Source organism: Vanacampus margaritifer, chromosome 12 (genome assembly GCF_051991255.1).
Source record: "Vanacampus margaritifer isolate UIUO_Vmar chromosome 12, RoL_Vmar_1.0, whole genome shotgun sequence".
Classification (NCBI taxonomy): Eukaryota; Metazoa; Chordata; class Actinopteri; order Syngnathiformes; family Syngnathidae; genus Vanacampus; species Vanacampus margaritifer.
Genome location: NC_135443.1, coordinates 12075735 through 12147823, shown reverse-complemented (window position 1 = coordinate 12147823; position 72089 = coordinate 12075735). Strand labels below are relative to the sequence as shown.

The 72089-nt window shown below is 39.1% G+C and overlaps 1 protein-coding gene across 2 annotated transcripts; it reads right to left on the bottom strand.

Moving 5' to 3' along the window:
* Nucleotides 1-26113: 26113 nt before the first annotated feature.
* wdr11 (WD repeat domain 11) lies at nucleotides 26114-71501 on the bottom strand. Of its 2 annotated transcripts, none has more exons than XM_077582433.1 (29): nucleotides 71321-71501; nucleotides 68918-69029; nucleotides 63544-63697; nucleotides 63117-63290; nucleotides 62796-62997; nucleotides 60818-60983; nucleotides 58633-58744; nucleotides 57037-57235; nucleotides 56242-56342; nucleotides 55752-55928; nucleotides 51828-51912; nucleotides 48219-48325; nucleotides 46725-46800; nucleotides 44900-45008; nucleotides 44142-44263; nucleotides 43878-44028; nucleotides 41847-41953; nucleotides 40658-40772; nucleotides 39817-39988; nucleotides 39624-39732; nucleotides 37514-37576; nucleotides 37305-37370; nucleotides 35670-35859; nucleotides 33904-33999; nucleotides 32646-32811; nucleotides 31957-32054; nucleotides 30378-30523; nucleotides 29979-30058; nucleotides 26114-28806 (listed from the first exon to the last, which is right to left on the bottom strand). In XM_077582433.1, the coding sequence occupies exons 1-29, from the start codon at nucleotides 71404-71406 to the stop codon at nucleotides 28613-28615; spliced, it is 3735 nt and encodes a 1244-aa protein (XP_077438559.1). In that variant the 5' UTR covers nucleotides 71407-71501; the 3' UTR covers nucleotides 26114-28612. The 2 variants fall into 2 exon arrangements, with proteins under 2 accessions (XP_077438559.1, XP_077438560.1); XM_077582434.1 differs by having other exon boundaries at nucleotides 43878-44025.
* Nucleotides 71502-72089: the final 588 nt, after the last annotated feature.

Here is a 72089-nt window from a genome sequence, read left to right as displayed (position 1 = left end):
CCATCGTGTTCAATCCATTTTCCAATTGATTTTAGCATTTTGCAACTATTGTAGAGTTGAAGCAAATTTATTATTTTTATTTTTCTGATTTATGTCTATAAGTTTAAAATGCTTTGTACTTATAGTTCAAGGTACAAATACTTATGAATCTGTGATTGCCTGTTAACCAACCGGTAGATCCCCAATTCACTATTTATGTCGACATTAATGAATGAGTTCCAAATCAACTTACTCAATGTACTTTTGCCGAAAAACATGTCATAGTCTGGCAAATGATAAAAATAGTAAATGGAGGGCACTTTTATTGCGCTTTATATAGTGCTTTACCTAAAGCACATTGTCCAAAGAGCACTTCGCAAAGCCTCATTTTCATTTCACGTAGTTTCAAATTGTCGCACTACCGATGGGACTTCAGGATGGACGAGTGTTGATCCAGAACAGGAAGCACAGCCTCCGGTGTGTCACCTCAGACAGAATACACAGCAAGAGGGGGCGATATTTGTCCGAGGGCTGGGAACATCGCCAACACTGTTTAGACAACCACTTACCGGTAAATCTGTTTCCCGCTATAACTCTCTCCTAAGTTGTCTCCTTCCGCCTGCAGCTCCAAGGAACTGGAAGCGAGGACGACAGAAACAGAAAAAAAAAGCAGTAAACATAAAATTGTTACAGATTTGCAGATGCTGATCATCTGTCAGTAGAAATGTAACTGCCATTAAATCAGAATCAGGAAAGATGATATGTAAATAAAAATCATCCCAAGTAAGATTAATGATTTGGATCATTTGCTGAGCTGTTTAAATATAAAATCCAGGACAAGTCACGGACATTTACAGATTAACTCATCTGTGCACTGGAGGAAGGAAATAACCTTACTTTCGATGAGAAATAGTTCCTCTCCAATTAAACATTAATATGACGGGCAAATATTCAACTTAAATGATTGATCTAGCTAGTCAAATAATTTGCACTAAAACTGGAACCAAAGCAGACTTTAAAGTCCTGGGGGAAAAACAACCAGGAAGTTACGATAATCATTTCAAAGAAAAGGCCGGATCACAACATCTGGGCTAGGATTTTATGATAAAGTGGCACTGACCTGTCTTATCAAAGCCACAACAACAAAGGTGCTCAGACGTGGGCCTCAGAGTCCGTTTACTCAGTGGCGCAATGTTTGTGCTCTCACGGGCCGCACGGCAGCCCTTATCGGGGGCCCTGGCCTGCCTCACTATGGCCTTACAGAAGGCTGTGGCTCTCACACCGCAAACAAGTCTCACATAATGGGGAAAGAAAAAGAGTAAATAAAAGGTGAGGAGGCAAATAACAGGTGCCTGGGGTCTAGGACACTTTCCATAAAAGGGGCCTCCCAGAGGAAAAGAGAGAGAGAGAGAGAGAGGGTGGAGGTAGAAGTCTCTGTCATCGTACCCTGGAGGGGTGTTGGCTTTGGCTGCAGAATAGTTGAATAAAAGCAAGCCTAAGACTCTGCAGACACGCAGGGCTCCGACCGGCTAATGCGCGGCTAGCTTAGCGGCCAAAAAGACGGAAGGGTGTCTGGGTCCCTCCCGATCCGCAGACCAGACTGGATTGATCTCGAGATCAGAAGCAGGAAGATCCCAGTGAGAGAGAAAAAAGAATTCCTGGTAACTTAAGTAAATTAATTTCACCTTTTTCATGTTTCTTGTGCTTTTATCCACAAATAGAATGCAGAAATTGTCACTGTCATTTACAACATCCATGTTTGGCACTATTCATCCAAAGATAGAAGTTTGTACCATCACCCTTGCAACTTTTTTTTGTTCCCGAGATTTTTTTTTTCACCCTTCCAACTCTAATGGGAACCATCACATAGTTTTCATTAAATATGGGAAAATCCCAAATTTTTTACATTATATATCATCCCCACTCCAGAATGAAATCCAATATTTCCTTTGCACGATTAGATTTGGTTTTTCAATGCCAAGGATTGATGTGGAAATGTTCTCAAAACGAACATTGTTCCAGCACCCACAGAGTAACCAAGATGCTTTCGTTCCAACTTCCAACCCACAACGACTCGAGCCTTCCCCCACGTTGACTACGGTTTTCCCTAAAAACCAAAAGCAAAATAGGATGCAGGCTAACCAAACCCATTAAGAGGATACACAGACCGATTCATTGCTCATTTTCATCTCCAAATGTCAAGTGATGTTAAGCATATTCTTTCACACAGATTCCGGTTGATGTGCCAGAAGGAGCCGAACGCATCCAAAGGCTTCTTTGCCATTAACCATAACCCGAAATATTTTCACTGACAATGACCCCTGTCATTATCCCAGCTCACTGACCGCTGTCTTGGAAGCATTCAAAGAAAAGAAACAAAATGAAGCTGAGACAGCTTGTGCATTAACCGCTACAGAAACAAACAAATATTATTGTAATTAACAGTGTTATTCATTTTGGACAGCTGTGGCATAAACCTAACATTGGGCGATGGCCCTTTTTCAGGGTGCCTTTATGGTTATGTCGCACAAATCTGCAAGGAGAGAATCAAGCACATTAATTGCACAGCACGAACATGCCTGTACATGGGCTTGCATGCAAATTTGGATTTTTAAAAAATATATTTACTGAATGAAAAGACGGGTTTATGTGCCATATTTTCGACAATAATGGAAGTCTTATTTTCTAACCTTCTTTTAACGGAAGTTTTATTTTGAAAGAATACGGAAAAAGATAACGGCGGTTTAGACGGGTAATTGACAGTGCGCATCGAGACGGTAAAGGAGATTCACAGACGACAAATTCCACAGTTTAAAGATAAAGAAAGGGGCAACAATTGTGCTTATCTGTCTATATATTTACGTTTGTATTAGATTTTGAGTTTAATAAATCACATTCTATCTGTATGGAGGGAATGTGCTCTGACGAGCCAAAAAAAAAGGAATAGAGATCTGGACATTGACGTCCCACAGTGGGCGTTAAGTGCAGCCGTTTTTGGCAGCATAGAAAACGCGTCTGCCACTTTGAGTAAACGGCAAACGCCACACTTGAACAATGATTGACAGCTGTTGCGGTTGAGAAGAGGCAAAAAAAGGATCACACATTCTCCAGGCTACCAAAAGAGGAACCAATGCATAGCCAATGATCACAGCAGCCATAAAAAGGGTGAACAAGACAGAGGATTTGGGATCCTCCTCATTGCTTGTGTAGCGATCACTTCATATCAGGTGAGTCAAATACATTTTTTGCGTATGTGGGTGAGGATGTGTATGTGCGTGTGTGCGTGTGTGCGTGTGTGCGTGCGTGTGAGTGTGTGTGTATTCATTAGTTCACCTAAAACCTATTAAAAAATCCCATACCGTTCACCTAAACCGAACACTTCCAGCCAGAGTCGTAAGGCCGTCAGGAGACCCGAGGAAGGACCAAAGAAAAGAAAGGAAAGTGAAATCCAGCACCGACCAGACACCACCCACCACCAGGTGAGTCAAATACTGAATCAGTTAGTCGTATAGATGTAGATGTAGCTTGTATAGTTATTAAATGAAGGTGTGATCGGGCACTTTGTACATGTTGGCTGAATCTTCAGGCAAGTTACCACATCCAAAATGTGGGAGAATACGGGAGTACGGTTTAATAGATATTATCTAGTTGAATTTAATAACTTACCAACACCATAAAGCATTAATTAGCAGATGCTAAAGTTGCTAAATAACACTGCCAAGACTTGCATGAAACTGCTAACTTCGATGGACCACACATGAAGGGGAAAGAAATCCGGATTGTACAAACTTGCAAAGTATGATCAGATTTGAAAGCATTCACCGGTGTCGTATCTGAGTTGCAAAAAAACCCACTCATGACACTTCATCGGCAATGCTAATAGATCCAATCTGTCCACCTAGTGCATGTATGTCATGTCCTTTTCATCAAAGTGGGTGTCAACGCTCTTGGGCAGAAAGTTTAACGGATAAACACTAGTTTTATCCCTCCTCGTCATTAAAGTCCATTAACGCGGCACCGCTACTTTCCTGCCACAATAGCCACATCCAGATATCTATTAAAGTCAACCCAAAATAATTTCTATCTTTACAATATGTTCTATGCGACCTCCCTAGTCTAAACAAGGTACAGCAAAATCCACCCATTTTTATCCATCTCAGGGGTGACCATTTTGCCACTTGCTGTCGAGTAAAAATGACCTCACAGTTCTCAGAAACCAGGTAGCTGTGATTGGTTGTTACCTGAGTCTTGTGTAACAGTGATGGCATTTTCAGTTTAGACTAGTAAAGGTGTTTAGAACATATTATTGTGAAGAATATTTTGGGTTGACTTCCCCTTTAGAAAGAAACTTAAGACCACCAGTAAAGCTAAATTGTATTTATCACTCAAATATGTATTTTTTCTCCAAATCTAAAAGCACACAGTACAGAACAATCCACAAGTTGAGTGTGTTTAACGAGGGTGGGTGTGCCGAGCTACAGCTTGCTTCGGGTTTCCAGGAAGGCTACCTGAGCTCCAGATAGCTTGCACACCTGTTTTCTGTTTGGACAATAGTGCAATCATGGCACGGTCATTCGGTCCAACGCTATCGCTGACGATCTGGAGAGCAATCCAGCACTTAACTCTTATTGGCTCACACAGCAGCCATTGAGGCCAATTAGAAGTTCACCCTCTTGTTGTGACTGACTTCCCTCGCTGGACGGCTGCTGCAGTTCCTGGAACAGGCGGGAATGAAAGTTTTAAGCAAACATCACAGGACATAAATTCACATGTACAGTATAGATGTGTTTGCACAGAGGAATAAAGAAGGTGGGGTAGCAGTTGTTACGACCTGCAAATCTCATCAACTCCATTAAGTCGAATGGAGGATTTCATGCATGGTTTGTCAGCTGTACGTCAAGGGAAGGTGAAAAGGATTCAACCTCGACTTAGCTTGATTGGGAGCCACACAATCAAGCACGTGTGCAGGCCTGCTGCTGTTGACATCAAGCTGCTTCTGAAGTCGGTGTTCATCCCACGCCGTAGCGTCAATGCAGTTGAAGTCCCTGATTTGTCAATAAAATATAAAAACGAACATTTCAGGTACAGAGCCTTAATATATATATATATATATATATATATATATATATATATATATATATATATGTATATATATTTAATATAATTCATATATATTGTAAAAAAACATTTTTTTTAAAAAAGGCTGGGTGAGCTCAATTTCAAGCGCCCCCCCCCCCCCAAAAAAAAAAAAACTTTTAATAATACAAAAATATATAAATATCATTTTGGCTTTCCAATTACCACCATAATGTCCAACATTAAAAATACAGTAGCATAGTAGATGCTCATCAAAAATGAGGCAAAAATTTTATTCCTTAACTGCATATCTACCGTAATATTTTTGTTAGACACTGTAAAAGTACTTAAAAATAAAAAACAGTGCTTAAATAATGATTTTTGGTAAAATGTATTTGGTTACTTGGTTGTGTTTAATTCCACACTTGATGATTGGGGAGGCACTCCGGAGATCCCTCTTTTTATATATTAGCAATTAAAGGGCACATTTCCCATGAATTGGCACCTTTTAATTTAACTTCATATGTTCCTAAGCAACGAGAACCCAAAAATACACACTCACGCACATTTTGCTATTTCCTTTGGATGAAGTCATTGGTGTACGTCACCAAACTGCAAAGTTTGACTAATGCATTGGTGATGATTCACAGTCTGACAATTAACACTGAGAAAGCTCATTGAATATTGATTTAAATCTGGCAACATTTGGATACCATCACACACACGCCCGCACACGCATACCGCACACATACACACACCATCTGAAACCTCCACTTAGGACCAGTGTGTGACGTCAGTCGAGTTTGTGTGCGCGACTGCACGTGAGAATGTGTGAAATAGACCAACAGCTGAAACAAAGCATACCCAGTCTGGTGTGCTGAGGGAAATAAATTTAAAAGAGCAATAAATGTCTTTTTTTTTTTGTACTTTAACTTATGAGTATTCAACACATTCTCATATATGTCAAAAATAATGCTCCCGTTTACATGTCAAATGGGCATTCTTTTACATGAATGGGCGTAACGCTGGCTAACCCTCAGTACCTACAGACTCAATCTATATAAACTTCTGTTACATTGGTAACAAAACACTACAGAATTGATCTTTGGTGAAGTCCTGGCGACACAGATTTCAGACTTTCACACAGCAATTCAAATTGTAAAGCCACAGCCATAATCCTGTATCTGAAAAATGAAAAATTGTTTCAATGCGTTACACATGTTTGACAGTGTACTATGATTTTTTTTTTCACAATTGATCTTTTTTCTCTACTTCAGAAAATTGCTCGTGGATTGCATTGAGGGGCAGCCAAGCCACGCTGCAACCGCTAAAAATCAAACACGCAGGGCACGGTCCATCTGAAAGTCTTTACGGGCTTCGGTCTTCGTTTCATGTGAGCCTTCCTCGGTCGTCCGGCTCTCGTCATCCTCGGGGCTGTGTAAGCTCTGTGGTTTTGGCGTGCCAGCACACATATCACGGCGGTTCCTCCTTGTGCGGAGATTCACTTTTCCACTCCCACACAGCTACAGTTCACAGATCAGTTATCGTAATTATCATTTCACCACACGGAGCGATTATACCAAGCGGCTGCCACAAGGGGTTGGAATGTCAGCTTGGTTTGCATGAAATGTTTTGATTCTGCTGTGTCTGTTTTTAATTTGTCTTTTTTTCTGGCTATTCGGTCGTGGGAAGAAGTAACACACAGTTATTGTGACATACAAACAGCTACCTGTATTTGAGCCTCCGAAGGCTTAACTCTTTGAGCTCTATTTTTGTAGCCTATGCGCTCGGTGCAAAAAACGAGCACAACGTCATCATTTTGAAGCCGGGGCAAGTCTCGTCAAGTCTGCTTGAGGCTGTGTTGCACCTCACTGGGAGTTCCGACCCACGGAGCTGCCGATGCACCTGACAATTTGGTCACAGAAAGTAGACAAGCGAAGATTTCTTTTTTTGTGCCGGGGAAAGTCTAGTTTAGCGTGTTGTGAATTTGGTAGACAGGTGGACAACCAATGCTGGATGTATAAACAGGACACTTCTTAAAATCTCTCCAAATGTTGTTTTTTTTTCTTCATGCAAAGGCCTATTTTGGGACAATACATTATGTGTGAAGTTAATGCACAGACAAATTCATAACATGTGTTTTGTTGTTTCGGGGCAGCACATGACTGTGAACTTTCTGCCTGTTTTAACAGCATACAGACAGTTTGACTTGCCAAAAGGTACAATTCACAAATGAGTTTACATTCTACCAAGCTTAGGATGTTAATTTTGGCTTGAGGTTTAGTCTGATTTTGGCCTCCATGTTGAGCAGTAATCTACTGTGATTGCACATTAAAACTAAATCTAATGACTTCCTTGCAACCTTCTCCCATTTCAAAGCATTTTTACACTACATTTAAACACATACTCTCCCATACTTGCTGCTGCTGTTAGTCTTGGTGAAGCCACATTTCCTCCGCTAATATAAAGCTCACCAGAAATGAGTTCTTGGTGCAGGTACTCCAGGATCATTTATCACCATTAGGAAAGTGCAAGGAGCCTGGGACGAGAGCTGAAACCTGCTCAAAGACACGAGAAAACCATCAATAAGGTGCTTGAAGTATTTACGGTGGCTTGAAGGAAGTAAAGAAAGAAATGGACCAACTTACTTCATGCTTTTAACTTACATAATAATAAAATACTTTAAACAATGTGAAGCTCAAGTTTACATTTCTTAACTTTCTTATTGCAGCTCTTCTCACTTACTCAAATGTTTCAGAAACAGTCTGGTTTCCATTTAACCGTTTCATGTAACTACTTAATGGCTGTCAAACTACTTAATGGGCCAAGAAAACAAACCCATGAGTGTCATTTGTTTCCAGGTGTTAAAAGTCTAACCCAATGCAGATTTTCAAGTCTTGTTGACTTGTCAGGACTCAGATGTGAGCAACACGCAGTCTAAAGCGCCTAATGTGAAGCTCTCATGTCAAGATTCATTTTAATCTGGCTTCAAAGCTCATTTCTCTGTTCACTCTGATTAGTTTAGTTGAGTGGACCTGTTGAAACCTGTAATCAGTCCGTATATCTATGTGCACCTTTGGACTAGCTCCAAGGCTGAATGCAAAGACTCCACCTTCACCTAAATACCCAAAGAGCCATCTTCATGGTAAATGTCACCATGTCCAGGTTCGCTACCCTGCCTACGGAGAACAAATGAAACTGCCCCGAAAAGCAGTGATGTTTCAGGGCTGATCTGATTGCCCAGCAAGCCTGTTTTTGCTAGTGCTGAGCTCCCCTCCTCCAAATGTTCAAGCAGACATGTAATGAAGCCTTAATGAGCCTGTCACTCCAAATGTCACACGTCTGAGACCAAGTATTGCAGGGTTGACTACTGAGTGCAGAAGGCCTAACGTAGAATTGTCAGAAAAATAAAAATAAATAAACCGAAAGTTAACATGAACAAAATGGCTCAAAATAAGCGCTTTTGCATCACAGTTTGCAGGTAAAATTTAGGTTTTGCGCTAACCCTGGAGAACCCATGGGGTCAAATTTGGCCTCTATAAATTCTGCTACTCAAATAACAAATACCTTTTCTTTTTTTACAAATTTAACTTCAAAAGTCCAGAGTGCCACTTCTGACCCCTGCATGGGGCCATCTAGTGGATGAATATTGAACTTACATGAGCCAGAGTGGTGGTGACAAGATGGCTGGCAACGTGCTGTTTTGTTGAGCTGGAAATCAGTCCAAACAAAACCATCTTCTCAGCAAACCATCAGATGGTAAATTTGAGTTTTTTTTGTTAATCTATTTCATATCTTGTTGCAGAATGCCTAGGAGTATGTTTTATATATATATTTTGATAAATTAGCAACTCTGAGCTAGTTAAAAAAAACAAGGGTTAAAATTGAAAAAAACAAACATATATTTTGGTGTTCAGTGAATTTATAGCAGTCATATAATGTATAATTCATAATTTTCCAAAGAAGAAAAGGGTTCTTGGGTTCTCCAGGGTTTTAAAACACATTGAATAGCAAGACTGACATTCACAAATTTGCAAGTTTTTCCAAACTGCGGAGACTTTCCTAAAAAGCTTCGACGGGCTGGATGCATGCATGTTAAGGTTGCCGCAAGGCATAGGCTGTCGACAGTCGAGGTAAGCTTCGGTGTTACTTACGCCACAGCCAGCTAGCTAGCTAGCAACAAGCTTCGCTCGCGTGGCTAAATACGTTGTGAACTCGCTCCTGAGTCGGTAATCATCACACCTCTATGGCGCCGAATAATCTACACATCTGAAAAGTATTGTTTTCAGGAAAGGATGACGAGGAATGATGGAGACGCCATGCTAATCACTATGCTAACCTAAGACTGACACGGCTACCGCATTTATCACCGAATTAAGTACTTTGCATGATGTCTGCATTCACAGACATCTGGCTGGAACCCCGTTAAAGCAGAGAAGTAAACAATTTTTTTATGGCTTACTGAACAAATTGTATACGTCCCATTCTGATTGAGAAATCCGTGATTCACCCCCAGATTAGCCCAGTTAGGTGTAAATCATAATCTGTAGTCAAACATCTGCTTACTTCATCATTATTTCTGGAAATATGTGTTAATTACTTGCTGGCTTTACTACACTGGAGGCAATAAGTAGCGATTGTTAGTCCAATCTGAGTTGACCATGTAAACATAAATCTGAGTGGTCATTAGATGATTAATGTGTCAAAAAGCGTAAATGTCCTAAATGATGTGTGTGCTGGTGGCAACAAGTGTAGAAGTGGAGACCACTGTATTAAACGAGGTAGCCTTGATCGGTTTCACAAAGAAACATTTGAAAGAGCACTCAATTGGAAGTGTTAATTGAAGAACGACCATATTACTGAAAACGCATCTGTAGCTCTGATGCAGATATAGCTAGCAGTTGGCTGTCCATCACACTAATTGTCAGTGTGCTGAAATGATCCAGACACAAAGAAATGCAGAGTTGACAGGAGTTTTGTCCTAGGTGACATTGCATGACTCCTTCTTGTGACTGTCTCCAAATCAGCCCTTAAATTATTCAGAAGCTCCAAATTTTCATTGATGAATTGACAATATGTTGTGATAATTTTAATTGGCAAACACTTCCACAAGCGCAAATGTTCTTCGGATGGCACTGCTTTGCGTGCTTGTTTGGACCTGCCTTGCAGGCGCTCTATTTAAGGATGCAAAATCAGTCCGCGGAATTTGTCTTAGGTTAAATAAATCATGCGTGATAAATTCATCATTTTGCGTACACGTCTTCCACAATACGCAAAATGAACAGACCCAATCCAAGTTGCACTCGCTGAGAAGATAAGCTTTCACATCTGTTTGTGTGTACAGGCACGTTTGCACCCGTTTTTACATTTAAACTTGACAATTACTCTATTATTGGTGCGTCAGAGAAAGAGAATGCATGCATGCACATAATACATTAAGGATCTTTACCACTTTGTGAAGACAGAGAGCCTTTCTCTACTAGCAGACACAGAGAAAATGTTTTCATTATAGCAAAGTGGAGGGAAGGAAGGAATAAGGTGGAAAGAAAAGGGGGGTTGTGGTGTGGCGGAGTACAGTTGTCTGGCTAGTCCACAGATTGCCTGATTAAAAGCATATGCAGAGTCCCATTTCCATGCTACGACAAAAAAGTCTGAAGCAGACACACAAACATGAACAAAGCCATCCTCCAATGAACATCTACAAACAACGAAGCACGTTCGAAAATGTGCCCGTTTACTAGACCCACAATGGGAAGTCTATGGTACAGCAACATATGAGCAGTAATTTGTCTAGTTGGTAAAGTTGTGCATTGTAGTACTAATTAATCAGAGCAGATCATTTTTGCGGCTGTAATATTGCAAGCTTGCTGAAACACATGGAACTTAAAGGTGGTGTGGGAGGGGAGCAGTTTCATACCTCCATCCATGAGGTTACTACCGTTGGCACCAGTTGGAAAATTCCAAATAACAATGCAGCTAGATGACTTGGAGAAATTCTGACCTCCGTGCTGTTCTTTTATAGGTTCTGGCTCTCACTACCGACACATAACCTCCTGTTTGGACAAATCGTTAGTGATAATAAACACACTCTTGGGAGACAAATAATGTGTGTGTGTTTGCGTCCAGTAATGTCCCTGGCTTATGAAGCAAACCGGAAGAAAGTGACAAAAGAAAGTAAAGCTAGTGAAAAGATCTGCGAGGAAAAAGGTACGTTAACTCCTCAGAGAGAAAATATTAAACACTGTACATACAATAGATGTTTGAATGGAATCTCATCTAATGAAACTCTAGCAAAGGTATTTTTCTCCAAGGTTTTCTATGCTACCAAACCTTTGAAGGCAGTTGAATCAGGACAAAAGAAAACAACATGACGGGAAATGCCTGACCGTAATGCAATGAAGTGTGTTTTTTCGCTCTCCCTTTTTATATACACTTTGTGTGCGTTTTCTGTTCCACTGCAATCGTGTGGCCTCGACTGTGGAATATCAAATATTTATCCAATCCTTGGAACACATTGCTCCGTCTTTTCTCACTGGTGTGGGTTTCAAAAACACGCATGCCGACAAGTTTATTTCTAACAAAACATTTTTAAGGGAGGATGTGGGGGGTGGAATTATTGTAAAAACACATCCATCTTTGTATGTCAGCGCGGCCTTGACACAATGGGGATTTTGAATGGCACAAAGCATTAGTGAGCAGCACCAACACGGGCAGTGAATACAAAACTCTTAATGGTTCTCTGCCAATGAGACGTCACATCTAAGGTTCTTATTTTTTCTAATACTGTAAAGCACAGCTTGATTCATAGACACCACCTAACCATGAATACACTCAACAAAAGAAACCAAGTCAGGTCAAGGTTATTTATATAGCCCTTAATCACAAAATGGTCTCAAGAAAAAAAAGAAAGCATTGGTTAATGAAAATATTTATTATAGTCCTTTTTAGTGTTCCAGTTGTGCACCATACGAAGAGGAGAGGAGGCCAAGAAATGAAGTCTGCCTTGCTAAATCTGCAAACACACTCAACCAGCTGGGGAGTGTAGCTCTTAAACTTGCTATGAAAACTTCTCTGTGTTCATATGTCACAAGTTATATGGAATTGGATAGCAGGCGTGATACGAGAGTTGCTGTTAGCATGACGGGTGGGTGGTACAAGTCTTTCTCCAAATATTTTCTCCATATCTGGATCAAACATTGAGAGCACAAATGGTTATTGTAAACATTAAGGGCCAGCTTTTGTTGTGATGCAATGCTTCTATTTTTTTCCACTGTGACATCTGCCCAGCAGGCGGTGATTGCAAATTGCAGAGTCTTACTCAATCCCTTTATGTAAACGTAACATTTTGCTGCACTGTGATGAATGAGCTCACTTGTCACAACTTGAATTTTGCTGAGGTCGTCAGGAAGTATCACACTTGTGCCGGTCTTTGCGGTTGCCATGAACACTTAACCAATAAATACATAAATTGTTCTCACACACCCAGGTGTTATCTCCTTCAAGCTCAGGTCCTCTACCAGAGGCCTGGATGCTTGAAGGTTCTATCCAGGATCTCAGCTGTTCTCAGTATTGCACTTTTCTAGATGTAGATGTGAGATGTTGTTCCTGGTATCTGCTGGAGCCACACACCCAGCTTGATGCTTACTGACCCCAATGCCCCTGTGTTAGGCTCAGGCATCCTCTTGAGGGGAGCATCCTGGCAGCGCCAAGCAGTACAGGGAACGTGGGCCCCACAATTGTTGGAGGGCCACATCAGTGTCCGGTTACCTCACTCTACGCCACATTCACCCCTACGGGAAGAGGCTTGTACTCCGACAACATGTCTGTGGTTTACCACACAAACCACATGGGGTGACCATGTCGTTGAGGCTATGGCATGAGTCCCGACGTCGTTCTCACTTGGACGTCCGTCCACTTTGCGAGCCTGCGGGCTGCCTACCGTCCAGTATCCACAGAGTCGGGTGTGGATTTCCTATCCTGATGGTCCCTTGTTGCTGGGATACTGGAAGTTCTACCCGGAGGTGGTTTCTGAGTTCTGGCAGCCCTTCGGCGAAGCATTCGTGGCCCTCTTTGCTTTGTCGGAGGCATACCATTGCCTTCTCTGGTTCTCCCTGGTTGGCAATGCCAGTCCTTTGGGCCAAGATGAGCTGGCGTAGAACTGGCCCTATCTTCTAACCCTAACCAACCCGAACCATACCTAATCCTTATCCCAACCCACTGCATTTGTACGCTAGTAGGTGGAAGTTGTTTGAAGCTTGATGCCTCAGTCATGGCCAGGCTGCTATCCGCTGCCGGTTCCGGCTATTCTGGCATTCTTCCCGGGGCTCCTTGATCAGGGGCGCTTGCCCTCAACATGTATGTTGGCAGCGATTTTGTGCTGGTATGTTCGTTTTTATGGTGCTTCTGTGGGCAGGGACGGGAGTGTTTCCCTTTTTCTGAAAGGTGCCGAGGGCTTTCTCCGTCCCACGAACTGTTCTGGAGGCCAGCATCAAAGGTCACAGTGCTGAAATGACCCAGATAAAAGGAAATGCAAGATTGGAAGGGAATATGTTAATGGAGATATGGCATGACTCCTTCTTGTTACTGGCTCTATGCCAGCCCTTAGATTACTGATAAACTTCAAAATTGCATTGCTGAATATACCATATGTAGTAAATAAGGCCCTAAGATTGTTATTGTTGTTTTAAGTGCATTCCTACTGCATAATACCCGTTTCAAATATTGTTATATTATATATATTATTCACATTTTTATTAGAGGGTTACTGTGGTACTCGGGTCATTCCACGTGTTCAAAATGGGTCAATTTGATCAACAGCATCTTGTGTGGTGTCTATAAGTACAGTTGTTGCGTGTCACAAATACCGGCAGTTCATGTTTGTCACTGCCCAGGTGAGTTGGGGAGCATTGTTCACATAGCTAGTTAACTATTTAGCCAGAATGCTAATTTAACTTGTTTTGTACGCTGCTCAAATAAGAGCTCAGTTTTACTCAGTAGTTTGTTTATGTGTTCACTGCAAAGTCCACAAATAATGGCCCAGCTTGTACTGATGAGTAGGCTCCATATCCCGTTTTTGCCCAGAAAGTAAACAAGTCCAAACCAGTCGAGTCTATTGTCGATCATTTTATAAAACAACACTAACCAGAGTCATGGATTTTTAAACTCTAGAATATTCAGCGAAAGTAATATCCACAGCGGGACTCAAACAGCGACCCTCCCATTCTAAAGCCCTACAAAGTGACCTACTGATGCTGGATACACTAACAAAATCAAATGAGACGAAATGATGACGAAATGAAGGATCTGTTAGAAAGCAATTATTTTTACAAAAGCAATTACTTTTACAAAGATAGTGAGATAATGCTTATTTTTTGAGTAGTGTAAAAAATGGAAAATGGATCTCAGTATGATGCAACTACAAAAGAACAATCTATCACTCAGCGACCCCAATACCCAGGCATCTATTTGTCTGACAGTGTTGTGCGTCATATCTATGAACACAGAGTGCAAACGAAAGGCTGATCAAACACATTAAGAAGACATCAGCATACAGTGCAACCTTATCTTCTCGGACCAGGGTGGAGTTATACAGTAGACGTGTGGTCATACTCATTTATGATAACCCAAATCCAACAAACCCATTGGCCTCCATCGCTGCGATAACAAAATGGCGCCACCGCTGATATCACACAGCAGAGAGTGATTCTGGGAGAAAGAACGTCTGTCTAGAAGATAAAACTTCTGCTAAGCATGGGCTCTTTCGTTCTAATGGATTCTCCCCCACAAACCTTTACACTCCTCCCACTCCCCCCTCCTCGACTTTGCCTGGCTGGGAAGACCTCCACTCCATCCAGAGGCCCTGGTGTGATACCGCCGCCACTGTCAGGGTGATGGAGAGGGGTTATCACCTCTAACACCTCCCCTCCTCCAGAGAAAGGTCTGGGAAAGGAGAGGAGGCCACGTAGATGGTGGAGGGCATAAAGTGGAGCATTTAGGGTACTTAACACAACAACAATCTAGTGAAAGTGTTTTTACTTTGTGTTTTGCAATGATCAGATGCCCACTGAATAATAAAATGGTAAATGGACTGCTTTTTATATAGCGCGTTAACTACACCATATGGTGCCCAAAGCGCTTTACAATGCCTCACATTCACCCAGTCACACACAACAGTGGTCGGCTGCTGTCATGCAGGGTGCTGCCAGGTCTACTGGGAGCAAATCGGGTTTCAGTGTGAAGAGGGTCTTCTGCCCAGATTTAGTCATAACTGTTTTAATATCCTTATTTCCTCAGTAGTGCTTTGTTCTGCGGATGTATCTTTGTGAGTGTTATCGCAATTTCTCCCAGGTGCAGTCATGACTGAAAAACCTCCTCTATTCCTCAAATGGGCTTTTGTTTTGTGTCCTTGAATGTTATCGTGTAGGTGCCGTCAACTCCGGTTGATCTGTTTACTGGAAACTGTGTGGTACCGCCCTTCAAGATAGTATAAGAATATTGTAAGTCCTCTGTAATCTTTGCACTTGTGAGAGGCTACAGCCATTATCGTAACTCACTTGTGCCCGGAATATTCTGTAGAAATAAAAGCTTTGAAGGAACTGTTCATCGATCTCCAGCCTGTGTTCAGATAACCAACATTCTCACTACCCGAAAGAAAACAAACACGCGGAGGAAAAGATCTACTCCACAACAAGTGTCTTGCTCAAGGACACTTCAACATGGTCAACAGGGGTGAGAAGCGAACTTACAACCTCACAGATGGGAGACAACTATTCTATCACTGAGCCATGCCGCCAAAGATAATTGTTTATTGGTAGGTTGGATGTTTGAAGTTTTGCAGAATCTCATTTGGACACTTTGTTTTTCATGTGATGGAGATCACACCCAACATACTGTTAACACCAAAAGGTTTTATCCTATCCATGCAGCAATCCCCAAACCCAACCTCCGTAGACGAAATCTGGACTCATTACTGACCATAACATTCCTCTATATAAGCAGATTCAAGTGCAGGGTTCACCAATTTCGGTCCTCGAGGTCCCAAGTCCTGCAGGTTTTAGATGTTTCCGCCCACCAGCACACCTGATTCGTATAATCAGCTCATCAGCATGCCTGATAATGATCCTGTTAGGTGTGTTGGTGGTCGGAAACATCTCAAACCAGCAGGACTCCGGACCTCGAGGACCAGATTTGGTGAACCCTGTTCTAGTGCATGTATTAAGCAAACGGGCCTGGTGAAGGAAAGTACTGAGTCCAGAGAAGGACTGAATGCAGTCTCTTCCTGGTTGTCTGGCTCGAGAACTGTATGTCATTTGGACTGCAAATCTGTAGATGCTAGCCCATGGTTTTCTCGATTCTGAAAGGGTGAGGCATTGTTATTCTTGAAGGGGTTGTCCAGGAATCAGACCTTCCGTTTAGAGCTGGTTCTATGCTTATCCCAATAATACCGCAACCGTCTTTGGCAGAACTTGAATTTGCCCAGTTGGCGTTGCACCGACCTTATTATAATCTGACAAACAATGCATGCGAGTGTTATGAATAATAATCACACATAACATGGCTGTGAGAGTGGGAGGTTCATTCGTTTACTGAAAAGCAGATTTATATATCTCCACAAGTGACATCATAGGCATCTTATCAAATGCACACGGAGACAGCAGTCATCCTTCAGCCCACCGTGGCCACCCCATGTACGATGTAATCTCTCATTCTCATGACGACTTTAAAAGTTGCTCATATGGTCTCGTTTCTAATAGCGTTCACTGGCTAAAATTAAGTTTCCATCATTTACAGTTAGCATAATCAACTTTATTTGATTGTAGATATCAGATTGCGCGCACACACGCGCATACGCACACAGTAAATGTCGGCCCCGCTGTGAAAAGAAGCCAAAATACACTTTAACTAAGCTACTTGATCTGGCTATTTATTGATGATGAAGACTTCAAACGTGTTGAAACTGGAGCCACATGCACCTCTTAAACCATGGCCAATGCAATTTTCACTGGCAGGCAGGGAGGGAGCACCGGCGGTGGGTAGGGTTTATTATCCGCAGTCACCACAGCACAAACCGATTCTTCCTCAATGACGACCCACAGAGAGGGCTGAAAGATGAGACGCATTCTTTTTTAAGCCCCCCCCTCACCCAACCCTCAAATCCCCCTTCATCCAACTACCCAGTTTATTAGTTTGCCTCTCTATGACAGGTATGCACTACCCTCTTTACCTGTCACACACTCACCAAGCCAAATATATTACTGGCTGGGAATGTATATCACTTTCCAGAGTACAAAAGCGACCATACATCAGGTTGGGCCCCATCACTCATGACAGAGGCCCCTCATAGACACCGAGTTCATCTGAACATGTAGTCATGCTTATTGATGAACATACAGCAGGATGAGCAGACAGGGAGACAGCAAGCCATCTATCAAGCTGATGCCGAACAGGCAGAAAATCTATATGATTAACCGTAATTATTGGATCCAAGGCAACTACTTGTACCAGGCTTTTCCAGAAGCAGTTTCAAAGGTATCGCCTCAGTGAAGTGATATTGTACCTCAGCATGGAACATTACTTTATATCAAATTGGCTTGCCATCAGCTAGCTCCTTCCATTTGCTAGCCCTTCATCCATCCCCTGTTCTCTTGCCAGGCGTGAAATGATTGCTTTTGCATCGCAGTTTGCAGGTCAAAATTTGTATTTTGCACCAACACTGGAGAACCCACGGGCCCCTATAAATTCTGCTACTCAAATAACAAAGACCTTTTTTTTTTCTTTTTCTTTTTTACAAATTTAACTTCAAAAGTCCAGAGTGCCACTTCTGACCCCTGCATGGGGCCATCTAGTGGATGAATATTGCACTTACATGAGCCAGGGTGGTGGTGACAAGATGGCTGGCAACATGCTGTTTTGTTGAGCTGGAAATCAATCCAAACAAAACCATCTTCTCAGCAAACCATCAGATGGTAAAATTTAGTTTTTTTTGTTAATCTATTTCATATCATGTTGCAGAATGCCTAGGAGTATGCTATATATATATCTATATATTTTTTTTTATAAATTAGCAACTCTGAGCTAGTTCAAAAAACAAGGGTTAAAATTGAAAAAACATATATTTTGGTGTTCAGTGAACTTATAGCAGTCATTTAATGTATAATTCATAATTTTCCAAAGAAGAAAAGGGTTCTTGGGTTCTCCAGGGTTAATACATAATGCTTGCACAGAAGCAGCTAGCTAGCAACAGCTTCAACTTCATTGCAGAGTCGTTCCTAAGTCGGTTATCGTCTGTGTGGTGGTAAATAAGCTACATTTCTGACAAGTGTAATACTCAGAAAGGGGTGACATGGCTCAATCGTAGAGCGACCATATGGGAAGTGCCTTTGAGCAAGATATTGAACCCCCAGCTGCTACGCCATCAGTTGGTGAATGCAAAGTCAGAGTGAAATGCTTTGAGTGTCTTATTAGGTGTAAAAGCGCTATACAAATAAAAGACCATTTGCAAAGAAACAATGAGAAATGACAGAAAAGCTATGCTAAACGCTAACCAAATCTTGACCCAGCTAGCATGTTTAACGTCACAATTAAGTGCTTATCCAATGGCTAAACTAAACCGGAAATTAATTTACTTCTAACTAATTAATTTACACTGTATTTTTCTTCCAAATTTGATTTTATTGAGTGGAACTGGCAATATAGTTGCAGATTTATTAAATAAGCAATATCGCCGCCAAGGCAAAATAAAATAACTCCACTCAATACACAATTTTAATTTTGCTCTGGAATTTGAAGTTCTTTTTTTTTAAATAATGCTTCTAAATTGCCAACATGCCGACAAAAGAACAAATAGGGTTGAAAAAGAAAAAAAAAATATTATATATATATATACATAATATGTTTTTGAGCTTGTTCGGTATAGAGATAATTTGGCTAACAAGAGCCACATTGTGAATAAGGTCCTCCACTGTAACTCACTTTCTGTGAGGGTCGCTTGACGGGCCAGGAATGTGACCCACTGCAGGTCTCCAACCAGCTCGACGTTTCTCCGAGGTTTTCGATACCCTCAAGTCCAGCTGGGCTTTACTAAAACGTTTCTGCCTGCGCAGGGCTATCGGGTTACGTGGACTTTGGGTCAGCAAAGCCCTCCTGGTTCCACTTTAAGAGCGCCATTTCATTATTTTAGATTTATCACTGCCATGTTTGCCTGTTGCTGTGTTTCCCTTCCACATGTGCCTATTTAATTCATAGCGTGTAATAATGAGCAAAGCAAGTGATTTGAAGGGACTGCAGGTCGGAGCCGTTCCCATCATGCTGCCAGGATTATGGGCCGTGCAGGGGGGCCTGGGTGAAAAAAGGAGAAAAGATATCCTTAGTGAAAAGATGCTCCCGGTGGAGTGAACATCTTTGCATATCTATCCCATCTTTATTTGATGGAGTGACTGAGACCCGCACCCTGCTTCCAGCAAGTCCCAGGGGAGTGCACACTTGCCAAAGTTGTGTCATGGATGATTTGCAAATCTTTTTCAATCTAGCATGCCATTATGTGATTGTTTACCTTACTGAGGCAGAGCATCATTAGGGTATCATTAACGGTGGCATGTGGAGAAGATCCATCTCTCTTTCTTATGCTGGTCGGCCCTCACTTAAGGAGGGGAAGGGGGGGGGGACTAACCCTTTTTGTGCCCCTTTATGAGCTTTTGCTGACTGCAAGGCAAGCAGAGGCTACACACAGTAAGGAGTATGTAGTGGTGGAATGCAATAAAGTATACTTAAATATATATTTTTTTATCTCACTTGAGTAAATTTTCAGGTATCTACACTTCACTTACAGTAGTAGTAGTAGTTATTTTTCTGTTGACTTCTGTCTCCATTGGAAAACAGATGTTTACTTTTTGGGCTTGCGAACGTCACATGACCAAACTCAGAACACAGATGAGCCGTGATTGGTCATTACAGGAACCCAGAGCAATTGTGATGCCATTTTCAGTCGACAGCAAGTGGCAAAATGGCCGTCCCCTGATACAGTACTGTGTTTAGGTTGACTTCCCTTTTAACCTGTGGGCGGTGTTTTATTTTTTAAACGGCTTGGTTAGAACCATCAAAAAGCCCAAAACTGGTCACAATACTGATAATTCAATATGAAAAAAACAAACAAAAAAAACACACACACACAAAACACACTCGCATTAACGTGTATTTTTTCAGTTGTCACGAGAAAATATTTTTTGCTACGCCGCTATAATTTTTGGGAGTTACTTAGCTCACAATATTATGGCAAAGCTTTGGAAACACATTTAGCTGTTTCTGAATTGCCGTTCTTACCGTAAACCAAGTAGGTCTAGGAATATATCCCAAGATGCATTTCGTTCCAACAACATAATGAAGACCATACTTGGCGAATTAATGATAGCATACTCTGCCCTCGTCATATTAAGAAACGGCATCAAATCATGCACCAATGCTTGCTTCCGTCAATGTCACACATCTTTCCAGTCCAGTCTGATGCGACACCTTTCTAGATGGCCAGCATTTGTACCTCAAGGAACGCACGAAGGTGACGGCCGAAGGTGAGATGAAGCAAACCGGCGTCAAAATGAAGTTTTCGTGCGCGGCGGTGGAATCGGATGTCAACCCTGATTCAGAACGTGCAGTGGTGTCAGATTGTCACCGTGATAGCGGATACTTGGCGCCAACGTGCACAAATACAGCGACGTGTTATGAAATGGGCCTGAAAGCACCGGTTGACTCTCACAGGCGACCGAGCACGCATATGAGCCAGTCAGAACACACATAGCATGCAGACACGCTGGAATGTGGAGTCTTTCAAAAGAAATCAGGGAGAGATCCTGTGGTTAAGCATGGACTTATGGAGCATACACGAATACAATATTTACGGGGGTTGGGGTAGGCGTAGGGTCAAAAAATATATAGTTCACAGAGAAGTTCATGTGAAATATTTGCAGAATACGCGTATAGGCCTAAGTCATTTTACACGCACTTGTCAAGGTATTATATGATTTTGCTCATTTTCAGTTCATTATATAAACTTTGTTTTTGTTTTTTAAATCGTCGTATTATTATTATTATTATTATTACTACTACTAGTAAAGACTACTACCACTAACTACAAACTCGTACTACAAGAAATAGATTTTTTTCTCGGTCCTCTGGTGCCCCCTGGTGGATCATCATATATAGATGCATGCCACATAATGGACACGACTTTCCCATCAAGTTTAAACCTACAACAGCAATTTAACCCCAAGAAGACCCTACAAACATAAATCGGTAATTCATTTTTAAATGCACATTGCTTAATGCTGGTACTATATAAACTTGATGTATTTGTCGTTGTTGTTCAGATAACATCTTAATGTGCATTCTTTCAGTCTATAAAATATGCTCAATGACTACTCTTAAATATTATTTACTGTAGCTACAGCAGCACTGCGCTGTTAACAATTGACAGAATTTACAGTAAATAACTGGCAAAAAAAGTATTTAAAATCTCAGTTAAGCTGTAAAAATCTATTACATATTACTGTATTTTATTTTTATTAATTTATTTATTTATTCATTTATTTTTACTATATATATATATATATATATATATATATATATATATATATATATATATATATATATAGTACATTACAGTTACTTACTGAATTCTGAAGTAACAATTATTATTTTTTTAAGTACAGTAATATGGTGTAATAGATTTTATATTTAATAATTAGCTAGTTATTCACTGTAAATTCTCCAGTCAATTATTGGGTTTGATTTCTTAAGTGGCCGAAAAGAGAGCAGCAGATTCTGTTGCTGCTTCTATTTTGGCAATGGAGCACGTGCTTATCCTCAGGAGTGCAAGCACGCACGGGCTGCTGCAAAACAGACCCCCCCGGTTCTGAGCCTCGAGCCCCCACTCGGCCCCCGTCTTCTCACAAACACAGGCCCAGTGTGTCCGGTCATACGCGGCAGAGAGGAAACACATATACTTTGCTTGACTAGAAACAATAACACAAAAGTCCATGAGAGACACAGCAGGAAGGAGGCCAGGCAAGTGAGAGTGCGTACAGACTTATAGTGCACTGAGCACATTTTCAAGAGTGGACAGGTACATACTGTACATACGTTCTGAGAAGCAAACATAGGTGTGTGCCCAAAAAATCGATTCTCATTTAGTACGATTCAGAATCCATTTTAAATGTCCCAAAATCGATTTTATTTAAATTATTTTATACTGTCTTGCCTTTGTCTGTGTGTGCCTTTATTTGGAGTGCTGTTCATGTTGTACCCGGTTTGGCCACAGAGGGGCAGTGTGGTTCCACGCAGTCTAATATACTGTAAAGTTGCAGCCACATTAGAGAGTAGAAGGGAAAAGTCACGATCAAGTTATCCCCCCCCAAAAAAAAATTTTCCAGCGTGGAGCCGTTCTTTTGAGTGATAAAAGTGCCGCGAGTAGCGCGCTAATTAGCATTAGCGAGTCAGACTAGTAGATCATTACAATTCCTTGCACATCTATAGATTGAAGCACAAATCATTGTCAATCAAATCATGTTGAATCAAATAATCATTCTTTATCGAAAATCGATTCTGAATCGAATCGCAGACCCAAAAATCTGAATCAAATCGAGCCGTGAGACATTCAAAGATTCCCACCCCTACTGCACAACCTCCACCGGAAATAGGTCAGAGGCAGCAGGTATCTTTTACTTCCTCCCTTGGTCTCCGCTGTCCATCAGTGAAAGGGAATACCTAGTCAAACCTGCAAGAAGCCATTTCCTTCATAATCGTCCCTGATAGTCCAAAGTATGCTGACCAGGATGCCAGCCAGGAGAATGCCTAATGTAGCTGGGGGAATCCGTGGCATGCGTGTATTAGGGTTATGGATACACTCACAATTTGGTAATCATGAAAATTGCTTCAATATCTGATATGTTATCATCAGACAGCAGGTTGGCTATATTCAAGTATTTGGAGACACATTACTGTACAATCTAATGAATCAATCAGGGCAGGCAGATCACATTTATATATTTTGAAAAAAACACCCTGAGCTCAACTCATTACTTAGGAGTCACCAAGCGTTCATCATGAAATAGTAATGTTCCAAAGTTCCTGTTGTGCCCCCTATGTAGCCAGTCTAGACTTTAGGTCCCACACCTCTTTCTCTCTCTCTCTCTCTCTCTCTCTCTCTCTCTCTCTCTCTCTCTCTCTCTCTCTCTCTCTCTCTCTCTCTCTCTCTCTCTCTCTCTCTCTCTCTCTCTCTCTCTCTCTCTCTCTCTCACGTCTCCCTTAAATCAGAGCAATGTGGTGTCGTGGTGAGGTGAAGCCACGGTCTACTGGCATTCATCTAAATGGAATCAGATCAAGATGAGGGCCTAAATACCTTTTAACGCAAAACATAATCTGCCACTGCCTCGGAAGGGTCTCTGCCTCCTGGCCTTACATTTAGAGAGCAAATATGTGGAAGAACCGAGAGATAAAGCTATGACCCTGAAATGAGGGAGAGAAATCAGATGAAATAAGGTCTGCTTCCATTTTTCAGGTGACGTTTGGGTGACAGAAACTCACGCTTGTAAATCAGCTTCCCTGCAGGCTGGTACCAATAATAAAAAAAAAAAAGTGACGGAAGAATGACACATACTTTAACAGTGAGCTAAAGGCAAGACAAATATTCAAATAGTCAAACAAAGTAATAATTATCCTCATAAATTCAGTTAACAGACAAACATATTTCACCCATCAGGGGCCTCCCTGCATCAAATGCTCGGAAGAAAATGAGGAATGAGCTGAGGGGTAACCCTCAGCATGGAGGCTGTCAGTAAGCAAGCTTACACCTGCACACCTTTTATGGACATACAGTAAAGCCATCTGTCTGTCAGCACCACACGATAACACACTCATGGGAACCGAGTGACCTGCTGCTCACGCCCCCCCCCCCCCGCATGATACTGCACACAAAAGGCTTCACGTTTTTAATATACTTACCGTCCAAAACATAAATCAGGTGCACTCGCACAAGCTGATGAGAAAAATCAATTACACTGGCATTCTGTTCCCTGTATGTTATTAAACAATTCTTACCTCCAAAGTCCAACACCCCAAAAGTGTTACTATCTACAATTCAACCAAAAATATTCAGCAAAAATACAACAATGTTCTAAATAATTTGTCAGGGTTAAAGGTGAGCTGGAGCCTCCCGTGGCTAGTCATGTTTTTGGAACATGGAAGCCACAGTACTAATTTTAACAAGCTAACTGCACACAGGGAAGGAACGGAGCTTCGAACCCAGAACCTTAAACTGTAAGGCAGATGTGCCAAATAGCACCATATTGACCCCTTCTGGAGAATATATATATAAAAATAAATAAATAAATAAAAAACTCAACTTTGATGGTTGAACAGGAACCATGACTTCATAGAAGGACATCAATAAATCTCTAAAATGAGTATTGCCTATAGCAGGACTACAGTTTTTGTTTGCCACAATTAAAGAACTGTGATGTTAACAAAAGCAGGATAATAATCACAGTATCACAACCTCATTGTATTTAAGTGTGTGGTAACACAATTAAATGTCAGATTCAAGTGAATTTTACCAAGGAGATGCTAACTTAGGTACCATTTAGCTCAGGGGTGTCAAACTCATACTAGCTCTGGGGCCGAATGGATTAAAACATTACAAGTGGGCCAAATCGTTAAAATAATGGTATATAAATTTTAAAAGAATTGCCGTCAATTATACACAGATTTACGGAGCTCAACTGTAATCATATTGTTCCAAAAAAATAACACGAATGCAAATGAAACGTGGCAACACTTTGGCTGTATGAGTTTTGCATATACTGTATATTGTTCCCAGAATGCATTGTGTTGCGCAGTTAATTAAGTTATAAAGACGCTAATCCTTGTCATATGTGTTTGTGTTATCAGTTATTGAATTTGTGTTGTATTCAACACGTTTGTCGGTCTATGATTCAAAAAAACATTTTATTTTTTTTAAACAAACCTTAACTTTAAATTGTGTGTAAAACAATGACATCCAAGACAATTCGGTGTACAAGTTGCATTGCTTTGATTGTTTGTGAAATTATAAATTTATATGTTTTGATATTAGCCGGCTGATTAATTGGTCCGAGGTTCAAATTATTATTTTTTTACTTTACAAAATCATCGGATCAGGCCCGCAAAGGGGTTTAATCCGGCCCGCGGGCCGTATGTTTGACACACCTGATTTAGCCCAAAACACAATGGCTAATAACTAGCATGAAAATGAGTATATTTTTGAGTATTATTATGTACTAGCGTCTCCTCAGCTCAGCTCATAATAAAAAAATCACCTGTATTACTCCAACGTATTGTCGATTTGACTCATTTTTCGAAAGCAGCAGATGGAAAGAGACAAACTGAAGGAGGCGGGGTTGAGGAGGCATAAAAGTTTGGCACAAAGTCTACAAGTAAGATGATCATGTTTTGCAGCACAAGCAGAGTGGAGGGCATAAGTAAGAGAGTTTGTTTGGGAACAGCACTCGCGGCCAGCTAACTGGGTGGTAGGCAGCACGTTCAAGAAGAAAGCCGAAAATGCTGTGTAGGACGCTGCATACTGATGACGAGGTTGCAGCGGCTGGATCGGCTCTCCGGTAGTTACTCATGGGGGTCGTAATAAAAGCAACACAATCAAGTCATTTGTGTGGCCCTTCTGTTTCGCACTGCTTTTATTCTCCTTGAGCTCCGAGGAACAAAGAGCAGAATGCACGTTGCTGACTGAATAAATAAATGTGAGGCAAAGAGGAGGCCAGCTGTTGGCCCTACTTTGGAGCGGAGAAGTAATGAATGGCGGAAGCGGTTTGTGCACGAACTGATTCACTTCAAGACAGTTTTACGAATGAGTGAACATTTGAACTATACCTGAGCTTTTAATGAAAGAAAAGAACTGCAGATAGGACTCAATATAATAGGTCTTTTGTAGCGGAGTGCCTGCCTCCTCTTGAGGAGAAAAATCCAGTAGCTTAAGTGCGCCCTCTAGCGGCCATCTATGCAAGTACAGCGACGCCAATTACAACGTAAATATTCATTTTATTGCCATTCACATACGGGTATTATTGTATCTTTTAATATGTATATCTACCTTAAAGCATCACTGAATAACCATCAACTGATAACAATGAAAAAAATATCCTGCTTACTTTATAATGATGGACTGCAATAAAAGGCATATGTGCTACATGACTTAACTTTACACATTTTTGTAATATGCAAACAAAAGCATCAGGTCGCTAGAGGCTAAAAAGTACTGTAATGTATGTGTGCGTTTTCCATCACAGCGCCGCATAACATTCACAGCTGCAAGAAAAATACATCGATGGTGCTGTGACTGTATGCAAGCTCTTCCACACAGCGGCTATAAAAAGTCTACCCACCCTTATTCAAATGCCAGGTTGTTTTGACATTAAAATAAAATGAGATCAAGAAAAATTACTCCAAAATAATTTCTTTCTTTAATGTGACTTAAAACCTGTGCAACCCAATGTAAAAAAAAAAGTATATATATATATATATATATATATATATATATATATATATATATATAGAAGTGAGATCAAGTGTGTATAGGTGCACACTCTAAAAATATAACACTCAAGTAATGTGGGTTAACCTAGCATTTAAACAACGGTATGTAGAATTTCTATTCACTTATACAAGTGTGAATTGTGACATAAATACACGTAGATTGACACTGCTTGGTTACACAGTAGGGAACAGCACTGACGTGTTTATGAAACACAGTAACACATTGACGGTCCCACAGAAGACGTCTGTCTGCAGGACAGGTTGACACATCGCAAGGCGGATAAACACACACTGACTGTCAATGCGTTGTCGTACGTATGGTTTTGATGAACAGAGGGCGGTTGGTTGAAAGGGGAGAAAAGCGCACAGTAGGTACGGCGACAAGTTGCGAGCTTTTCTTTGAGAGTGCATCAGATGATGTGCATGACAAACAAACCGTCAAACATACTGAAACTACTTAAGCACTCAGCCTCTTTATGTGTGACTATACAGTTAAGATGATTCTTAAATTGGCCAAATTCTGACTTAATGAATTTCTATTTATTAAATAGGTAAGTACTTAAAAAAAAGGAGTTATTTTCCTAGTAAGGATAAGCTGCATATAAAATGGATGGCAAATATATTTTAAGCACTTTTTCCCCCTCCGTGTACAAATTATTCATCTGCTTATATTTTTGAGGAAATAATCTTTCTAAAGGATCCTGGTAACTTCTAGAGCACTTTAATGAGATATAAATTATGAACACTGACTATGCCTGTATTAAGGCTATGAATAAATACATATTGTAAATATCTTTCAGCTTAAGGATATCCATTTATCAAACGAAAAATTCATTCCAAGTCAAAATTGGGCTGAGTTATGAATATTTTGAGGCCTTAAAAGGAACGGATTGTGCATATCGATGATTTGGTCACTTTAATGTCAAACGCCTTAAAGAGTCGCATTGAGGCGCTCTACTACTGGAATGGTCCTGCCAATGATTATTCTTTAAAGGTAAATTAAAAGTGCAAAGTTTTTGGAATTCTGTGAAGAAGAAGGTTAACGGTGAGATTAACCTTTCAAGTCAGTGCATACTTACCATAAAATAACGGGGAAGAAATGTAGCAATTTGCTGTCGCATTTCTTCACAGCAGTACAACAGCAAATTAAATACATTTTTCCCCCAAAATTTATTCAACTCATTCACTGCCATTGACGGCTATAGACGTCAAAAATTCATTTTAACTATTTTTATCTGTTTTAATTTTTTTGGGCTTTTGTTCACAAGAGTGTGACTAGATTAGAACCTAGATTTTTTTTATTGAACATTTAGACCAGATATACAATTTGTGATTAATTCTGAGTTAACTAGTGAAGTAATGCGATTAATTCCATTTAAAATTTTAATCTCGTGACGCCCCTGATTCTTAATCTTTTTTTTTCAAATTGCGTCAGGTGATTATTTAAAAAAAAAAGAAGTAATTAATCACATTACTTCAATAATTAACTCACAATTAATCAATAATTTTAGATCTGTTCTAAATGTAAAATATTTTTTGGGTTTTCATAATAACAAAAGTGGAAAAAGTGTTAAACTAATAGAAATACTTTAAATGACTTTTTGACATCTATCGCTGTCAATGGCAGTGAATGAGTTAACACAGGCACACAATATAACGCAAACCCACCATATTAAAAGATCCATTTAACAGACATCAAGTCAACAACAATGTGCATTACGACATCTGCTGGGGGGTGGGCGGGATAAAACTCTTTTGAAGCAGCAACATGCAAACACAACTGCCAACAAACACGATGGTCCCACAGTTACAACAAAAACGTGACGAAATGTCAAAACTCGCCATAGCCACAAACGCGGGAAAACCATGATTGAACTCATGACACAACGGGTCCTCTTCATCTCTCGTCATCTTCTCCTGACGAAGAGATTGAGAGCGTAGTTCCCTGCTCGAGGTTCATTCTCAGTAGTTAGTCCGTTGGTCTTCAAGAGTCGATCACCTTGGCCTCGTCGTTGTCAGGCACGACCTCGTGCCCTCCTCCCTCCCCCTTGAACAGCTCCTCCATCAGCTGCTCGCCAGCGCTGCCGGCCCGCGACGCCCACAGAGCGGCTCCCTCTCGTAGGCCGAGCGAACGCAGCAGCCGCGCGTAGTCCAAAAATGCCGTCTCGATGAGTTTATGTGGAAATACTAGGTGAAGGAAAACTCGGAAAAGCTGGTAGGTCAGTATAGCTCTGTTGGTTTGTTTTGTAGGTCGGCATGTGTTAAAGTAGCAGTTGTTTGAAGGGTTATTAATTAGGGATGTAACGATAACGGCAATATCGTGATATTTGCAACGATATCGTCGTCATGTGAAAAAATCATGACTTTTCGCCCGCTTGAGCCGAAAAATTCATTGTGAACTTCATGACTTTGCGCCGCTGAGCCAATAGGAACAGATGCTTGCACGTTGTTTACAGAATAATTCAAAATGGCGGCGAGCGATAAACCTACTGGCATGGGGTTAGCTTTTTGTCACTGCTGTTATGTATAAAAAAAAAAAACACAATCCAGGCATTGCGCTTTTTTTCCCAATATTTTATGTGGGGTTTTTTCACAATATTGTACGTTTTTATAGAATATTGTGAGCTTTTTCCAAATCATCGCCAACCTCCCCACAATATTGTGATAATTATTGTATCGTGAGGTTAATATTGTGACATTTGTATATCATTACATACCTATTGATAATTATTTGATAGCATTTATGCAAATTTTTGTTTGTTCATCTAAAAAGAATAAAAAAAAGGGACAAAGTCTTATTTTTAATTTCCTCAAAGTAATGTTATACGATAGTCTCCCATTTCTTGAGAGTAAAAAAGGTGCTTTAAATGTGCACTTTAAATGTCTTTAAAGCATGTGGAATGTATTAAAGCAAAAAAATAAAAACAAAATTTACAGTATGATTTCTCTTTGATGATTAATCAGACCATGACAGTAGCCCCAGCATTATTTGATTGTCAAAGGCCATAAGAAATACCGTACAATTTATCTCTGTCAAATAGAAAACAGTTCGATATGTTTGCTTCCAACATGAAAAAGATGTTGTATGAACTTATTTCTTAGCCTCAAGCCTTCAAAATTAACTAGCATGCTTTATGTAAATCTGTTTATGGTTGTTAATGTCCAAAAATCCATTCATCCAAATGTGCTCTCTCTTTCTCTATATATATATTCAAAATTATTTTTGGAGTTCCTTTGTTGGGTGTTGATATTTGCTGAGCTCCTGCAACAGAGATGGTCAAGAGTTGACGCAGCGGCAACATTACATCCATGGTCCTTGGAGCAACGTAATGGGTTTTCAAAAAGGATATTAGAAGAGTCGTTGGCCTCCATGACCCCGTATTTCAGGCAGGCTTCGATAAAGAGAGCGGCGGAGTCAAAGTGCCTCATACTGGCCCGCCAAGTGGAGGGAGGGAGAAGAGAGATGTGCAATTGTCAGAAAACGTCATGATGCCTCATTTCATGTGTGTGACCCTGCAGCATACACTGCATGCCCCTTCAAGGCCTTTCAGAATGTAAGGCCCCATAAAAGAGGACGCCATCAAGAAAACGGATCAAAAGACAGACGTCCATGACATGTCAACACAATTAAGTGACTTAAGTGAATTATAAAATCAGGAGCAAGAACGGTCAGGAAAAAGTGAAAGTGTTTTGTCAAAACATAACGACAAGGCCTAATAGTGACATCATAACAGGCAAATCTGTCATACCTGTGCAACATCTCCCCCACTTTGTAAAAGCAACCCAAGGAAAGCAGCACCAGGATGGCTTTGGATTTCTGGTTGACCTGTGGGGAACAGAGATGCTCCGCCCATCTTTTCAGCACATCTGAACTCTCTGCTGGATTGAGACGCACCTGATGAAAGAAGCATGTAAAAGGCGGACGAACTGGAACGGTGCAGCTTTGTAACGTGTCAGCTCACATCATAACCAAAGTACGTACAATGCGCGTGATAAAAATCTGGGTCAGCACAAAATTGTACACCTTTACAGATAGCCCCTTCCTGCATTACGACGCATGCATTATTCAGCGATGAGTTAAGAAACATGCAAAGATGCTGATGCAACAAAATTTGAATGAGCTCCCCTCCACTCCATTGTTTAGCGGGATTCAGTAAAGCATGTTTTTTGGCTGTAATTCTACCCACAAACATGAAATCATCGGTCAGAAAAAACAGGCCAAGAAGCTAAATACACTCAACAAAAATATAAGTGCAACACTATTGTTTTTTTTATTAGATGAACTCAAATATCTAAAACTTCTTCCACATACACAATATCAAAATTACTCTCAAATATTGTTCACAAACCAGTCTAAATCTGGCATAGTGAGCACTTCTTCTTTGCCGGGATAATCCATCCCACCTCACAGGTTTGCCATATGAAGATGCTGATTAGTGCACGTGTGCCTTAGATTGCCCACAATAAAAGGCAATTATTTTGGCAAGGAGAAGTGCTCACTATTAGATTTAGACTGGTTTGTGAAATATATTTAAAAGAAATGGTGATATTGTGTATGTGGAAGATGTTTTAGATCTTTGAGTTTATCTCATAAAAAAAGCAAAAACAAAAGTGTTGTGTTTATATGTTTTTGTGGACTATACATTGACGGCTATAGACTTCAAAAATTCAATTGAACTATTTCTATTAGTTTCACATTTCCCCCCACTTTTGTTAACAAGAGTATGAAAACATAGATTTTTTTTTTATTGTACATTTCGAACACATATAAAATTTGTGATTAATCGTGAGTTAACTATTGAAGTCATGCGATTAATTACAATTACAAATTCTAATCGTCTGACACACCTAATTTTCAATATTTTATTTTTCTAATTATGGGCATCAGGCCTTAATTTTTTTTAAAAATGTTATTAATCACATGACTTCAATAGGTAATTCACGATTAATCACAAATTTTATATCTGTTTTAAATGTACAATAATTTTTTTTCTAGGTTTTCATACTCTTGTTAACAAAAGTGAAAAAAATGTTAAACTAATATAAATAAATAAAATGAATTTTTGATGTCTATAGCCGTCAATGGCAGTGAATGAGTTAATGAATACATATAGTGTGCCGCAAAGATGCATCAGCTCAGGCACTCCAACAGGGACTCATCTTGCCTGCATCTATCCCGGATCACAGTCTTCCATTCATAATTCATTCTGCTGCATTGCTATTAAACTGACACAGAAAACTTCCATGTGTTTTTTAGTCGCCCAAACTTTTCTGCTACGCAAGAGTAAGTGATGCTTGGTGTTGCCGCACATACTTATGGCGAGTTACCTTGGCAAGCCAGGCGGCTCGGTTCCACTCCCCGTAGGTCTGCAGGTAGCGGCAAGCGTCCGCCGCCTTGTCAATCAAACACAGCAGCTGCACCCCCTCTGGTTAAGCAGCGAGATGGAAAATTGCAGTGTGTCTGTTAGCGAGAGCCACTACATCGTGATAACTTACATTGATGTTTCTGCATTTGGCAATTTATTATTATATTATATTATTAGTATGGGATTTTTTTTTAATGGGCTTTAGGTGAACTGATGAATACACACACGCACACACGCACGCACGCACATGCTCACCCACATACAAAAAAAAAAAAATATATATATATATATATATATATATATATATATATATATATATATATATATATATTAAAAAAAAAGGAGAGCAATGATGATGTCAAATCGAATGAACAATACTGAGCTCTCCTGAAAAAAAAAAAAAAAGGAAAATTGCAGTGTGATAACGAGTGACACTGCACAACTGCCATACTGTTGATGCAATACTTGGATAAGATCCAAAAGGGATTTTTGTGTATGCGACTGTTCTGGTTGAGCGGGTGAGACACCACCACGGTGATGAATCACATTCAAAATGCATCTCATTCCATTACAAGCCTGGAGTTTTCCTGATTCAATTGAAGCTGTACCTCTTCAAAGTACAAAAAGTTGCAATGCCATTTCAAAGCGTACCTGCTAACTTGCCATTGGCGATCATGTTAGTGGCCACAAGTTTGATGGTGGACTGGGAAGGGCCAGAGGAAGTGATGGTGGTCACCAGACAGGCTTTTAAAGAATCGCAGTAGTAGCTGGGATTGTCTGCACTCGTCTCCAGCAGTAATTGTACGGCGCGGTCCGTCTGAAAGCAAAAGTGCAATAGAAAGTATGGATGTCTTTCGGCCTAGATGGGTGCCACACATCTGAACAAAGCCTGCTGATTGCAGCTCGTGATTAGAGAGGCAACAGTGACATTGGGAGGTGACTACAATCCCCCGTGGGCCTCAGAGATCCTACACAGGAATGAGGGGGCTGTTATCCTCCATTGTGCTTCATTTGGTCGAAAACATCAAGCAAGGATGGCTAATCGAAGGAGCCACAAAACACCCTGCCACAAATGGATGTGCACACTACCATGGCAACAGTAACTTACTATGGCTTGCCACAATATTAGGTACGGCAATACACTATGTACTGTAATATTTTTCTTGATTTGATACACGAGGAACAGCTGTTGATACAAGTGTACTGAAGATTCTTTATTCACAATGTCAACCCAAAGATTTTCTTGACAATAATATGTTCTATGCAGCCCCCACTAGTCTAAACGCAGTATTCTGATGAATATTCTGCTTGTGGAATATGAGTTAAGTAGCAAAATCGGCTTCTTTTTATCCATCTCAGGGGGCGGCCATTTTGTCACTTGCTGTCACCTGAAAATGACATCAACGTTGCTCAGGGCACAACCAATCACAGCTCACCTTTTTTTAATTTCATTTTTTTTATCTGAGACGTGACTTCCCGCTTTAAATTCTAAAGTAGATCAGTGTTTTATTTTTCACAAATATACCAAAATGTTGCACTTAAGGTGTTTGCTATATTGCTAATTAATATTTCCTCCCCCCAAGCCTAATCATGGCCTCCTTTATCAAAATTCTCTATGAACAGCTGCAAAATGCCAACAGCAGAACCGATATCAATTCCAGTCTTTTATCTGCTTAATTTGTCTTCAACTAAAAAAGGAATAAACTGCATGAGGCCCATTATCAATAACTATTCCAAATACGTTTGAGCCCCTAAAAATTGAAACACCGGCTGTGCTTCTTAAATCTCTTGATATTTCACAGTGGTGGTGAATGGAGTGAAAAATCGTATCGTTATTGTTTAAATACTTATTGACTAAACTGTACATGTGTAAAAAGAGAGAAAGAGTAAGTGGCATTGGAGTACTTACCTGACCCAGGAGGAGGAGCTGGTCAGCACATTTTTTTGTATGCTCATAACTGGAGCGCTTCACTTCCTGTAGGTGAACACGATCCAATTGGAATTTCTGCAGGGAAACAATAGTGATGAGGAAGAGCACAGATTTCAATATAGAGGGCAGTTATATATAAATAATGAATACAGGATACAGATCATTAATAGTTCTTCCTTGTAGTATCACAGCATGCATCCAATTTTGGGGCTGTACTTTTTTATTTTCTTTTTTTAAATAAAACATTAAAACGATTTCAAAGTCAAAAAGATGAGACTTCCAGGAAAAATAGATGACAGAGAGATAGACACTCAGAAATGTGTGCATGACTGTGTGTGTGGCAATGTGCATGTGTATCGTTTAATGTTCATGAAACAGACTGGTTTTTTTGTTTTTATTTTTTTTGCATGAAGTTACACGCAATTCTTCAGTGAGTCACAGCCAAGGGTATAAATCAAATGAGTTTAGAAGCTTCAGAGGGTTGTGTGCTCTCTGTTGGAGGCTTACATATTAGTAATTACAGCCAGGCTGCTGCTACTGCGGCTATTTTATGACAACACCAACCAAATGCAGCTACAGACCGTCTGGGTAGTTCTTTTTAAGTTTTCTATTTATGCTCACTGCGTTGACCCTTATTAAGAGTACAACTTTTTAAAGCAAAATTGTGCATTATCTTTTTTTTTATGGTGGCCATGATGGAGTTACAGAAAGACCCTTTCCAGCAGAAATTGCATATCCATTATTCAATGCCATTTGGCTCACAGTTCTAAGGTTCTGGGTTTGAATCTCAGCACTGGCCTTTCTGTGTAGAGTTTGAATGTTATCACCATATGTGGGTTTTCCCGGGGTTACTGCAGCTTCCGCCCACATTCCAAAAACGCGTATGTTAGGTTAATTAACAAATCTAAATGATCAATGAGTGTGAATGGTTAATTCTGTATTATGTGTCTTGCGATTGGCTATACTGGCTTCTGAGATAACCTTGTAATTTAAATGAGCGCAACTAATCCTTTGAATATTGTAAGGATAAATGTTGAATCTTTTCATTAATTTAGGAAATTAGAAATGGCAAATGTCTTTTCAATGAGCGTTGCAGTTGTCATGCCAACCGGAAATCAATTTGCCATCTTCTAAAGAAACTTTTTTTCCAGGCTTCTCTGAGCAAGTGGGCTGAACAATAATTAAAAATCATAATTTAAAAATGAAATAAAATAATCTATTGTTGACCAAGTGCTTCAGATCTGAAAGCGACAAGAAGCATCGATTTTGGCTTTTTTTTTTTCTCCATACAAGTCTGAACTGGACTCCTTGGTCCTAATTTTCATGATTTTTAAATTATATACTGGACATATGCGAGTGCAGCTGGAAGTTGGTTTATGCATAAAATGTGCCATCTGCTGCATCAAAGCAGCCCCCAGGCCATTCAGAATACTATCAGCCACACAGCTACCTGAGGACCCTTCAGTTTCTGGGCAAAGACCACACCTGGAGTTATCGTCTGAGAATGCGTATGTGTCAAAATAAAGAAAATTCTAAACAATATTATCTTTGTAATGCCATTAAAGGTCATAATGGCGACTCAATGGATTCATTATGCAGGTAAACCTAATGAGACTGCTGGACAATATTGAAAATGCAGGCTTTTATTTTTTTAGAATATAATTAAACTATATAGCATTAAAAAGGATGCTGCTACTGTTTACTGTTAATCTGTGGTTAGAAGCTTTTTCACTTTTCTCACTGACCTGGAAATAGAAGCTCTCACACAGCATGTCGTGGCAGATGTCCAGGTGATTCTGAGGAGACTGCTGAGCTAATTCACTTTGAACCCGGCCCTCCGCTGTGGCCACGTTGAGCTGACGAGACTGGGCAAATGACTGGAGGTAATGTGAAGCCACTGTCCAAAAGTGAAGGTCAGACTCGTCCCCGAACAGCCTGCGGTTTGCCACAACATCACCTCGGTCAAAAATCAACATGCCTAAGGTCTCTTTTTGTAATTGCAGCTTTCTAATGATCACACTTCCATGCATCTTTCAGTGAACATTTTCCCCCACCACATCCCTGTGTTATTTTTCTCATCATTTACCACTCCCAGCCTCCTTGAGCAATTCTGCACAGACACACAGCTGTTGCTAGGTTACCGAGCCACATTAACAATGGCATGATAACTTAGGATGGCCAGATGCAGAGGCATTACAGATGCATGAGCTCTATAAAAGCATCCTCATTATTTGAAAGCCAAAAGTTTCCTTCATTCTCGCCTAAGTAAATGGCACTCAAGACAGACGGAATTGTTTTAAGAGTTACTGGGAAAAATTAGAGCTGGAGCAAAGATGACGGTAAAGTTGCAGACGGCTATCATTGTATGATGATTTTTTTTTTTGTCGTGATGCAATTCAACAAACTCATTTTGGAGGATTACAATGAATTAATTGTAATGGTCCGATGACTCAGGATATCCACAATCTTTTCGTCAACTGACAAGTAAGAATTCAGATGATTTTGTGGAATTCATTGCTGATCAATTGTGTCTTCTTGAAGCAATTCTTTATTCTTTATTAGGATCCCGATTAGCTTCCACAAAGTGGTAGCTAGTCTTCCTGGGATCCTCAAATAGTTCAACAAAAACATACAGAGTTTAAAATTACTCTCTGCAATAAAAATAAAAATGCTAAACAAAAACAGTAGAAACAGACAAACAGCAATACACAATTTGAAAGGTCGCAAAAAGAAAAGGAATAAATAAATGAAATTGCAGATGCAAGAAATAAACTAATTCATCTGTAATGTGTATTTTAATAACTTTTTCATGCAAAATGGAGTGCACTATTTGGCTGCAAGAAGTGCTGGTGCGCCTGTGAACAAGTATGCAGTCTGAAGAGACCGCTGTTGCAAAGCAACGTGGTTATAGTACGTAATTGCAAAGAAACGTATTTATTGAAAGGAGGTTCTACTGTACATAGAGATACAACACACTTGAGTATTTTGCCATCAATTTATCGTACTGTGCAAGAAATGTTAGGCCAGCGTCGGTTTTGTTGTTTGAATGACCTTTTCACAGCAACCAGACGACCAAGGTCATGCAGTCAAATGAAAATACAGTTAGAACCTGTACAAAACGTAAATAATCATTCTATTATTGTGAAATTAACATGATTTTTATTTGACTATCCTTCCCAGATATAATAAATATTTCAGCACTCCCTTAAGTAGGCGTTACTACTGTAGCAATAATATACAGTTTGAGCTTCAAAAATGTAATATGTGACAGTGTTGCACTGTGTACTAAAACTGCAAATGCTGTAATGCACTGTTTCGAAGTACAGTAAGTTGGAAAAACTTGAAGAAGAGAGAAACAATGCATATTGACAGCAACTCACCGTGAGACCAGAAGGCAGCGCTGCAGCAGACTGAGCTCCGGGTCCTGCAGCACACTCTTCATGTCACTGGGGTGTCAATCAGAGATACACAGTTAACAAGCCCACTTCTGCATACATGTTGGCATGCACCATCTTCAACATGACTGTTCGTGTATTTCTTATCTTCTTCATAGAAAATAATCCGTTTATTCACCACTTTCTTTACTTACTTTGACAAAGAATTGAGCTGCTCTTGGATAAGACCTTTAATCTCATCTTTCTCATTGTAGTCTCTGAAAAGGCAAACATGCTGATGTCAATTGGCTACTTACCTAAAATACAATATGGACTTTTTACAAATTACTTGGTGTGTAAATAATGTTTATTGTTAATACTGTATACCAAGTACTGCCATGTTAAGACTACTGAAATTCAGACTTCAAACAGTAGCAAATATGTTGGTTGTTACAATAATTCAACATGTATTGTCATTTAAAATCCATTCATTGCAAAAATACACTTGTAGAATATCTAAACATTCTTTAAAAAAAAAATAAAAAATAACAAAATAAAATATATATATATATATATATATATATATATATATATATATATATATATATGTTTTCAACTCCATTTGTAAACATTTAATGGATTGTGTGACATTTCAAGTGAAAGTAGGTCAGTCTATGAATGAATAAGAGGGTGTATTAGAAGACTGAAAGTGTGACCACAAAATCATGAAACTTCAGAAGTTGTGCCCCATGAATTCAGAACACGTGCGAATATTATCACCTCAAATTTCTAACGGAAATCCAATTCCTATAATTGCATTTTGCTAAAACCCACACTAATGTCTTTGCTTTTGCGGCAAGCTTGACGGAAAATCAATAGTTTCAGTGTATGTTCAGACTGAAATCTAGAGAAATTGAAAAACATTGTCTCTTAATTGTAGTGAATTAAAGAGAGTAATCAATAAAGCCATTCATTAATCTGATTGTTTTACCAGAGTTGCACCTCTACTAAATATGTCACTGGCATCCAAGTCATTTCACGTGCATTTCGTGGGGTCTGGCACAGTGACGGTTTTAGACCAATTTTACAGAGGGAGGCCTATAGCTAGGGCATACCGTAGTTAACCGTACCACAACAAAAGGAGCCTATTTTAATAAATCTTACTAAATGTCAGGTATTCCTCTCCATTGCTTTTTGTTTATAGTTTAAAATGAAGAGAAAAGGGACATTACAGCCTACTTCTGCAACATTACAGCCTACTTGTGCACCATTACGATGAATAACAAGGAGGCAGACATTGAGACAGGCCCAGATAAAGGTGTTGAGAGAGCCGAAGAGAAGCAAGCTGAGAGTGCCTTCGAGAGAAAGCCAGAGGACTTGGGAGACACTGGTTTTCAGAGAGAGGACAGAGAGCAGGAAAGGCACCGATTGAAATCCTGAGGGTGAGCCATCCGAGAGTGAGAAACGAGCAGTTTGAGACACAGAGACAATAAACAGGTATGTGCATCTATAAGCACGGAACTGTCGTGCTTCTAATGTTGAAAAACAAACATATGCCTTTCTAATGAGGGTGTGTACGAGCGCATGTGTGGTTTATTTATTTAAATTGCATTCAAATTAACATGAAATTAATGTCTATTTAACAGGTTTAATACATAACAGTTTTTAAAAGATGGGAAACTGATGCATATAAGATGCCAAGCTTCAAATAATTTGCAGGCTTTGAGTTAAGAATAGAATGAAATAATTATACTGAATACAGTTTTAAAAGAACACAATAAAATGGATATAATTAAAAAAAACAGGACAAATAAATACAGTGGAGCAATTTAAACAATAGCACAGTAGATGTGTATTTGTATTTCTGTATTTTGTAGACAAAAAGCAATGGAGAAGAATACATAAGATTTCAGCAACACAGTATTTAAACAACATTTACTATAATAGGCTAAAGTTGCAGGCCTGTTTGATTTTGTGTTGTGGTAGGTTTAACTAACATGAGCTAGAAGTGTGCCAGTGGTCTAGAGCTTGTGTATTAAAATAAAATATTTTGCAGTATTTTTGTTTGTTTGTTTGTAATATTGTAGTACTTTTGGGCAAGATAATCCTGATACGTAATTTACGCATCACTCGGCAGTGATAGTGACTTGATAATCTGACTCGGAGCATGCCAAGAGTTGCCCAATATTTTTTTTTTTTGAAGAACATTCCTGGTTCATGAAAACTAGTCTAACATTTGTGAGTCTCTTCTGGATGCTACACTTCAAACATTTATGTTCAAATGTCAAATTTGAGGGAATAATAAAAGCTTTACATTAAACTTACACTTGTGTAATGTCCATGGTGAAGGTCCCTGACCACGGCTGGAGTAGGAGGAAAGTCTTAAGGGTGAGGGCAGCTCGGGGTAGCAGCAGATAGGGGCACCACACCGAATCTGGACATATTGGTCAAAGAGCAGACAGAAACAAAGTGCTAGGAAGAGTGTCTTTTTGTTATTCATTTTCAGTTGGTAGCCTACCGGTGAGATCTTGTTCATCCATACGATAGCTAGCCGACTTCATGGCCATCTCCAACACTCGAATGCAGCCGTCATCTGAAGCCAGCACCACTTTGTCGGAAGTGCACCAGTCGATGTCTAAGACGCGATAGTTGACGTTGCGACCGATGCGCATGCTGCTGACCATTTGGACCTAGAAGAGGTGATAACCAATGAAAATCAACACAAACAAACCGTTAAAGAGTTTTTGGAAAGTGACTTTCTTTGGATGCTGCATACAGTATAACCTGAACAACAGCGATGTCATATGGAAGAATTCGCTTTGACAAAATCCTTAAATCATGCTGAATAAATAAGATGGCATGGCGACTGGAAGACAGTTAGCAAACGGCCTTGTCAACGGGTGCAAACTGCTTGCTGGCTTTTAATGGAAATGTGCAGAAGTGAGCGCATAAGACAGCTGTCAGCAGAGTGCTCAAGCATTTGGGAGATTTCTCCCACTCCTCCCTTGCTGCTATGACTGCTTCCCTCTGCGACTTGATCCATCTGCTGTCTGCCTTTTACGATTGGGGACTGAGCGCTGCACCTTATCTCGGTTCCAATAAAGCATCCACCCATCTTCCTGCAGCCTACACTGCTAAATACACAAGAGAATAAACCTGTGTCCACCTTTGCAGGGTCCATAGCTCATTCCTGCTGGAAAAGCTACGCTGTGTATACAAAGTCAAAGTCCAGTCTGTTATTTAAGCAATAATGAACATCCATGTTGCTTGGTTTGTACTTCTATACATCAATGTCATTTTTGGAAATCATTTTATTATTATTTTTTTTCCAGATGGTCACACAAGCTTTGGAGCCATACCTCTTTAGTGTCCCAGACCTCTGCTCCATCAGTGTACATAACCAAGAGTTTCTGATTGCCTTTTCCGGGTGCAAAGCGAATTTTCTTCACCCAGCCGCGGTGAGTTGGTATTCCCCTAAATATCAACCACATTGGGAAATTCAGTCATATTAAAATGGGTTATTATCACCCATTTAGTGAAACTGCAAGTAAAATTTCTCTCGTAGACATTTTTTTTTACATGTTAATTTTTGACTGTCTAGCGATAAGCGGTTTCATCAGACTACAAAAAATTCTTAAATTAACAGGGATTTGGCAAGATTCACCAAACTAGACTAGAGATAGACCGATATGTTTTTTTTTTCAGGGCCGATACCGATGGCGATTATTAGTAGTCAAGGCGGCCAATAACCGATATTTGAAGCCGATTGTCATCTTCAGTAAAAAAGGCGGAAAAATATTGGCGTCAAAATTTAACTATAAATACAAATGCCAATTTTTACTTTTTTGTCATGTTTTAGATTATGTCTATTGAACAAATTTTCAGACTTTTCAAAATGTCGATTTTTCAAAATCTTAGACTTAGATAATAGACTTAATTATAAATTTCTTTAAAAAAAATGTTCACGGACCAAGGTTATCAGAACGTCTTAAAATGTTAAATGGAAACTTAAACAAGTACCATAGCTCGCTATAGTTTTCTACAGTACATATTTTTTTTCCAAAATTAAAAAATACCTGATATCGTAAACTTTCACATTTCTTTGTTTTAATGTCGAAGAAAACCAAAAGGTTCAGAAGGTTCCCAGGGTCAGCAGAATCTCATTTAGATTTACTTTGCATCGGCTGTCAGATAAAAAAACAACAAAAACAATATTGGCGCCCGATTATCGGTCTATCTCTACAGTAGACTTTTGAATACAATTTTGTATTGCTCGAAAGCTGATGTTATTTCTTGGGTTCACAGTTACAAATAAATAAATAAATAAAACACGGTGTGAGCATTCAATTGTGCATTTGAGAGTGTGACATGTACGTTAAAAAAAGAAGACTTTAAAATGATTTAAGACTCAAAACACAAAACTTCAACATCCGAATTTTGACTTTCAAATTATAGACTTAAGAACGTGCTTAAATCCTTGTAAGAATGAATGATGCACTTATGTAGCATAAAATAAGCGGGAAGAGAATTAAAAAATAACTAAATCACCTGGACAAACGTGCTTTAAGGTCCCAGAAGTTAAGATTTCCATCCACATCACCAAGCACCAAGGTGTCACCTTTCCATGCAATGCAGGCAATACTACCCATACTGCCCTGCAACATATTCAATAAGCAGGAGAAAATGACAATTCCACATTCCCAAACCATATCTTATATAACACCATCACTGACGTGTGTTTTGGATGCAAATGATAACCGGAAAAGGTTGATTAATATTTATGACGGCAAGGTGGTAAACACGCATGGATGAATTTTAAGTTAGATGATGTCACGAGACGAGACTGGTGCTGTGGAGTCGCTGCATGCGTCTCACCTTCAGTGTATGGTGTGATTGACAGGATCAAACATTTTAGGAGAGTTTCTGTCAGTGTGCTGACACAGATATGAAAGCGGCAAAGCCTTTGGGGTATGCAAATCTATGTGAAATGAATCTGCATCAGTCATGAAGAAGTTATGAAGGACTTAAAATCCCTGGGTAAGCCTCGGGTCTCTACAACTGCAATGTGAAAAGATGCAGGTACTGAGAGAGGGAGGGAATACACTGCATAAGAATCCAATCTGCTGCTTAGAAATAGAATGTGATTGTGATTTCTCATTACAAAAAAAAAAACGGAGCTCTGTGAGACTAACAAAGACTGGAGCCTTAAGTTAATTTGAAAATGTAAACTGAGGATTTATAAATAAATAACAGAATTTGTATCCAAACCAACATAATACAATTGAATCTTTAGATGGGCGCACACCTGGTCCATATACGTGTCCCCACTACATTACAATGACGGCTGACTGTCAACATTATATAATTTTAAATGGTGAAAAAAAAAAAGGATCAGTGCCAGCGGACTTTTTTTCTTCACCTCTGACAAGTATTTCCACCAACATGATCGCAAACAATACAGTCTTCGTAATAACGGGCCTTGAGTTTTTCCAAGCATGCATTACGTTGCTTGGCAACCTGGTCAACTCTCAATTTGCACTTTCTCCTAAGTGCTCATTTAAAAGCACGAGGGCTGGGTGAGTACCGATACCAGGAAACATTATTGGGACGATACCTGGCTCAATTTCAGGGTATCGGTACTCGGGACTTGTGGCCATTTTATGATCAGGAACGAGAAATTACGAATTAGAATAATAGAAAATTGCCATTAATTTCATGAAATTTTAAAGAAGTCAACCCAAAACATTTCTTTACAATAATATGTTGTATGTGCCACCACTAGTCTAAAATGGCAAGCTGATTAATATTGTGTTTGTGAAATATGAGTTAAGCAGCTAAATCTACCATTTTTTATCCATCTCACGGGGCGGCGGCCATTTTGTCACTTGCCATTGACTGAAAATGACATCACAAATGTACAGGGCTCAGGTAACAACTAATCACGGCTCAGCTTCAGAAAACAGACGAGTTAGTGGGACTGTATATTACACCATTGTTGTGTTGACTTCCCCTTGCTATATTGGGATGTAAAGGTCTTTCTGGAAAATTGTTTGTAATATTTCAGAAATTTTATTGGTCAAAAGTACTAGTGGTATCAGTACTTGGTATCGGTATCTGTGACCAAGAGTTGAGTACTTGTACTGGTATTGGTCTGAAAATAAATAAAGAACAAGCACGATGTTCTGATTAAATTGCTTTGGAGAAGATCAGTATAACTAGAAAGTCTGACATATTTTCTGAATGGCTCTATATGGAATTTATGTCCGAAGAAAAAAAAAATAAATAAAAAATAGGGCCACCCTAGAACGTCATCGAATCATGGTTCTTTCGAGGTTGTGCATAAATTTCCAGGTTACGCGTGGTGGGTGTGTCAGAAGACTTGACAGGAGAACCGTTGCACCTTGAAAAAACGAAAAAAATCATGCACAGGCATCCTGTAATTACCCCTCAGGAAGCCATTTATTACACGTCTGACTATTTGTAATTCAGAGTTATGAAGCGTAGGAATTATTTTATGAGAAAAGAGAGGCGAAAGGTCAACACAACACAAACAAAAAAAGAATCATAGTGTAGACTCACATCAGGAGGTATACGAGCACCATCCTTGACAGTGTTGCCCTCAACAGTGATATGGTAGACCTGCCCATCTGTGTCCGTGAACACAAAATGTTCCCTGGCAGATATGGCCTGGGTGCTCTCAGACTTGCTCTCCGCATCCTGCAGCAGACTACTGAAGGAATCAAACAAATTTACAATTCCCTCAGATATGCACCTTGTACACTAACAGTGTGTGACAACAGAAACAAAAGAGCTACAGCATTTCAGAGGCTTTTAAGCGCTGACCTGATAACTGCGGATTCAACAATATTTTGCTCAGCGTCTGAAACGGTCTGACGAGCCATAGCCTCCCTTGCTGCCATCTGCTTCTTCTTTAGACTCTTCAAGTTGTGCGATGGGGACCACTCCTTCATAAAGACAACAATTGGAGATTTGAGGAGCAAATCAAGAAACAGGCAAATCAAGACAAACCATTGTAGGGTTAAACGCAGAAAGCAAACAAGAAAATGGATGCGTTTTTATTCTCACATAAAGGTAAAGCACAAAAGAGTTACTCCCCAACCTTACTCCCTTTGAGCAACAGAGGTGGCCTTGGATCTCAGGTTTGCGATCAATATGGAAATAAGACAGCAATATGGTACTGAGGAAGGCCAGCATGTATTATTAAGGCTACTGTCGGTTTTATTCGCTCTGTAGAGGATTTTACAGCCCCACTGTAAAGTTTGTCCCGCATAACTCTTCTTTTACGAGCATACTGTAGCTGCCCAAAAGATTCTATTGTGTCTTGCTGAGCAAGGATATTTTGTTAAGAGAAATCATTCCAATTGCCCACATGAGCTCAGAAAGGTGGAGAAGACAAAAGGTAAGAGAAAATGACTGTATGTCAATGTTTTAGATGAGTACTTTAAGAGGTCCAGATAGCAAACTTTTATGTACTGTAGTCTTCAATTGTAGTGACTGTAGATGTGTCAATTGATATCATGCAATACATAGGACAATTTAAAAAATGAAAAAAAACTTTGGCTAGTGGTTTGCCTTTGTACCAGAGCTGTAACAGTCGGGAAGTTCTTTGCCATCTCTCGAAGAAGTGTCCCTGTCCTGGTGTCCCACAACTCCAGTGGTTTGTCTCTGAACACCACTACCAGGTACTGCCTGTAGATGAACATAGGTAACAACAAAAACATGACAATAAATTATTTTTGTATGTTTATGGTTGCCATAAGTTTGTAACGCCAATAGTAATGAGCAACTTTGATGAATGGCATCATATTAACATTAATTTCATGATGAACTTAGACCATCTTCTTGTAGTGTTAAAGTACATTTGCACCGATGCAGTCTTATGCAAATGCCATGCTAACCTTTTGCGCTTACATTGCTGTAATTTTGACGCTGTTACATGACCTTTATCAAATGTCGCACATTAACTTTGGATTGTCGCTGACCGTTATGAGTCATGGCTTTCTATTCTGACTTTTTATCAAAAATGCCGGTCTTAGTTGACTTCACTGATACTGTTGTCCATTTTAGTGGAGGCAGATTCCATAATACCGGCTAGCCAAGATTGAGTGAAGGCCCAAAATTGCCCATTTATTACCTACAGGGCTAGCTGAGAGCTGTCAGAAAATCCTCGGTGTGGTTTAGTTATTTATTTACAATACAGTAGGTGATCAATCTAAATACACTATAATGATTTACAAAACGTACCATTATGCGCATCAACATGCAAGGCTTGTGAGGACAATTTTCTTATTTGTAGAAAAAAAGTCTCGAGTTCTCTGTGAAGTTTACTTAGGTTCGGGTTTTAAGGGGGGTATATAAACCTATCTGGCCTTATGTGAAAAAGTATTTGATTCCCCTCATTAAATCATGAATTAAGTGTGATTAGCCAGCAGTGATAGCAGAGTTCAATTACACTGGCCACATCCAAGCCTGACTAGCGCCAGATTTGTTGAATCAATAAATCACTTAATTAGTGCTTGTAAGACAAAGTGAAGTAGGTTACAACGTCTTATTAAAAACAAACACTCCAAGTACTCAACGATCCGAAGAAATTTGAAGAATAAATGAGAAACAAAGTGACATCTCGGCCTAGAAAAAGTTACACTCCAGTGAACCAACCATACTCAAAGCCATTATGCCGCAATGGAGAAAATTGGGAACACTTTTCCAAAGCGGTCAGTGAACCAAAATTTCTCCATGAGTGCAACGACTCATCACCAAAGAGCCCTGAAAAACATCCAAAGAACCTCAGGCCTTTTTGGCCACGGCTACATAACATTAACAAAGACAAAGTGCAAAAACTGTCTTGTCAATTAAAGGCTAAAAAGCGCAAAAAATATACTTTAAAAAATGTATAAAATTGCATCCATAGGAGAGTTCCAAGGTAAAAACCATTGCTGACAAAAGAGAACAGAAACACTCAGCTCACATTTGTGAAAAAAACATTGTACAATAAAACAATACACAACTTTTAAAGAAATATTATGTGGACCGATGAGACAAAACAATTCTGCGAAGATAAGTGGGATACAATTCCATGACAGCACTATGAAAGACTCATCACCACTTCTTGTAAACACTTGATTTCAACCAGTTATTCAGTTCAACGGCGAATAATTTTCATGTATGGTCAGGTGTGTTTTGATTTGTGCCCCCTTAATTAATAAAATCATCATAGAGAAACAGAATTTTATTTACTTGGTTTGTCTTCGTGATTAAAATTGGTGTGATGTTCTAAAGAAAATTAAGTGTGATAATAAACAATTAATTCAGAAATCAGGAAAAAGGAACATTTGATCACAGGTAAACGGTACATACTAAACAACTGCTTAGTTTTGTAGGTAATTGGGAAAACAGGCAACTCACTTAAGATGTGAAACTTTTATCATCTCAATGGGTGGCTCATCATTTCCACGCTCACCTCTGAATGCAAAACATCGTCCTGGAAAACAAAAAACAAACACATGCAAGAATAGATAAAGTGAGAGAGTTAGCTCATCAATGCACTTGTGAAAAGACGGATTCTTTCCATTTCACTTTAGTGCCGGTTCCCTCAGGGTATTAACCCACTTTTTAGAAAGTTGGGGGAGGAAACAGCCAAAAACTTGCTCTTACCTGTGCTGCAATCTATACTTTTCTTAGAATTGCACCCATTGAATTAGAACTCATGCAGCTCGCCAAGTTAAGTACCAACTAAAAGAAGGCCATTCAAGTGTACTATATGATGCGCGCCAAAAGAGGTGCTGATCTGTTTTGGTGAAGGCCATTTAGTAAAGTAGTATACTGTATAACAAAAAAAAGCTACAGTGCAGAGCAGTTTTGCTTGAGGCTTTCTTGGGGGAGTGTGACTCGGAATAGTTATGTGAAAACTGCATTAAAGCACTGTATACCTAAAAGGAATATAATAATAAAAGGAATATTCTCCTCCCATCAAGTCAACCACTCACTACATGTCAGGCTGTCACACTCATATGGGTTTGCATGTTTGACGATCTCTATTTTATAGCATCTCTAAATATGATACACAAATCCAATGTGATGTTTAATGGGTGGCTTAACAACAAACTTTTTTAAACACACTTAAATTGAAGGCCTACTAAGCTGTTAAATAGCAGGAGGCGCTAAATTGTGTGTTCACTTTAACATATTGCGTGAGTTATTGGCAAAATATGTATAAGTATTGGAGAACGCCATATTTAAAAAGGGTTTTGCGTTTTACGTAGCTCTGAGTAGTTTCATCATGAAAATTTTAGCAAAGGCCTGCAAGCACAAGATGAAGGAATGGTCGTGGATCTCAGATAGTTTTCATCATGGAAAATTTGTGGGAGCACCACAAGTGCTAAATGAAGTTTAAAGTGATGGAAGTGGAAGTGCTGCTGGTGCCAAACCCAGATTAAATACAAATAAAAATGGGTGAGTTGCTTCTGATGTAAAAACTATACCAAAAATAACAATAATCATGAGTGACTTGCTGAGCCGAAAGTTATAAACGCAGTGCATAAAAACACATAAAAGCCATGTTTTGTTTGATTTAACTTGCACTGAGTGCAGTTTTTGTTTTGTTTCTTGAACTAAAAAAATGTTTACAGAAAATCTCTATCTGCCTCCTTTCATTTTCTTTGGCACTATTATGCATGCTAGCTTGCACCTTCCAAATAGACATCTACTTGCGTATACTCCACCCATAGACTGCAAAATGATAGTGGGAATATTTTTGCAGATGCAATCCTACAGTAGTTCTGCCCAATTAGTATATGAGACTCCAAATCCGTTTTCGTGACCAATCTAGTTTGCGCCTGTTTTTGTAAACACAAAACTTCAGTAAATCATTCCCTTAAGTATCGCTTGTGCGTTTCTCACCGGTAGGCATGTCGACGTGCTGCAGCTCATTTCGAACCAGGCCCATGTTGTTGGGAGAAGAAGTGGCAAATGATAGAAAACTGGTGAGACTCACCCACTCAATACCCCTGTGGAATGAACACACATGCAGTGTCAAAATTGCACACTAAATCAAATCAGCCAACTGTGTAAAATGATTTTTTTTAGAGCTTCAGGAGCAGAAACTGCACCATAATGAGATGGTAAGGACCCACATGATTAATTAGTCAATTTTCCCTGTAAATGTAAATTGAATGCTAAATAGTTTAGCCTCCTTGGCTGTGTTGGGGTATCGGCTGCTCGGCTCATTTGCATAAAGGCCTCTTGCTAGCCCCACAAATATTGAAATGCCACAAGTTTTAACAAGTTTTAGCACGAGAACCATGGAAATATCCTGTGGGAGGAAATGATGTCATACACAAAATCTTATGGAACAACAAATTGCATGCTTTTATGTGCTGGTGTACACATGTGTAGCTAGTACCGATAGTTTTCCACGTATATAGCCATACAATTTTATACACCACGTGTTTTCATTAGCGTTGCGGGTGAGCTGAAGTCAATCTCAGATGATGAGCAACAGGCGGGCTACATCCTGAGCTGGTCACCAATCAATCACAAGGCACATAAACAACCAAACATTCTTACGGTACAAGAACATGAAAACTCTACCTGAGCCAAGATTCAAACCCGGGAACTCTTGACTGTGAGGCAGACGCGTTAACTATCGTACTACAATCCAATGTGGCAACCTTAAGTTTATATTAAAGAACAGCAACTCAAGACAGAGTGAAGTAATTATTGACGCTTAAATAGTCACCTTTTATAAACACTCAAATCTGAGATATTGATCGCTATTTTGCTACAACTGCAATGTTGTGTTGTTAATGAGAGGCAGATTGACTGAAAGGGTAATGTAAAAATAAATGTAATTTATTTATTTATTTATTTTTTTAAATACCTCACTACTTTGTGGTTCACTTATTGCAGATTCACTCTATCACGGGTTTTTATTTGGGCCCATTTACGCTGCTATTTTTGTCCTTTTTTTGTAATATTTGAGTACTGGCAAATAAAAATTCATCCGTCGCAGGTGGGCGTTGAACGCAACACCCGTGAATTGTGATGGAACACTATCAATCTACTCATCATTTTGTTTCTCGATTATTAATAACGGTGACACTTGTCAATGGAATTTTGTAAATTAGGGGAAAACAAATAAAAATATCAAACTGGTAATAATGTTAGGATAAGTGTTTTTATTCCCATTTAATCCTTTGTCTGTGTGTCTGAAAAGGTATCAAAGAATCCTTAACCAAAAAATGTAAGTGAGTGAAATAATAGAGAATATTTTTTTTCTCATTATTATCATTCATAATTAGTTATTAATTGCTCTAAAATGGGTGGGTGGTTTTTATCCTTGTTTGCTAAACCCTAGTTGTCCAGTTTTCATACTTTGTTGCTGGAAAGAATTTAAACTGAGGTTTTTTGTCCCACGAGAGGCATTTTTCACTGCTGACAGTTTCTACTCTGCTGCCTTCCTTCCCTCCTGTCTCTCCACAAGTCCAATTAAGTTCACCAATGACAGTGCTCAATTTCAAGTGTAAAAATTCCCTGGGTGAAGTTTCCCCCTTTGAGACACTGTCACCACTCAAAGTTAGTTCAAACTTTTATATCTGCAATGACGCATTGTGACCAACCTATCAAAAGCAGAAAGCCTTGTGCAAGAACTTTGTCAAAAACAGCAACACTCATACAGTCTGTGCAAACAGTGTGGCAACCATAGTATACCAGAGTCAATTTAAAATAGTCTAGTAGTCTGCTTTATATCCTAAGGTATATTCTGGACAGCACATTATATACCATATATATATAACAAATGCTTGTAATTAACACATGTAAGTTAACAGTAACAATCCATTCTATTTGACCTAAACAAAAGGAGGGAAAGGACATATTTTTCACATAGCAGGGAGAATTGTGAGAAAAATGAGGACATTCACATTCTTAGATAAAACAACCAAGTGGTCACAGGTCATTAGGTATCAGAATATGGGATGCTACACTTCATCCATGATTGATGATTCATGAGCCCATGTCTTTGCTCAGTTGACTATGAGGAACAGAAAATTGCTGAAGGGGCCTCAGGACCATCACATGAGATGGCTATTGGCTAGAAGGCTTCACATGAATTACTTAGAACCTGGTGGATTTCAAGAGGCCCAGTCACACACAGGTATGGAATGACACTTCTCCTTCTTCTGCCATCATGCTGCCGTCCAACTTCCAATGTTCTTATTTGAGACGGATGGATGCGACGGAAGAGGGAGCATACATTTTTCTAAACACAAATGCTCAAAAAAAACAACACCTTTTTGGGACAATCCACAGGTGAACAGATTAATTGGATACAGGTGAGTGTCATGACTGAGCATCCCGGTTTATCATCTTTGGTCCAGAATATCATCAAAAGATTCAGAGAATCTGGATAAATCTCTAAATGTAAACGGCAGGGCAAAACCCAGCATTGAATGCCCATGACCTTCAATCCCTCAGGTGGCACTGCATTAAAAATTGACAAATGCAAAGAACTTAAAACTCTACCATGCAAAGAAAAATACGTATATCAACAACAACCAGAAACGCTGGGCTCGAGTTCATCTGAGATGGGCTGCCACAAGGTGGAAAAGTGTGCCGTGGTCTGATGAGTCCACATTTCAAATAATTTTCTGAAATCATACACGTTGTGTCCTCCGGGCCAAAGGTGAAAAGGACCATCCGGATTGTCAAAGCCAGCATTTGTGATTGTATGGGGCTGTGTTACTCCTACTTGTACATCTCCGATTTCAGCAATAATTCTGAAAGGTACATACAGGTTTGGGAGCAACATATGCTGCCATCCAAGCAACATCAAATAAGATATTTCGAACAATGTTTTATCAGTTTGAACATTAAAAAGCTTGTGCTTGAAGTGTTTTCAATTGAATATAAGTGTTAAAAGGATTTGTTAAACTTTCGGGTTTTGCTGTTTGTCTTGGAAAGTCTTCCAAATTGACCACTGTTATACATTATTAACATTTTGAATTCTTTATTTCATATATTAACCATGTTGAAATGTTTTATAGATGTGTAGAGTAGGTGAAATAGTGTTGAACTCAGTATAATTTGACCTTAACTTTGTTGTGTTTTGCGCACACACATTCTGTTCGTGAGAACAGATTTTGCCACACACATACCCTGAGAGCACCATCACTCATGGCCACTCTAAATCCAGTTCAATTTGTTTGGGAGATATTGTTTTGGGAAAAAAGTATGAAAAGTACCCTGAGGGTATATTTTGTCTAAAAAGATGAACACAGCTGCGGACTGTGTACGAAAATAATATTATGTAACATATTGTGTGAGAACCAATCTGTTTTACTTATTCATGATGGGAGGAGGAATAGGTGTTCTCTTACTGATTTGGATTCTTTAAAAGCTGTATTATTATTTTTTGGAACACGCAAAAGAGGACAAATAATTAACCTCTATCACCACTTAATCATAAAGTGTCCCTTTGATGCCAATGTGCAGAATGACTCCACATCTTACCTTACTTCACAAGAATGGACACTGAGCTCCTTGTGGAGAAGACCACTGGTAAGGTTGTAGACCAGTACAGACCCATTACTGGTGCCTGAGAATAGACAAAAAGAACGCTCATTAAATTGTTAAATGCACAGTAAGGAACAAATCTTTCAATAAAAGTGAGCCACGAGGACGGGTCAGAGTACAAATGCAGTGAGACAGAACTGGTTCTACAGTCACTCTAGTCAAAATACACGGTCATGAGTGTGGCTCATTGATTGAGTTTTTGAGTGCCATTCAGCGGTGGATACATACATACCAACTAAATAATAAGAAACTGGGGTTACAAGCTGGTTGTCCCGCAGAGTCTTTTAAGCTTTTTGCTAGCATCATAAAAAGAAGAAGAATCATCTTTTTTTTTTGTACACAACTATACTCATGTGACCTCTGTATTTGAACCATCACAATGAACACACACTGTGATCAAAGCAACCTGTTTTATATTAAGAATCACTCAAAAAAAAAAATGTCGTCAAAAGACTTTCAGCATTTTCTAAATGCTGCTTTCTCAACAATATTGAAGGGTTACATATCTTTCCCGATAAAGTGAAAAACGCTATGTGCCAGCATGCACCATTGTGCGTTGTCAAATATATTTGCATTGTTGAGCAATGGAGGGCCCTCGATGTCACACTGTTGTTGTTTTTTTTTTAAATTGGGTCGGATATTTGTGGTTGAAATGGACTTTGTCAGTTATAAGAAGTTTGTTGTACTGCCATTTTTTGTGGTAACGTTCTACATGCAAATTCGACATATCGGCTCGATGATGTTAGCTGGCTACTGCTTGCTCATTTGGCTTGGACCAAAAATAGTTCCCACAGCGCCGCTGTGCCATCAGGCTCAGTTACTAATTCCATTTACGCTGCTCAAATGTCTGTAATTGTACAACTACGGGATAGCCGTCAGAAAACTCAGCTTCGAGTACGTTAATTCCCTTTTCTGTCTGCTTCAATGCCTGCTGTCTAGTGTCTACACCGCCTGTATGAATGTGTGTGTGTGTGTGTGTGTGTGTGTGTGTGAGACCTGCCTCCCACACCGAGCAGGCAGACTAACATGAGAGGGAAAAAAGAAGCGGCCCTCTATCTGTATGCAGCATACACAATTTCCAACATACAGTACACACATGAATATCTGGATTATGGCTTTTCAGAGGGGGCCTCGGACCTTTTACTACTTCTGATTGGTATAGACCACAATGGCGTAATATGTGTCTGTTGATCCAGTGCAACCTCGCTTTTTTTTTCTTTTATTCTTTTTTTTTTTTTAAGTCGTACCGCTGAGAATTTAGCTTGCAATGTATGACCAAACTGGTTGCAAAATACAATCTTATTGAAAGTGTAGCACTAAGTTGGCTACTAATTTCCACAAACACGTCACCTTTGATTGCCGTTGCACGCCATTGCACATCCGCACACTTGTTGCTAGTTTTTCTTTGTTTGACTCCCATGTATATTTTATCATTTGATCGCACGTTAGACCATTTGTATTAAGGACCAAAACTGCCAACATTTAAAATAAATAAATAAATGAATGAAAGTGAAAATAAAAACGTATATATATATAAAAAAAAAATGTCATCACTGACAAACTGTTGACTCTGTTCAGGATTTACATTTGTTATGAATGGTTGTTTGTCTCTGTGTGCTTTGCGATTGGGTGGCAACCAGTTGAGGGCGCACCCCCCGCCTACTGAAGACAGCTGGGATAGGCTCCAGCACCCCCACAATCGTTGTGAGGAATAAGCGGTTTGGAAAATGGATGGATATCTACTATAATCGCTCAAGAGGAAATTACATTTACACTAGCCTATAAACTATATATTTTGTGTTACGCACACACAACAGAAAGAAGCTGTAACAGCTTAATGTTAATGCCTCTCACGGGATATATAAAAGTATATCTCTATGTATATACTTGAGTAGTCACAGTAGTCACAAAAAAGCTTACTATGAATAAGGGGATGGAGTTTAAAACTTTCATGAAGAAAAACTCCCACTCTTCTCAACGACTAGGACTTTTCCCTAGTGTAAATACAATGACTAATGTTCAAATTTGTTGCTTGATGAAAACTACTCCCACGCTCATTATAGAAAAGAAGTGAAGCTAAGTACATTCATAAACTTCAAAGGTTGACGTTATTAATAGCTTTTCCACAATGGGTGCAGTATGATACAGTAAAGAGTTGTCTTTGATCCAGCTCCCCCACTTCCCATATTCTCTCATATTTCTTTTGCACCCACAGACAGTCCTGTTTTCATGTTGGTAACATGCTTAAGTCGTTTAAATGCAGTCAAACAGGTAAAATCCAACAGAAATTTCATAGACCTCACACTTTTATAAGAAAGGGGAGAAGCAAATTAAAATTCACGCCGAATGGCCTCTTTCGCAGTCATCCTGGGGCATTTGTGATTTTGAGACCTCATAACAAGTGATAACTTAAGTATAATGTTGCACCTCAACAGGTCAATTGTGCAAAAGCAATATAATAGTAATCATTCAATAAAGCAATAACTTCTGCATTATGCAATCAATACGCAGTCCAATGTGACTTCTGCTCAAATTACAGATAAGGCCGCATATTATAAGGCCGAGTTTTCTTTTTCATATTTATTATGATTGACCTAAATCAAACTTCTGTGCACTCAGATGTTGACATTTAACATTGAATGTAGACTACGCCAAAAAGAAAAATCGATGCAAATTCAAACTCATCTCCTAAAATACGCATGTTACATCCAGAGCTCAAAACAATAAAAAACAAAAACAAAATAAAAATACCGGTGTGTGAGGACACATTACTATATATATATATATATATATTTATTTATTTATTTATTTTTTTGTTTGTTTGTGTTCATTCTGACAAAACTAGAGGGTAAAGGAATCACAGCATTTTCATTAGACATATGGGTAATGCTCTGGCAAGTTAATTTAGCATTGCTTTCTCTTTCGAAAGCACTGATGCAACCATTTTCTGAAATGAGCAATGGTGATGAAACAACAAAACCAACTGAGGTTTGACAAACCTCTGATGAGGTTTTGAGAAAAGACAAATGCTACAAAAACTTCTGATACGACAATAGGGCATGCATTAACATGTCAAGACGCTCCACTTCCCAAACGTATGGTGCAAAAGAAAAAAAATTACATTTATTTATCCAGATTAGGGCAATGGAGAAATCCCATTTGCAATGCAGACGTGTCAATCAATCACATCTTATAAGAGCGAACGAGTGGTTTGTTAAAATGAAATTACATTTTCCTTCTTTCTTTTGTTTTTTTACTGTGTTAATAAAGCAAATCAAATCAAGGGGTAAAAGAACAAGATTACAAAACCATCAATTAGTTTGGAGCAGAAGTGAATAATCAGTGTGAAAATATACATGTACAGTAGAGGTGTGAAATGCCTAGTACCTGGCGATTCGATTTGTATCACGATTCATAGGTCACGATTCAATACCGATTAATCCCGATATGAATCTACAAATTGATTATTGCGATTTTTTTAACTCAAATTTAGAAAATACTAATGAGTAAACTTGTACATGTACACTGTAAGATTTGTATGAAAATGTATTTATTTATCTGAAAATTCAGGTTGCAGTCCGTTACTTGTTTGAACAGAACTGAAATCAAATATTAAGGCTTAATGTTCCGTTAATATAACATTCTTCCATGCCTAATGTGTAAATCCTAACCCTAAGTTAGACGTTTTGTTGAATATTTCCATAAAAAAATTATGTTTAAAAATCTATTCGGCCGCATATTGAATCGACTCGAGAATTGCGCGCTGCAATATCGCGATGTATTGCCGAATAGATTTTTTTCCAACACCCCTAATGTACAGTATGCATAAGTAGGTGATTTTGTGTTTGCAACATAACCCACCAACAGCCAGCATCGGTTGGTAGTGGTTGATGTTTTTGGTTGTAAGAGGTGGACACATGCGGATGGCAAAGGGTGGCAGTGGCAAACCAGAGAGAAGGCCAGTCAACAGGAATTTCAGCTGAACTTCCTGCTGGTTGGACGATGGAAGAGGGGCTTCACCAGCTATTAAAGTCTGACCTACAGATAAAAACAATACACATACAAATATTATATACATTTTAGGATCTTGATCTTGTCAAATTCTAGTAATCATATGTCTGCAAAGTAGTATTAGGTCAGTTATCATGCATTCCTACTTGTAAATACAATTTAATGTCAACACCAAATGATCAACAATTAACGTCAATATAATTTGAAGGGGTTGTCTACGGTAGGCATAAGGTTTGGGCAGGGGCCAAATAGTGGTCTTCCACATAAATTGAATAACCCAAAGAAGATTACAAGAAAATTGTTGACACGCAATGGTGCAGATGATGGTGTGCAGTCATACCTATCATGCTGTTGAGAGAAAGGTTTTGAATATGTTTCTGGTTTGGAGCCAGCGGAGCTCCACAAAAGGACACCGGGGAGTAGAGTGGGGACAATCCTGAGCTGCAACACAAGGGGTGATATCAAATATGAATCCAATATATTATGAAAGTACGGCATGCATTAACTGCTCAAACAAAGATAATGGGAAGTGATTAAATTCATTTGAGAGGATGAGAAATTATTTTATTTTAACTGGCGCAATCATTTTATTGATTTGACATTGTTCCTTAAAGAAAAATAATTGGTGACAGTATGTCACGTGTACACTGACCACCAGGATGTCATTTCCTTTCACATAAACTGCTTCTATATTCAGTCAGCTGAAACCAAGATAATTTTAAGCAGATTTATTAAAACTAAGCAGTGCTATCATTGAGTGAAGCTATGAGAAAAACATGGCACTCATTTTTATTTAATGCTGCTTCAGGGACTTATTTGCCTACATTAACTAGATAGTAGGCATACAGGGAAAAAACTAAAAAACTAAAAAACTAAAAATACAGTCATGGCTCCTCAACAGGAGCTTGGGAATCTCCTATCAAAGGAAAGTGAGATAGCTTAAGTCCCTGCATGGCCTACCTGTGACAGTCGCTAAGAAGCGTAAATTTAGGTCAGAGGATTATGCAGTTTTTAGGGAAGTTTATTTAAGGCGACTGAAAAAGTAGTGAGACATTTATCTTTACCTCACTCTTCTGTGTCTGTAAATGAGTGTGACTGCACAAATACAGAGCAGCAAGTGTGCACAATTGCGTACCTTGGATTGGCAGTAGTTCTGCCTGTGAAGGCTTTAAGCTCCCATAGCATGACTCGACCATCGCTGACTATGAGAGCAGCATTGTTTTCGTTGACAGGGCAGATGACCATGCGATAGGGCCGGACAGTCTTGGTGACACGGATAGCATCGCACTGAGAGCGGAGATCGTACACGAGCTCCTGGGCACTCTGTTCTGGGTCTGAGAGAAAAAAAAAGGGAGAAGAAATGGTGTAAGAGTGATAGCTAGGGCTGGGTTTAAAAAAAAAGAAAAAAGAATAATCGATATCGAATCGATTTTCCTTTTCAAGCATGATATTGATTCATAAATCCATTAATTGATTATTTTAATATCTCTTTTTTTCCATAACAATTTTTTTGTATTTTACTGTTTTCTTGACATTTAGGGCCTACTGTTCACATGAATTTATAAGGATTTTCTTACATTTATGAAAGACCTGATTTATTGTACTTTAAAACAATTCCGATTTTTAAATTAAATTTTATATTTATTTATATTTATATTTACAATTACCAGTTCAGTGACCCAGTGGTAGAGATGTCCGCCCTGAGACTGGGAGGTTGTGGGTTCAATCCCCGGCCGGGTCATACCTAAGACTATAAAAATGGGACCCATTTTACCTCCCTGCTTGACACTCAGCATTACGGGTTGGAATTGGTTAGATCACCAAATGAGCCCCGGGCACAAGCCCCTGCTCTGCTGCTCACCGCTCCCTCAGTGGATGGGTGAAGTGCGCAAAACTAATTTGACCCTACTTATATGGGCGTGACAATGAGTGGTACTTTAACCATTCAACTTTAATTATTGAATTAGAATTATGAAAATATTTTCATCTCATCCTTGCTGATGTCAATGTTTGTGTAACACTTAAATGATATACCACGTGTTACTTTCATTAACAAACTAAATCATTTAACCAGTTACTGCCGTTGCAAAATTTAAATTGGAATTTTTATCATGACTTGATGTTTCATAATTAATCAATATCGAATTGAAGTGAATCAAAATCAAATCAAACTGAACTCATTGATTGAGGAAATTAGAATCGATACCCAGCCCTTGTGATAGCGATTGGGTGAGTGAAGAGCATAATGGCAGCTATTGGGCATGTAAATAAAAGGGAGACAAGTGTGGAATAAGGCATTGATTAGTTGTTCATAAAAGAAGAAAAGGCAAGAAGATAAATGTGAGTCGATAGTATTAAAGGTAAGCGAGAGGGGAAATAAGAGTCGAACAATAAAGTGAGAGGATTTAAGGAGGTAAGTACCAGGAACAGAAATATACGTTTAAATGAGGGTGTGAGAGACCCATAAAAGAAAATGTCGGGGAAGCAAGAAAGAAGCTGGAGAGTGAGGAAGAGAGAGACATTTGCTGAGACAATAGACTCCCATTGGCCTGTAACACTAAGCCAAAGATAAATGAGATAGTAAGAGTCTGAATGCCCACTGGAGCATAGAGAAAATCGCTTCAGGCACTGACAACGGCTGAATAAATGAAGAGGTGGAGACAGCGAGTTAGGGATGTCTGTGAGCGTAGTAACAAAAGGGCGCCCAGTGCACATACATGAGGGGGCATACCTGTTGCTGCTGATCCTTCTTCAAGGGCTGCAGTGGAACGACACACGCGAAGTGTGATGCATCCGTTCTCGTGGAGGCAATACAAGGCGTCCCTCTGGGCGCAGGGGATCACCTGAGACACGCAGTTGAGGCAAAAGATGGATTATGTGAGTCCCCGTTCTGCCGACTCGTTGCTATCGCAAGAAAATGTGTTTATGTTCACAAGGTCATAAACTTCACAAATAGGTTCAGTGGCACTACAGTTTCATAGATAACAGTCACATTATTATACTGTTACACACAGAGCAGTAAAATATAGCAATGTATACAACAGAAAAAAAATGGAATACCAAAAAAGAAACCCAATAACAAATGGGAAGCGGTGATGTGAGCCAAGTGCTCTGAGCAGTATTGGGAGTTGTTTTGTACAATGTAAATTGCCACATGGATGTAGTCTGATTGATTTGTAGTTGAAGATAGCTAAGAAGTGGCAAAATGGACGCCTTTTGATACTGATAAAAACTGCTGGATTTTGCTGCTTAACTCATATTCCACTCACGCAATATTAAACAGAATACTGTATTTAGACAAGTGGGGCTGCATACATTAGAACATATTATTGTTAATAATTTTTGGGGGTGTTGACTTCCCCTTTAAGAGGAGGCTCAAGACACACCGTTTTAGCTTAGCTTTTAAATTGTTTTACTCTTTTAGTTTAGGCCTATTTTTTAAGTATCTTACTGTCTTGTAGTTTTTAGTTACATCTATAATTATCTTTTACCCTTGCTTTTAGCTTTTTATTTGTTGTCTGCATCATGTGTGGATGAGCTATCCTTGGGTGTTTTTCCTCACATGGTTTCTCTGTGCACCGCCTGGTTGTGTATGTGTGTGTGTTCATGGGGATGTTTGGGGGGGAGGGGGGTTCTTTTTACATTGTACCTCGGATGTTTTAATTACATAGCACTTTGAGTTGCATTTTTATGTATAAAAAGTGGTATATATTGTAAATAATGTCCATTTGAGTTGACTGATTTGAGTGAACTACAGTATATTGTCCATTCCTTCCCTCACATTGGTGGGGAGTCAAAACTTAGTTAAGAGAGTTTTTACTTCATTATGGACAAATTCAACCTCCCCCCAAAATCTCATCTATTTCCCATTAGAAATCTGTTCTGCAGTTGAGAGAAAATTGGCGCCCAAAGGTCACTGGCGCTACTGAGTCAAACTATTAGCAGGCACAATGTTGGGAATGTTTTTGCTGTGAACTGTGCAGCCATGCATCTCCTGGCTTCTCATTGCACTGTGATGAGGCTAGCTAGCACTGAGATAGAGAGAGAAAAGTAGAAAACTTTATCATTGTACCGGGGGAGGGTTTTTTCCACTTGGAAGATTCATCTGTGTAAAAGTAAAGCCTGGTAAAAATGGAATAAATGCTAAAAGGGGGTGATTTGAAGGGAGGGAAAGACGGTGATGTATGAAGCACGTACGTAAGAGCTCAAAAGCACTTGCACAGCTGCCAACCTACAGAACTTCACTTCCATAATCATTTGTCAGAATTTCCTTCTTCTTTTTTTTTTTTTTTTTTTACATTTTGTCTAGAACATTACCACAGGACGGCTATTGCAGCATTATTATGTAATCGGATAAAAATAATTATGCATGGGCTACTGTTCAATTGCACAACACAATCATTACTCTATAACCATACTTGTTAATACATTAATACATTCCCCTGTGGAACTAATAAAGGTTACCTAATATCATATAAAATATTTATTAAATGAATACACTTTTAACCATATACTCCCATCCTCTGGGCTGACGCACGTGGTGATGTACTCATTAATTAACTAATTCATTGGATGCTGGATTTAATTTTTTTTTCTTTTTAAATATGCAGAGCAATCAGCAATCGAGCCATAACGAGCTGAATTTCAGTGATTTGTGTAACAAAATAAACCATCATTTGGCACCTCTAGCACTGGCACAGACTCACCTTAGCGAACTGAACCATCGGGGCAATAACAACAGGTTCCCAAACTTTAGAATTCATGCTAAAGGTGTAATTTACAGCCTGAATAATCAAAGTAATTGACAATTTAAATATATCACTTTTACAATGAACTTGATTTATATAGAAGGTTAAATGCATTTAGTAACTTGACTGATACAAGTTTTATAGCGGTTTACATTTGAAGAGCCTCACCTGGATGAAGGGCACACCAGAACGCTCAATGGCTACAACTCCCACAGTCTGGCTGAGCTCCAAATCCAGGATGAGGATCTCTCTGGGATAAAGCAGCAACATGTGGTTCCTTTTGGATGGCAGGTAAGACAGCTGCAGGCAGTCGTTCAACGTCACTGCCTCTGCGCTATGGACCACAAAGTTGACATCGTAAGAAACAAGAGAAAAGCTATTTGTCAAACGATCATTGTAACCCTAACCCTTTAGATACTTTTTTTGGTCGGCGATGGATTTTTCAACATGTCAAGTGCATGTTGTAGAGTTCACATATGGATCACATACAGGACAAACATCAGACAAACACAAGTGAGATCATTGATCAAGATAAAAATAAAAAAATGACTTAAATAAAAAAACTTTAGAAGTTGTTGAGCTCCACACGATTAGCAGCTCATTGATATGGGCTAAGACAGCGACGGGGTCAGAAATGTCTGAGCCAGTCAAGGTAGCATAAAATATTTTTTTTTAAGTAGCACTAAGGAACTTTTCAACCTTAATAAAATATTTTCATAACTCTTCTGATGAAACATGATAATCGACTTAAAACTAGTTGAATGGTTCCTTTGCCATGACCTGAGGGGGTCTGTTTCATTTTTACTGGCACTAAGCAACTTTGAGGAGGATGGTAGGAACACTACCACACAAAAAACTACAAATGCGCTGACTGCTTTATGGCATACGTCAAAAGATACCCCGGCTGAACGGACAGTCAAGGATCAACAAAGAAAAAAAAAGACGCAATGCACTTGTCCTCATAGAAAATGTGGTCTTCCTTCAGACATAACAATAGCGCTTATGTCCATATGGCATTGCCATAATCAACATAAACCGAAAACTCCTTAGTGTTGCTTTAAAGACTTCTAAATAAATAAATATTCAGTTGCCTGGTTCCAACATCATACATTGCTCAAATTTACTTTGGTACTTGTGCCTAATTTAAAGAGATTTGAAAAAAGGGCATTCATGTAACAATATGCTTATTAATCAATGGTGGTAAACTGCACTTTACTACATTGACGGCATTCTAATACAGAATGTTGCCCGTCTCTAGTTTTCAGATGCAGTATTTTGGAAACATTTGCCCACTTTGTTTAAGTATATTTTGTGTTGCCAGGGAAACCGTTTGCTTTTTTTAGTCAGACCTCGGGACACTTATAACTACAAGATGTCTTTGAACTGCAAACGTTAACATACAGTTCAAAATTTGACTGTGTGTGTGAGAAGAACCGTACACAGAGCTGAGAAGCGAGAGCCTGATCCTGCCATCGTGATTGGGTAACGTTTTCTCTGCATGCTAACTGCCGGATTAATGGCTGCCTGATGAGACATTCATGTGTACAATACAGCAATTAAGTCAGCGGGTTTCAGATGTCAGACTCTTGTTCAAATCTGCCACCTATTAGGCATAGGAAGAGAACCGTGATGTGAGAGAAGCTACAATAAAAAAATTCCACATTAGATTTTAAAAATGACACAAAATTGAAAATGGACATGATGAGAAGGCGGTGGAAGAAAGAAGGCAAGCAAGATGTGTGTGTGTGTGCGTGTGTGTGTGTGTAGCATATTGGCTGGGTTTGTAAACAGACTGCAGGGTGCTACTGTTATGAATAACCCAGTGTAACAGGCATAACGTTTCAAGGCTGCCAAAAAATTATGCTTGGTCCATATTTGTACTGTTTTTCAGCCACTGACATCTTTCGTCAATTTATAATTGGCAAATTCCTGATTGGATTTACATGATATTGAAATGTTTGAAATCATCAGGTAATTTGGAAAATATGCTACCGTCAAGGATTAATCCACCTCACAATGATAATACTAGCCAATATGTATTTTTTATTTATTTTTTGTTCCCGGCAGGTGACAAAGATATTTTAATGTGTTTTTTTTTTCAATAATTCTACTCATATACAGTTGTGAAGTTGCGTGAAAGTCTTACGTGGGCTTTTCGTTGGTGATTAGCACTTTGACCTTGTTGAGAGCTTTCTTGGCACCGGTAGGAGGCGGGGCAGCAGTGGGTGCAGGCTTGGTGTGGGCGGGGCTTGCGTGAGGGCTCGCAATGTAAACCTTTTTGCCCGCACTTCCTGGTGGTTTCGAGTGGGAAAAGTCTGTGATGAAGACTATTCCTTCGCTCGTCAGCACTGTCAGGAAGACGTAATTTTATTTTTTTATATGTATCACATACACAGTATTTTTTTTTTTCATGAAAAGTTTTAACAAATTTGACAACAGCTTCAGTGAGGCATTTTTGTGCACATACATGCCATGTTGGATGGGTCAAATGGGTCAAAAGAAAAGGAGAGGATGTTTTCAGCATAGCTTTTCTTCCACAGCTTGGTTCCTGTGTCTCCGTTCCATAGAATGATGTAGTTGGGGGGATGCACGGCCAGCAACAGATCACGGGACACATCCTGATTCCAAAGCCACTCCAAATCTGAAGGAAAGCCAGATAAGAAGAGGCAGGAATGAAGAAGATGAATGCATGGCGTTTGCAGCAGGACATATAGAGTGATGGCAATAGCATTGTAATGAAAACAAATCGCACACAACTTTGGAGTTACTTGACAGAATAGATTGTTTTCTTGGCAGGTCTTGCTCGGGTAATGTCCTGCCCCAGGATAAAGAATCAATTTAGGCTGCTATAAAAAGGGAGGAGGGGAGGGGGGGGGGTCTCAATGATCTCTTACCCTGGATGGGTTTGGAGTGCTCTTGGATCTCACAATGGGCAGTGCCACTAACAACATCCCACACTATAATCTTTCCAGAGGCATCCCCGGAGGCCAGTCGCAAGCAGTAGGGCGAGCTCAAGTTATGGTAGTAATTTTCTCTTGACCACTTTACCTGGAGGAACAAATAACAATACGGAGCCATTATTTTTATGACTTGAAGCACATGACGCAAGTCATAATGGGGTGTAATTACTTGTGAGTTTCTGCTGTTATTGTTAGAATAAATGTACATAAGTTATCCCATATTTACTCTTATAAGTATTTATTCCGCGGTATAAACTTGTTTGAATTGTGTGAGTTGGAGTTATCTGTGAGAGCAGAGCCCCGTGGGAAGGATGCTCCTGCAGCGGGGCCGGGAATGTGCCTTATCACATCGTAGCGGCTGAAACACTTTACAGATGAACTGTTGAACTTTGACTGTTGAAACCTTCAGCGCTGAAGAAAGACAGTGTCTTATTATCTGCACAATATCCGTGAAGGTTGCTGCTGTGTCTTCTCCCTCCCCTTTACATCTGTGTAACTAGGGAAAATCCAATTAAAAAGAGAGAACTTGGCGGAGTGTGCTCAGAGTGGGTAGGAGATTGTAATCTGTGCACATCTCTGTCTGTTCTCCTCGCGAGTAAAAAAAATAATCTAAATCTCTTGTCTTCCTTCCTTGTATGTTGTTTATTAAATGTACTAGGTTGACTGAACCTGACAGTTATATGTAATATGTGTTACTGGGCGGAGCAAGAAATTAACCAATTGCATTGTCATCTCATATTTCATTTAAGAAGCAGATGCAGACACACTAAATGTTTTGCTACTTGTAGAACAGATATTGTCATCTTATTGACATCTTCCTCCTCAGAGGTCTGAAAAAGTCAGCCACTGTCCTCTTCTGCTGAGATGACTAATAGGCTTTTCATTTTTATTTCAGAGAACTATTTAACTACTTGTAGTTAAAACAAACCGTTTGTATTACTTCACAGATATTTCAATGTTCAATGTTTTCCAATAAAACAAGAGTGGAACTCTGAAGGTGTATGCAGCTTGTTATGAAAAAAAAATCGAGATGGGCAAAAATCGGGATTGGCAGGTCAGACTTTTTAAAAGATCGGAGATCGGCCAGAAAATTGTGATTGGTGCACCTCTAATAATAATAGATACTACTAATAATAAAAATAATGAGGCGGCCTATTGATTGCCTAATTTTTGCTTATTAGGTAAAGACAAAAAGATTGGTGAAATTACTTATTTATGCTCACCTTTGTATCATACCAAATTATTTTTATTATCATTATTATTATATTTTTCTTTTTCTTTTCTTTTTGCCGCAGTACGCCCTGCGGCCAATAATTGCATCCAATAATCACGGCTTTCCGTGACTTTCATAATGTACATTATGTATTTTTGTAATCTTTTTTTATTTTCTAGAGGTGTGCCAAAAATAAATTCTCATAAGAATCGCGATCCTCATTTAGTACAATTCAGAATAGATTTTAAATTTTAAATCTATTTTATTTAAATTATTTTATACTGTCTTGCCTTTGTCTGTGTCTGCCTTCATTTGGAGCGCTGTTCATGTTGTACCCGGCCACTGAGGGGCAGTGTGGTTCCACGCGGTCTAATACACTGTTAAGTTGTAGCCACATTAGAGAGTAGAAGGAAAAAGTCACGGTCAAGTTATTCCAATAAAAGTTGTTTTTTTTTACCAGCGTGGAGCCGTTCTTTTGAGGTTAGTGGAGTAACGCGCTAATTAGCATTAGCGAGTCAGACTGGAGTAGATCATTACAATTCCTTGCACATCTATAGATTGAAGCAAAAATCATTGACGATCAAATCATTTTGCATCAAAAATCGTTCTTAATCAAAAATCGATTCTGAATCAAATCGCAGACGCAAAAATCTGTATCGAATCGTGAGACATTCAAAGATTCCCACCCCTATTATTCACTCAAAAATTCAATGTAGCCTACATCATGGTGAAGTTAGCCTTCTTTCTTTCCTTTCCTTGTTTGTCATCCATTGTTTCGATTTGATGATCGCAGTCACGTGCTGCTTAGGAATACGCAAATCCATTAATGAGTAGATTTGCATTGCTTAATATGGGGTGAAATAGGTAGACTTGGGGCGGGGAAGGGCATTGAATCAGCTGCGCACACGGGTTGGGACGTGTGGGATTTCTAAAGAGAAATTGCGTGCAGATGTGCTTCGCATGGTTTTATAAATCTCCATTTTTTTCTGCGTACGTGAGTTTTGCGTTTCGTTCGTACGTACTTTTCTGTGCAGGTTTTCACGCACAGTTTTATAAATGCGGCCCCTGGGCAATTACTGCTTCTGTGTCTTGCTCGAGGGTACTAAAGTACTTAGCCTGTTGGCATCTCTCCAACAACCACTTCCAATTAGTATGGGGTTTTTTTTTGCCTTCACCGGGTCTTGAACCTCTGAAACTGTTCTTGTCACTCAAGTGAATCATTAAAGAAGCATTCTAAAGAATTCACCTCACAGAACAGGTCATCTTTGAGTGAATGATTTATTAGGAGGGTTACTCGAAAGTACCTCAATGAAATGTGAATCTATGTGACCTTGACCTTTTAAATAAAATGAAATGACAGGATCCCCAGGATAAAATTAATCACTGGCGGTATATTATTATGCCTTCTCATCTCGTTGCTACTGCAGGGAATGCTCCAAGCAGGAAATGTTTACCGTATGTATCCGCATAACTGTGGAGTGGAGTGGCTTCATGCTGATGTTTGTGGCTTGTTTATGTTCTGATTTGTGTTGAGCATAAATACAAGCTCGTTAGTGGTTGTGTATACTATTTTCTTTTCAAATAACGTGACCGTGAGCAATGGTAATTGGTCTGTGCATTTATTTATTGTGTGTGTATATTTACTACTGCAATGATCAGGCAAAGCTGCCAGATGATGAATTCTAAACAGACAATAGATATGTCAAAACTTGTACAATGACGCCCCCATTTTTTTTCAGTATTTTACAATATTTAGTTCGTTTTCCCCAACAATTTTAGTGGGAAGAATGTTTATCATATCATCAATTTGACTCCCCCTATAAATTTCAGTGCAAACCTATACAAATGACATTTATAAAAGACAAATTTCACCGAGTATTTAAATAATTGATTTGTGTTTGTCGATTTTATGTCCATCAATATCAGGATTTTTTTTCATTATCCACTAGTCTATTATTCACCAAGGCGTCTGTTTTTGTGACTGTGTGTGGTGAAAGATTGCCAACTGCTGCGGCACATCCAAGATTAAGAGCATTTTGGAGTAAAGAATGGAAGCCTCAGGCAGAGCCTAGCCTCTGATAATCACTACTGAATTTACGGCCCATTATTAGTCTTTTTCAAAACACACAAGCACACACTCTCTCAGTCACTGGAGAGAGGCATCCTTCCCACAGGATCAATAATGTCAGACAACTACTTAGCTCAAGGTCAAACAATACCAACAACGGTTGAATGATACTTTACTTTGCGAATGTATTCTGCCAGCAGCTGTGTGTGCATCTTACTTGACATTGACAAATACAGTATCATGGGCCAAAACTGCACAATAAGTGGAGAAATTCGGACTACTCACGCATGTAAACGGGCAATTCAGAATCTTTCAGGAATCCGAATTTTGACCTTAACCCAGATATTGATGGCATGTAAACGTAGTCACAGCTTCTCACAGGTGCGTGTGCCAAACGGACCACAATGGATATAAATGAGGGTTATATTGCAAGTAGGGCTGCCAAGATTAGTCGACTAGTCACAACGACATCGGCGATCAAAACCATCGACAATTATTATTAATAGTCGACGAGTTGTTTATTTATATATTTAGTTATTTATTTGTCGCTCTGTTTTTGTCGAAAACTGCCTCGTCTCCCGGGTCTGGATGCCATGTCTGTGAAGCACATGTGCAGTAGTGTCCATCCGGGTCATCCGAAAGAAATGCATTGTGGGTAGTGTAGTGTCATGGCTAACTCGTGTTAGCAACAGAAACAAACTTCAGGCATCTTAACCAAAATACTTAATACGAGGTTATACCTACCTTTCATGGCACCACGGCAGTGATAAAGCAGCATTTAAAAAGGAAGCATGTTGTGGCTGATGCCTAATAATATTTCTGACATAGTGTATGTATATAGTCATGTCTGGAAGCTAGCATTAGCACCGTGTGTGTGTTAGCACCGTATGTGTTAGCGCTGTATGTGTAACATGATGTTCTGTTTGGCACGATAACATATTTGTAAGGTTTACAGAGGCTTTAGTCGAGGTCTTTTTCTCACCTTTGACTCACGAGTCGCGACCACGCACAGTGTTGCGTTTATGAACTCGGACATATCAAGACTCAACAAAACATGACAGCTTTGCCACAACCCCTCAACGGCAACATATTTCAATGAAGCACAAAATAGTTAGTTATAATATGCAGTAGAGCGCTTTTAAAAAAAAAAAGTTCCTCCTAATCTTTAAGGATTTATTTTTTATTTTTCTATTTCAGGTGCATACCGCATTGTGTTTGTGTAGATCAATTTACTGCTTTTAAAATATGAATACTAGTGAAGCAAAACAAAGCATATTGGATAAATGTTAAATAAAACAAAATAAAAACACAAAGTATTCATTTTAGTTGTGTTTAGCACAGTGTATTTTCCTAATTTTACTTATCTGATTTCACTACCTTCTAGAAGACCTACATAAAAAAAAAAGGCTCAGTCCCCAAGAGATGAGTGTGAGTGAAATATTATAGTTTCATAGTATTAGTGCTACTCTGCATAGCTTTTGGTTCCATTTTAAAATACACAAACGATTTACAGCAAAAACAAAATTCTAAAGCCACACACTATCACCATCAATTTATAAACATGTCAGAAATGATGGCGCAAGATGCAAAATCTAAGTTCAATGTACTATAATCTTAATTGTCTTCATTATTAATTTGTACATACTTTAAAATAATTCAAAATATAAATTAATAATGTTTTAAAAAGAGCAGCCGCTTGTTAGTGCAATTTGCTGCTATTTACATATAGTCGCTGTCCTGTGAAAAACATGTCAATTTTTGTCATTTTTACGTTCATGAGATGAAACTAAATGCAGACAAAAACGTTAAAAATAATAATACTTACCCTAATTGCAAGGTATTTTTATATCGCGCTACGATATACATCCCACAGCTACAATACACTATCATTAAGTTAGTTACATCTTTTTCTGCGTGTGAGGGAACATCAAAGACAATTTACATATTTACAGAATTGTCACTTGCTTTTAGGACAACAGGCATATATGCAAGTGTGTTTGTAGCCAGGTACTTAAGGAAGCATTTACCTTGACCACGTTGGCTTTGTGTTTTTCCAGCACTTGGATGGTCTGTGACGTCTTCGGATCAATAATGAGAATGCTAGAATGACATCCTTGAGCTATCAGCCCCTGCCAGCCCCTACAACAACAAAAAAAAAGGAGGATGGTGTGGATGCTTGAACTGAATAACATGCTGCGCAGAAAGCTGTGATGTAGAGACTAAAGCTTGAGCAAAGAGTGTGGGAACTGGGTATGAGTCGACAAAACCTATGGCATATCAATTGGCCATTCATTGTTCAAGTTAAAAAAAAAAAAAGAAAAGAAAGAAGACAAGGTAACTCAACATGTACATGCAGCTCAAGTAGCTGCTATGCTAGCTACTCTACAGTTCATCTGCCTATTTTTTAGAGATGCAAACATAACTATAAATTGCATAAGAAGTCAACACAGTACCCAAGAAGAAAATGTTCAGACTTTTACAGACACAATGTACCAAAAAATGGCCTGTACGATCCATGCAACTCCATTCACAAAATATAAATAAATGTGTTTTTGAGGCAAATATCAACATGGCGCACATTGACATGGCAACAATTGGCCACTTATTTTACAAATCTGTCAGGTTGTGAGGGCAAATCCTCGAAATTAAGAGCCCTTGAGGTCAGCATGGATTTTTTATTGGATTTAGGTTCAGAAAAAGGTTTCATTTAGAAGAGGCATCTCTCCACAAAAAGATTATGCAACAATGCGATTTTGCTTAGTCAAAACCAATTTCCCAATCACAGTCGTTTTTTGTTACACCCCTAGTAGTTCCATATGATTTTTTGTGACCTGCAAACTTGTGAAATTCGAGACTTTTGAGTTGTGACGTGTGTCCTTTTTAAAATACTACCAAACAAGTGTGGCGTAAATCATAAATGGTACTTCATTTATATAGCGCTTTTCCACCTTACAAGGCCCTCAAAGCGCTTCACATATTCAACTAATCATTCACCTCCTGATGACGCAGCATCAGCAAGTGGGGGTTCAGAATATTGCTCAAGGATACTTCGCCATGGTCACAATGGCGTGGGATCGAACCCACAACCTCTGGGTTGCGAGCCGACCACTCTACCACTGGCCCACACCAGAGATTAGAGATTGTAGATGGTTTATATGCATTGCTGTTATATGCATCAATCCATCCATTTTCTTAACCACTTACTCCTTGCAAAAGCACAATATTGAGCTATTTTTAGTATGAACTAATTTTTCTTTACAATATTGTGAACTTTCTTTTAATATTGCCAACTCCTAAGCATCATATCGTGATAATATCGTATTGTGATGTTTGGATATTGTTACATCCTTACTCGCTAGTCCACACAGCAATTATTTTTCCTGTTTACAACTTGATCAATAAGAAAAGGGAGTGACCTCACGTGATTTATTTTAGAAAATCCATTCATGTGTAAAAAGTGCATGTGGTGCCGGTTGCTGATTTTTATCTAAAATGCTTTATGTGCACCTTAATTTTTTTGGTTACTTTTCTTTAAGCAAATATGGGATAATGCAGAAAACCTCTGTTCATCCCAGGCCCCAATATTGTAATATGAAATGTTTAGGGATGGGCGATCGGGGCAATAGCAGGCCTTATTTCTTTACAATTTTTCTTTATGATCAGGAACTAGAAATTAGAAGAATAGGAAACTCCCATTAATGTGATGCAATTTTAAGGAAAAATACACTATTGGGATATATGGGTCTTTCTTTAAAATTAGCTGTCATAGTGTTTCGGAGGGAGGATTCTATGTATTTAAAGTATAGTAGTGGCACTGGTACTGTATCTGTATTGGAGATTACTCAAGAACTGAGTACTGATATGGGTCTGAAAAAAAGTGGTAATGAAATGTTAATGCAGTTAGTTATGTAGGCTACTGATCACAGTACCATTTTTCATGGGATTGTGCACTCAAAAAACAAAACAAACAACTTTTGAATATTTTATGTATGCATGATGTTCAACTGAATTGCAAAAAAATAAATAAATAAAATTAAAAAACTATGAGTGGTGATTTGTAGTATTAGTACCTTTTACGCATAAAGAACCGTAGAATGATTGAAATATTTTATGACTACAAGAAAAACGTCGTTTCCTACACATGTCTTTTGTTACATTTCTAAACAAGGACAAGGCTTCATCTATTCAACGGGCCCAGGAAAATGCCTATCACATGACACGAGATGCCATCGTGCGTTTTTCCCTACCAACATCCTTGTCAGAACACAAAAAGGTCAACAAGTAATAACTCGTGCACCTTACTATACTAAGAAAAAGCAACCAATAAAGAAAAATGGACCAATTCACGAGAGCAACACGATGTGTGGAAAAAATGTAAACACTGTCGTTTCCCAATCAATGCATGCTAACAGAACAGCTGCAGTACTCACCAATCTACTGCGGTTTTATTCTGCAAATTTAGAGTGCCAGTCAACGTCCGAGCCGCGAGTTTGATGTTGACGGTGTATGGAATCATAATTATTGATCACTGCGTGTACGTCATTCACGCTTGCTGGTCAAAAGCTGTGACAGTTGATGAGCTTCCTGGCTGGGATATGTTTTGGACAAGAAGAGGAAGGGTGTCGCTGAATACAGCACCGTGCGGAAGCAAATCTCAACTTCGCTAAGGTTCCTCATGCAAACTAGAAAATAAATTGGACTTCTGTAGCTGAAATTTGTTGTTGTAAGGTGAAATGAAAAATGAATTAACGAAGACTATGCAGGCTAATCAAAAACTTAAAAAAAAATAAAAATAAAATAAAAAGCCCATTTCTGCCAATGGATTCTTTTTCATTTTATTTTTTTACATTTTATTTTAAACTGTAGCCTAGCCATTTCCCCCCACACTCATTTTTTAAAAGTATATACTGTAATACAAAAATCAGTCAATCAAATTTACATGCCTTGCTTACACTTTGAAACACAGTTCTGAATGTTACAACAGCAAGAAAATACCAAGTAACAATATGTCAAACATAAATGATAATACAAAACAAATAAAAGAAAAATAATGATAAAAAATTCACATTGCAAACAAGAATATCCAAGAGACTTACTCGTCGGTAATCAGGGGCCGCAGTCCTGCATGTTTTAGTTTCCCTCTTCCAGCACACTTGATGCAAATGATCTCATTAGCAAGAGCCTGATGCCGCTCTCGAG

Excerpts from the sequence above, each read along its gene's own strand:
- wdr11 (XM_077582433.1), bottom strand. The coding sequence starts at position 71,406 with ATGATTCCATACACCGTCAACATCAAACTCGCGGCTCGGACGTTGACT. Across the intron at positions 45,009-46,724 it reads ATAAAAGTTTCACATCTTAA|GCAGTACCTGGTAGTGGTGT; the intron begins GTGAGTTGCCTG and ends GTTCATCTACAG. Across the intron at positions 28,807-29,978 it reads GGAGGCCAACGACTCTTCTA|ATAAACTCATCGAGACGGCA; the intron begins ATATCCTTTTTG and ends TAGTATTTCCAC.